Consider the following 72,089-nt stretch of genomic DNA (forward strand, 5'->3'; position numbering starts at 1 on the left):
TGGCGGTGTTTGCAAAGCCAGTAGCCGGTGCTGTGTGTGATGCAGTAGTTGCTTCTATGGAAATCTCTGATGGCTGCTTTTTTGGTTGATGTGGACAAGGCTTATGAGGTTTAGATGTCTGAGGCCGAAGTCGAGAGGAATGAGATTTTATTGGACGAGATGGTGGTGGATGAGGTTTTCGCACACGATGCTTACGTGTAGGTGGTAATGCTGGATACCCTGAAGACTGGTTAACAGAACACAAAGGTCTCGTCTTCCTTTGTTTGTTTTTGGAAGGTAGATTCTGGCTTCCATCATAATTGCATCTTTGAGACTTTTTGTCTGTGGACTTAGTAATTCTTGTAGTAGACCTGGAGCCTGTTAAGTTGTTTGGTGGAGACTGCTTAGAAGCAACTTCCCTTGTGTTACTCTCAGGAACTTTAGAGTTTGCTCTTTTAGACTTAGACACGTGATGCCTCTTTATTGCACCTTGGGAAGCTGACGTCTGTCTAAGTACAGGTTTGGCAGTGGGAGTCTTTCGTTTTGTTGTTTTTGTAGTTGATTTCTGTGTAGCATTGGCAACTGAAGACCTTTTCCCTGTACTGGGTGAAGATGATGTCTGTTTGGGTGTAGACTTGGTAACTTTTGACTGTTTTGGTTTAGGCTTATCAATTTCCTTTCTTTTTATACCAGTCTCGGTGAGAGATGACTATTTGAACTTAGACTTGTCTCCTAAGGTCAGTTTGGGTGCAGACTTGTGGATTAAATTCTGTTTTTCTGAAGTTGATTTTGATTGAGGCTGCTTTAGTGCAGTGTTGTTAGCTAGAAATTGATTTTTGGTAGAGGTGCACTTCTTTAGCGTATCTTGAAAAGGTAACGGGCGCTTGGATGTAGACTGGGAAGTCAGAAATTTTTAAAATGCAGATGCCAAACATGAGTTTGATAAAACAGATGGAGATGCTCTTGGTTGAATTCCAGTAAGTGAAGCCTGGTTTGATGGCTGCTTTAATGTCTGGGCTTGGGCTTGTTTTAATGCAGCTTGTACATGAGGGGGGTTTGTTTTTCCAGTTTGGGTAGGTGAATTAAGCCTCGATAGCTTTTGTTTTGACTGGTCATGAGGTTTAAGACTCTCACTTGACTGCAAATAAAAAATATACAAGTAAAGAATTAAATATGTGGCATCAGGTCACATTGAGTGTATTTAAAAATATTCACTAGTAAAAGTTTTAAAACAGCCATTAACTTTTTTTCAGATTTGATTTACATTTTTTGAAAAGATTACTTTATGGAGCAGTTTTAGATTGATGGCAAAATTGAGAGGAAGGTACAGAGTTCTCATATACTTCCTGCCTAGATATGCACAGTCCCTCCACCATTGTCAGGAATGGAACTACATTGACATATATTACTCAAAGTCTATAGTTTACATTAGACTTCACTTTTATACATTCCATGGGCTTTGACAAACATGTAATTACATTTATTTACCATGCATTCACCATCTTATAGAATTCTAGGCTTCACTACCCTAAAAATCCTGTTTTCTCCTTATTCATCCCTCCTAGTCCCTGGCAAGCATTGATATTTTTTCTGGCTTTATAGTTTGTTTTTTCTAGAATGTGATATAATTGGAATCAAACAATATATAGCCTTTTCAGATTAATTACTTTCATTTAGTAGTATGAATTTAAGATTCCATCATGTTTTTTTCATGATTTAGTAACTCTCTCTTTCTTTTTATGTGCAGAAAAATATTCCACTACATGAATATACCAGTTTATTTATTTAGTCACCATGAAAGGACAATTTGGTTGCTTCCAGATTTTGGCAATTATGAATAGAATGTCTGGGTACATAAAAATCCATAAAAACAACTGGGTACACACTTGTGTGTGAACATAAATTTCTGATTGATATATATGTGTATGTGTAATATATATATATCTTCATTGTATGAATATATAGAAAGAAATATAATAAAGTTCATGGTACATTTTTTAAAGGCAGCACAGTATGAATTATCCTGGTTGCAAGCACATTGATGTCTCACTCTGAGATGTTTTTGTGGCATACAATTGCTATGAACATCTTTATCTTTTTCTAAATGAAAGAAAATTACCTGTTGCCCAGTATTGAAAACTTACCAAGAAGAATGTAGTAAGGTTCAAGATAATCATAGATAAGAGCATTCATGTTTTCTTTATGGGCCCTAGCAAGAAATAATAATAAAGACAATTAATACCTAATTGTGTAGTGATAACAGATTATTCAAATCCATATTTATTTTGGTAAATTATGATATTAAGACCTCTCAGATAGCAATACTTCACTAAATAATTTACTGGCTACTCAGGAGCTTTCTGCATTATATATATATAATAATATGAGCATAACTATGTAAATGCAACTAACACATATGTATAAATAAATACATGCATAAATTATGCACAATACATATAATATATATTATATTATACACCAGGGCTTTATATTATATACCAGGGCTTCCTTGGTGGCTCAGATGATAAAGAGTCTGCCTGCAAAGCAGAAGACCTGGGGTCAATTCCTGGGTCAGGAAATTCCCCTGGAGAAGGGAATGGCAGTCCACTCCAATATTCTTGCCTGGAGAATTCCATGGACAGAGGAGCCTGGCCAGCTACAGTCCATGGGGTTTCAAAGAGTCGGACGTGACTGAGTGACTCACACAAACAGACACATGAGCATAATTTAGAATCATTGGGGTTAACAGCTTAATACTTTAACTATAAGAAGAAACTCATTATTAAAGCAAAAATTATTTTTAAAAAAGTTTTTAGGTTAGAAATTTTTAATTTACACTTTTAGGATGTTAAAGCCAATGCTTCCATAAAAGCCTGAAGGGTCAAGGCTAGTGGTGAAGTCTGCATCCATTTATCACCAGGAAGTGTCCTAGGTGGACTGAGGCATTCCTAATATAGCATTTTTTTTACTCAACAAAGAAAGTTTGCCTTGTGATTTTTTTTTTTTTTTTTGCTTAAGTTGCATTTTATCAAAAGCTGCTATTTAGCCATAGAACTTGAGTAATTCATAGAACTAAGCTTTGATTAAACTGCAGACAGTGGAAGTGAGTGGAATTCACCCACTTTCAGTGGGTATAATCAGTCGCTAACAGCAATTAGTTTAATTGTCTTAGAAATTCTCAATCTCAATCTAAGAAAATCTCAATCTAAGTCAGCAGATAATTTCAATTATTAGTTTATCTATTACATTTATGTCCAAACTATGGAAAACTTGGAGCCAGAAGAGGAAAATCTATATCCCAATCTTATCTGCACAGATACCTTAGAAGGGGTTTCTCCTCTGGTTTCTGGTCAGGTTTTATCTTCTCTGCAACCCACTCCAATGTTCTTGCCTGGAGAATCCCAGAGACGGGGGAGCCTGGTGGGCTGCCGTCTATGGGGTTGCGCAGAGTCGGACACGACTGAAGCGACTTAGCAGAAGCAGCAGCAACCTCACTGATTCTTCTCTGGTAGTCATCTGCAAAGGAAAACTAGTGAGAACCTCTTGAATAAATAGACCTTTCGTCCCTGAATGTCCCTCCTATTTTCTTTTGAGGATGGACTGAGAAAGCTTTAAGATTCCTTTTGGCAAGGGTTAATACTGATTAAAAGAAAGTCAAGCCTGCTGACAAAATCAGTTGCTTGTGTGTATTCTTCCATGGAAATATTACATTTTAGTTACATCTTTTATTAGGAAAAAGAAAGTAATTTTATTCCTTATAAAATTTTTATCATTTGTACTATGACTTGAAATGATTAGACAAAAATTTGTTGTTTCTGTGACATGAAGTACATCAAAGTTTTATTGTAGGGTTCTTGTCTTAACCATCCCAACAATGGTTATAGGTGTTTTGTAATTAATTAATCAAAAGAATAACTTTTAAATATAGAAACTATATTGGTGCCAAATATTAATTTTATAGGGGTGCTTAGGACTTTATTTTTAATTTATTAATTAATCAATTAATTATCTTATTTTTGTCTGCACAGGGTTATTTTTAGGACTTTAATCTTGCCTTCAAGAGTTTCTGGATTTCTCAATATATTCTAATAAAATATACACAACAAAAAAGAGTGCACTTGATCTGTTTTTGTTCATCAGTCTAGATTATTAAGTTTATGGCCTTTATTCCAGTAATATTGGCATCTGGCCACCACTGCAGTTTATCACATTAGGAAGATTAGGAAAAGGATATGCCATCATTTCTTCTTTCTAAATAGTGTACTGGGGTTAAGATAATACATAATATTGATACAACAATTTGGTTAAGCATTCTGATAACATTCAGCTTTCTTTCCTTGAAAATTGAGATTAAATTATAAAAACATTCTCTCTTTACCCTTTTTATTGCTGTGATTGGTATTATGATCTTCAGTAATTTTCTTTTGAGTTTAAAATTGGCCTTTGGTAGTTTGGTTTATGACCAATAATAAACTGCTAAGGTTAACATTTTCCCTCCTGGATTTTGGGAAAGAAAATTCTAGATTATTTAATTCTATTAAATGGGTATTTTAATTTCAGTTATTAACAACTGTTTTATTTCTTTACTTACTCATTTGTTTAGCAAATGTCTTGTTGTTCAGTCACTCAGTCATGTCCAACTCTTTGCAATCCCATGAACTGCAGCATACCAGGCTTCCCTGTCCTTCACTATATCCTGAAGTTTGCTCAAACTCATGTCCATTGAGTCTATGATGCCATCCAACCATCTCATCCTCTGTCACCCCCTTCTGCTCCTGCCCTCAATCTTTCCCAGCATCAGGGTCTTTTCCAATGAGTCAGCTGTTTCCATCAGGTGGCCAAAGTATTGGTGCTTCACCTTTAGCATCAGACCTTCCAATGAGTATTCAAGGTTAATTTCCTCTAGGTATTCACTGGTTTAATCTCCTTTCTGTCCAAGGGACTCTCAAGAGTTTTCTATAGCACCACAATTTGAAAGCATCAATTCTTTGGCACTCAGCCTTCTTTGTGGTCCAACTCTCTATTTGTGAATGACTACTGGAAAATTTTTGACTATATGGATCTTTGTCAGCTAAGTGATGTCTCTGCTTTTCAATATGCTTTCTAGGTTTGTCATAGTTTTCAAAGAAATTTATTTTTTAAATGAAGGATAATTGCTATACAATTGTGTTGTTTTCTGCCAAAAATCAACATGGATCAGTCATAGGTGTACAAGGAGCAAGCGTCTTTTAATTTCACGGCTGCAGTCACCATCTGGTGTGATTTTGGAGCCCAAGAAAATAAAATCTGTCAGTGCTTCCACTTTTTCTCCATCTATTTGCCATGAAGTGATGGACCCCAGATTCCATGATATAGTATTTTAAATTTTGAGTTTTAAGCCAGTTTTTCCATTCTCCTCTTTCACCTTCTTCAAGAGTTCTTTAATTGCTCTTCTTTTTTTGCTGTTAGTATGCATATCTGAGGTTGCTAATATTTCCCCAGGCAGTCTTAATTCTAGCTTGTGAGCCTTCCAGCCCAGCATTTTTCATGATGTACTCTGCATATAAGTTAAATAAGTGGGGTGATAATATACAGTCTTGACGTACTCCTTTCTCAATTTTGAACCAGTTCATTGTTCCATGTCCAACTCTTAACTGTTGCTTCTAGTCCTGTGTACATGTTTCTCAGGAGTCTGGTAAGGTGGTATGATATTTCCATCTCTTTTAGAATTTTCCAGAGTTTGTTGTGATCCACACAGTTAAAGGCTTTAGCATACTCAGTGACTTTACTTAGCTTCTATTATGCAGTGTGGCTCAGCGGTAAAGAATCTGCCTGTAATGCAGGAGCCAGAGGAGCCACAGGTTTGATCCCTGGGTCAGGAAGATCTCCTGGAGGAGGGCATGGCAACCCACTGCAGTATTCTTGCCTGGAGAATCCCATGGACAGGGGAGCCTGGAGGGTTACAGTCCATGGGGTCACAAAGAGTGAAGTGACTAAGCACAGCGCAGCACATACAATGTATTGGGGTTTCCCTCGTGGCTCTGATAGTGTAGAATCCGCCTGCAATGCAGGAGACTTGGGTTCTATCCCTAAGTTGAGAAGATTACTGGAGAAGGTAATGGATACCTGCTCCAGTATTTTTGTCTGGAGAATTCCATGGACAGGGGGTCTGGTGGATTATAGTCCATGGGGTTGCAAGAGTCAGACATGACTGAGCGACTGACACTTTCACTTCAGTGTATTGGGTCTTACTTTAGAGAGACGGTGGTGAGAGAACATAGTTACTGTGCTCATAGGGCTTACCTCCCAGCAGAAGAACTGGACAGGCAGGTGTAACAGGGGAACTGGTATGGAAACGGTGCTGGGGTAGCACATGTGTGAAGTGCTTGGTATTAGAAGTTGGGGAAAGTTTTTCTTAAGGATGTGCTATCTAAACCAAGGAGACCAATTTTGCTAATGTGATATGAATTACCCAAAGGATTTCAGCAGCTTCAAGCAAGTGCTGGTGTTGATGATAATGCAGCTAAAGCCATCAAGGTTTGTTTCTGAGTCATTGGACTGAATGGTATGAGGATCTAATAGGGCTAGAGGAAGTAGGAAGGTAGTAATAGTAAGATCATGAAATTTAACTTTACCTTGTGAATGTTCTTCATGGATAAGGGATTAAAATTTATTGAATGCCCAGTTAGTGGAGGGTATTATCATGAATGTCTCAGACTCAAGGCTGTGTGTTCTAGTAGTCAGATAACAAAGTCTGATAGGTTGAATTGCTAGAGTTCAAAACAAAACTGTACCATTTAGTGGATTTTTGTTCTTGGGCAAATTATTAATAATCTCTCTGGGCCTCAGTTTCTTCCTTTATATGTGAACATAATGATAGAGCCTCTTTAAGAGAGTTCTATGTGAAATACAGTAAAACCTGTAAAATCTTTTATAGAGAGCCTGACACATGTATCAGTAAATCAAAAAATGTTACTTTCCACCTTATTTATTACCCAGAGTCACACAGTTAGGCAAGCAATTTTGAGCAAAACTTTAATTCAGTTCTATCCAAATCTAAAGCCTATAAATTTTCACTGTACATTTAACTAAAGTGTGGCTCAGATGATAAAGAAGCCACCTGCAATGCAGGAGATGCAGGAGACTCAGGTTAAATCACTGGATTGATAGGATCCCCTGGAGGAGGCTGTGACAACCCACTCCAGTATTCTTGCCTGGAGAATCCCATGGACAGAGGAGTTTGGAGGGCTAGAGTCCATAGGGTCACAAAGAGTCCGACAGGACTGAGCAACTAACACGTCACTTTTCAACACTTTCATACAAAATGAGGATCAATAAGAAGCTATTTCAAGAGGTTAGCAGTGAAGATTAAGAGTTTTATGTGCGTGAAAACTTTTTATACATTTTAAAAAGTGGTAAATAAATTATTATTATATAACTTATAACTGTGTTTTGGAAGACCTGAGAACTTTCAGATAAGGCTGTTCTGCAAGACTGAATAATAAAATGCTTTTCTATTTCTCACTAGACCATGAGGTCCTAGAGGTAGGGAGGAAGCATGCTGCATTCACATAGTGGGCATTTGGCAAATAACTGATAAATGAATGACTGTGTGTGACCCTCCAGATCTCATTTATTTTCCGTGCTAAAGACATAATTTCTCATATAAACTACCTTTGCAGAAATGGACTTTACCTCTGAAAGTAATTTATCCAAATCCAAAATAACCAACTCACCAGTGTATTTTCTTAAAATGGAAATTGTAGTTGAAGGATTTACTGTGTCACAGGGAAGCCCCTATTAGTGTTAATTTAAAAAAAATCAGAATCTGAAAGTAGAGAGTTATTTTATTTGGTGGGAATGTTAAGGACTTTGAGCCTGGGAATTTGCCCTTGGGAATGATCTAGACTAAAATTGGCATTACTTTTGGGCACTTAATGCTAACTCTAGAGTTCTCGTTCTCTCTCTCTCGGCTGCTCAAGAATCACTTCGTGGTCTTCTAGAGTTGAACACTATAGCTTAGTTCTCCTCTGACCCCAATGACTTAGCCATAAATTTAGATTTTCCCATATCATCCTGCAGAAGATGGTCTTAATGAGTGGACCACTTTGAGAATCAGATGAAATTATGAGCTTTGCCTTCAATTAAATGTGTATTTCCAAATTCATACTAAATTTACCTTGGAATTTCAAAGTTTCAAATACCCCTGAGGTGTATTCACAGACTCTTTTCAAGTTAAGAGATCCATTGCATTCGATTGGCTTTATTATGCAGGAATCAAAAAACTAAATGCGACATAAATGTAAAATGTAAGAGGAGACGAGAAAGGAGCTGGATCTGTGAAAATCATATTCTTTCTTCACTCAAGGCAGACAACTGGCCAAAGGAAAGTTTGAAGTAGTCATTTGGTTTCAGCTAGACCTATAAAAATGACAATTTAGAGATTTAGTTCACAATGTGCTAGCAGTTCTCATGATACGTATTTTATTTAGCTTCCATGATTTGCTTCATGTCTGTATGCAAGGAGTTTATCTAACTAAATATATAAATTTAAATATTTAAATTCACCACATAGTGAACTGATATAATTGTCTTCATCTAATATCCACAGAAAGACACAGTCCTATATATTCTTTTTTTATAAGTGATCTTACACTGTGTGGTTTTAACTTAGGCATCTAGGTTCTTGAGTTTTGAACAAATGTTAACTATTGAGATAATGATTATTTTATTAAAAACAATCATATAATAATGTATTTCATATCAATAAAATAGTTGCATACTCAATTACTTGTTTTCATTTTGTGTCCATTAATTTTTTTATTTTCTTTTTGAAATTTTAATGAGTCAAAGATTTATCAGCTTATTATCTTCTCTTTCTTACCAGATGTCCTATTAAACACAAACTCAGTATTAAAATTTACACATATGCTGATCTTGGAAAATTAGAGTATATTTTCTGTTTTTATTTTTTGTTATAACAAATTAGCCCATATGGAAATAGCAGATGTACTAATTAAGCCTTACTATTTGAAATCAAGCAGGTTTGATTTGGTTTCCAGTTTTGAACTTTCAGCTGTAGCAATTTGATCCATAGCTTTTTTTTTTTTTTTTCCATTTGTGGATTCAAGATGGTAATATAATCCATTCCATATGGCTGCTACAGGATTAAACTGAGATTGTTATGTAGTTTTGATAATTTAGTAAGGACTTGATATTTTAGCTGAAAGTAAATTTTAATATTTACTAATTTTGCTTCATCTTTTCTAGAGCATTATATTTCACAGATTGATCACTTTTCACAACTCATTCACAATATGCTTTCTCATTTGAATCTCATAGCAACCAAAATTATGAGAAAAAGAAAAAGTGATGACTCTTCAGAGAGAGCAATGACTTGCTTAAAGTCACACAACAGAAGCAGCAGCCTTCTCTGATCTAATGCTATTACCATTATATCATGTTGACTTCATTTTAAACCAAAAATCATGTAGACAGTGTGATGAAAGTATTTGTTGCCTAGACCCTCAAAATTTTGTCACTTTCTTCCTAAATTATTTCACAATCTTTAGTTATTTTCTATCTTATTGATCTTTCTGTTTAACTTCTTCATATGTTTTAAATTATTTTGGATTCTGCCATTATCCATTGATTCAAATAATAAATAGACATATTTTACATTATATTTAAAGTTCTGAAAGTTTCCTTTTAATAAGTAGGTGCTTTATAAGTTAAAAATTAAAATTTTTTCATGGGATTACCTTACAGTAGGAGAAATTTGGGTGCCTAACCTTATACATCCTTTCAGAAGTGATGCCTGAGATAAAATGCTATGTGTGAAACATATTGTTTCCTTTCATTCTATTCGTACCAAAAATAGAGTGCAACAACACTGGTATACCATTAAAATGTATTTAAACTCAAATCCTATATGATTTTTTTCTAAGAAAACAAATTTTTGAGATAAGAAAAATCATGAGTTTGACACTGTATTTTATTGTCTTTCTGTGTGAACAGGAGTAAAATAAAACTAATAGATTTGAGGATTATACCAATTGTTGAAAAAGGTTTAATAATAAAATCCACAATTTTTATTCATTTTGTAAAATAAGATATTTTAAAATTTTCTTGTTGGGAAAGAATCTAGTGTATCAGTGCTGAAGAACCAGCAAATGTAAGTTATAATTAGCCCATTTTGCCTTCTCTATAACAGATTTAATTTATCTATCTATGCTAGTTTAGATGTTACGATTATATTGATAAGTCCGTGAATCTCAGTTATTATTCATTTTTGTCTTTTGCTCATTTACCTGCATTGTCTTCTTTGATGTCTCCTTAGAGTTTTTAGACCACGGTTGAAGTAACTTGGTCTGTTTTGGCCTCAGGTGCACTCTCAATAACTTCTGAGGAAGCTTCTTGAGTAGCTACAGTGTCCACTATTGCTTCGGTGGTAGGTGTAATTGTAGACTCAGCAGTAGCAATGGTATTGATGGAAGGGATGTCTGTTTTATCCTGATTTTTCTTTGGCGGAATGGCCATAAATGATAAACGTGGGTGTGGGTGACGTGCCATGGTAGTTGGCTGGGCTTGGCAGAACTTGGCAGGCACGGTGTTTGGCAAGACTTGCCATTGGAGAATTTGGGCAGGTGACCTAACTGCACCTGGCTTTACATAATATGGGTATGGCAGAAACTGATTATTAATTAGTGCAACTGGTCTGTGTTGGTAGTAATTGAGTCCATAACTAGGATACCTACTCAGCGCATACTGAATTGGGATATATTTGACTATTTTGTCATTGAAGAATCTTTCATCTTTCTCACAGCCCTGCAAAAAGAATAAATTATGCAGAATGGTATTGTAGGATAGAGTGAAGAGATATCTTAAATTAGAATTTTTTGAAATAGTTACAGTATTTGATGTTAAGAAAGTACAACATTGGGACTAGTGAACCCAGAAACCAAATTATTTTATAAGGTATGGATTTGTACATCTTCGTCCACTTCTTGCTTTTCAGCGAATATTGAAAATAACATTAGTTTCAAAAAAATTAGATGAGATAGCTCATAAAGTAAACCACATTGCCCAGAGCTTGGCATATATAAAAAGTGCTCAGTAAATGTTGCACTTTATAAGTACCACAGCTAGACCAGTTTCATAGAGAGCTTTGACATACAGTACACAAGCATACTACACACAAGGAAGAAAAAGTATATCTCTTTCCATATATATGTGTGTGTATACATATATATATATTCTCACCACATGTTTGTAACTTTCTTATTTTATTTATCTAGGGATTAGGCTAAGGGTGCATTTTTTCTAAACAAATTCTAACAAAATAGTAAAAATAATGTGATTTGGATTCCTGGGTTTATATGTTGGGTTTTTTTTTTCTGCTTAGTTTTATCCATTAAAGATCAGTTAGGAAGTTTTCCATTTTTATTTGCCACAGTTCTATTAATTAGGTGCAGTCATAAAACATATTAATTAGGTGCAGGCATGCTGCGATTCATGGTGTCACAAAGAGTCGGACACAACTGAGCGACTGAACTGAACTGAATTATGTATATTATATACTGATATATTAATATTATATATGATTATATTATAATTAATTATACTAATTGATTAGCTCTGTTAATTAATTAATTAGTTAATATTAATTAGGTACAGTTATAAAATAGAAAATCATTAGATCTTCCCTTATGAATAGAAACAAATTAATGAAATTATATCTCAAAGCAAGGCTTTCTCATGAAAGAAGACATATTTAAAGGTATTCATTCAAACAAACTGGGGGAAGTAAATACAAGTGTCTGAGAAGCATCCGAAGATGTGTCAGAGAGGGATCATTCCCCATTTCTTCAAAAGTAGACAGAAGAAATATTAAGCTTTGCTTTTGTTTTCATTGTTTTCCCAGTACTGAATTCTGAGAAGGTTTTCTCATGTTGCTAAGTACTATGAAAATCGACATGACTAGGTCTGTATAGTGATACCAAGATTTTCAGGTAAACATTGATGTTGATTCACATGATTAGTTGCTGAAATTTTACAAAGATTATTCAATTATTTTATGTAGTTTAAATATTTACTTAGTCTTTAGCTAGAAGGCATTTTAATATCATTAAACTTTGCAGAATTTTATGCTTTGGATTCATATCTCTACTGGAAACAAACTTACTGTTGGTTGTTCCTGGATTTGCTCCTGGGCAACCTGGTGAGATTCAGAGAAAGAATTGGAATTAAGAAGTTAGAACAAAAGCATGATAGAGTCTAGTTTTTGTGATTTTAAAATATCTTTTATAAAAAAGACAAAACATGTTTTTCTTGTTTTTATTTTAGTATTGTAAAATATTATAAAACACTTTTCTAGGTCATCTAATCTATAGTCTGTGAAGCCCTCAAGAAATGACAGATACATGCTAACTAAAATAGCAATAATGAGCCCCATGGTTAAGTTGTTCTTAAAAATCACTATTTGGGAGAAAAATTCAAGATTGAAAAGAGTATGATCAGTTGATCTCTGTACCAACAACTATATATGATATTGATTAAATGAAGAACATGAACAACCTATATTCAATTTGTATTGAATATATATTGCTAAAAATAAGAGGAGAATTGAGCATATTTTTTCTGTTTCTGCTCTCCTAAGATGATTTATGAGGTTTTCTTGATTAAAAAATTGCCTCTAGCATAACACTGGTATATAAATGTTATATAAATAATAGCATTTAAAAATTATGTATGTTTAGTACTTTTCTTAGTTCTGGAATCTAACATGCATAGGAAATCAGGAGTGAGAAAGTAGTTTCCAGGCATGTCTATATGAAACTTTAAAACTTATGAAAGGTGAATTCATAATGGTAAATAGTTTTAAGATGACAGTTCTAGTTTAAGACTTTTCACACATATCCCTGGTATATAAAAGATCCTATAAACCTTTAGGAAGTTGTTGGTATAGGATATCAGAGATTTTTAAAAAATAATAAAATACAGAGTGTGTTAAGACAGGGACTTATTTACCTCTAAATTTATTAAGTCATTAGTTTAAAATTTAAAAAGTTATACTAATATTGAAAGTTTGCCTACACTAAAAAATCCTGAAAGTTTAGATATAGATTTGAATATACTATCAGTCTACATGCATTACGTATTCCTGGCATATGTTCATTTTAGTATCTTGTATCTTAAATTTTTTTAAAGATGTATGATCTCATATCATTTTTCCATCACCTCAGTTTTCATACTTGCATATTCAAAGTTGAAAGCCAGTCAATGCTTATGTCATGAAATGTTTCTTCTTTATTGTTAACCTTTAAAGGTTTATAAAAAAATGTTTTTATTATAAATACAGACATGGATAACATCTGGATAGATATCAATGGACTTTTAAAAAGACCTATGGACTGTAGCCCACCAGGCTCCCCTGTCCATGGAATTCTCCAGCTAAGATACTAGAGTGGGTAGCCATTCCCTTCTCTGGGGGAATTGTCCCAATCCAAGGATGAAAACTGGGTCTCCTGCATGCAGGCAGATTCTTTACCATCTGAGACACCAGGGAAGCCCAGATGTCAATGGCCTTTTAAATAGTTTTCAGTGATTTCTTAAAGCAGTCTTTCAAAAATATGATTTTGGGGGGAAAATTCTTTGATAGAAATTATTAAACTGCTGTACAGTAAAGATACACCAATTTATAATGCCACCAATAAACTATAAGATTGTGCAGTTCATCTTGTAATTGCTAGTAATAAATATTATCTTAGCTATTTATATTTTGGAGAGAAGGAATACATTTAGCACATAAAAGATGCTACAACATTGCTGTAATAAGTTGTATGATTTTAATTGGGTAAGTAAGATTGTATAATAAGATTGGATGGTAAAAATTATATAAACTTTCATTCTTCTTTTGAATTATTTGTTCATATCCATGGGGCTTGTAGCTTTGTGAAGACAGGAAGGAGAATTTGGGGCTAGCACTGGCTCAGATAGTTCAAGAAGATGTTTTCAGAGGTCAGGTAGTTGTGAATTACTTTCTGATTTAAACTTTAACCTCTATCCATCAAGAGAAAGCCCAAGTTCTAAATATGCAGGTGGCCACAATAAAATCAACTTTCAAAGAAGAAAGGAAGAAAAGAAATGCGAAGGTCATAGTAATTCAAATTTTTTAAAAGACTCTAAGAATTTATCAAATAGAATTATTTAAGAGATAATAACTTGAAAGTAAAACTAAATTTAATAATAAATGAATTATGAAACAAGGACTAGTGCTGTTCCAAATTTTACAATTTAAGAGGAGGTTATCAGTTCAGTTCAGTCGCTCAGTCGTGTTTGACTCTTTGATCCTGTGGACTGCAGCGCACCAGGCTTCCCTGTCCATCACCAACTCTCGGAATTTACTTAAACTCATGTCCAAAGTCGAAGATGCCATCCAACCATCTCATCCTCTGTCGTCCCCTTCTCCTGCCTTCAGTCTTTCCCAGCATCAGGGTCTTTTCCAATGAGTCAGTTCTTCGCATCAGATGGCCAAAGTATTGGAGCTTCAGCTTCAGAATCTGTCCTTCCAATGAATAATCAGGACTGATTTCCTTTTGGACAGACTGGTTGGATCTCCTCGCAGTCCAAGGGATTATCAAGAGTCTTCTCCTACACCACAGTTCAAAAGCATCAGTTCTTTGGCGCTCAGCTTTCTTTATAGCCCAGCTCTCACATCCATACATGACTACTGGAAAAGCTATAGCTTTCACCAGACAGACCTTGGTTGGCAAAGTAATGTCTCTGCTTTTGAATACGCTGTGTAGGTTGGTCATAGCTTTTCTTCCAAGGAGCAAGCATCTTTTAATTTCATGGCTGCAGTCACCATCTGCAGTGATTTTGGAACCTCCCAAAATAAAATCTGTCACTGTTTCCATTATTTCCCCATTTATTTGCCATGAAGTGATGGGACATATGCCATGATCTTAGTTTTCTGACTGTTGAGTTTTAAGCCAACTTTTTCACTCTCTTCTTTCACTTTCATCAAGAGGCTCTTCAGTTCTTCTTTGCTTTCTGCCATATGGGTGGTGTCATCTGCATATCTGAGGTTATTGATTTTTCTCCTGGCGGTCTTGATTCCAGCTTGTGCTTCCTCCAGCCCAGCATTTCTCATGATGTACTGTGCATATAAGTTAATAAGCAGGGTGACAATATACAGCCTTGATGTACTCCTTGCCTGATTTGGAACCAGTCTGTTGTTCCATGTTCAGTTCTAACTGTTGCTTCTTGACCTGCATACAGATTTCTCAGGAGGCAGGTCAGGTGGTCTGGTATTCCCATCTCTTTATGAATTTCCCACAGTTTGTTGTAGAGTAGAAGTCACTTGTTACAGAGTAGGAGGGCTTGTGCTCATCTTCTCCTGCAAGAACTCCAAAATTTCAACTCACTGCTGAACAACCACCGACAAGAGAACGTTGGATCCCACCGAGGAAAGATACCTCATGTCCAAGGGCAAAGGAGAAACCCCAGCAAGACGGTAGAGGGGTGAAATAGCATTTAGAATCAAACCCGATACCCGCCAGAGATGCTTGGAGGGCTCAAATAAACCTGGTATGCACCAGGACCCAGAGACCCCACAGATACTGAGCCAGAACTTTGTTTGAACGTCTCTTGCGGAGGTACAGGTCAGCAGTTGACTGCTGCAGGGCGGGAGCTCTGGGTGCAGTAGACCTGGGTATGGCATAAGCCCTCCTGGTGGAGGTCACCATTAACCCCAGCATAGAGCCTCCAGAATTTACACAGGATTGAGGAAACAGACTCTTGGAGGGCACAAACAAAAGCTTGTGTGCACCAGGACCTAAGAGAAAGCAGCAGTGACCCCGCAAGAGACTGACCCAGATTTGCCTGTGAGTGTCCAGGAGTCTCTGGCAGAGGCATCGGTCAGTGGTGGCCTGCTGCAGGCTGGGGACCCTGAGTGTAGCAGTGCATGCCTGGGACCTTTTGAAGGAGGTCCCATTATCTTCATTACCTCCACCATAGTTTGGCCTCAGGTCAAACAACAGGGAGAGAACACAGCCCTGCCCATCAACAGGAAATTGGATTAAAGATTTATTGAGCGTGGCCCCACCCATCAGAACAAGAGGAGGACATAAAGCATCATATATTTAAAATTTTAAATTTGTTTATTTTTAATTGGAGGATAATTGCTTTGCAATATTGTGTTGGTTTCTGCCATACATCAACATGAATCAGCCTTTGGTATGTTATGTCCCCTCCCTCTTGGCCCTCCTTCCCACCTCCCACCCCGTCCTACCCCTCTAGGTTGTCACAGAGCCCTAGGTTTGAGCTCCCTGCATCATACAGCAAATTTCCACTGGCCATCTAGTTTTACACATAGTAATGTATAATGTTTTTAATTAAATTCCTATCTCACACAAACTGCAGTCTGTTTAGAGACTAAATTCCTAAAATATTAGGATCTTGTTTAAGCTTTTTTTTTAAACCATTTTCAAATAACTTGATATGTATGCTTAACATTCAAATATATTGTAACTTTTGTTATAATCTTCATATTCTGTCAACTCCCTCTCAGGGATTGTATCCATAAATAACTCTATGATTTTCAGGCATTTTCTTGAATTACATGCTGTAATGTAGTGTAATTACATGTAACATTAAAAAGGTTTGGGATTTTTTTCTTTTAATTTTTTTTGACTAGTTTTCCTCATTGTTTTGGCTATTTGTCTGTTTTATTTTCATGTTCATTTGGGGATCCCAGGAACTTATTTGCCAACAGTAAGAACAGGAAAATAAACATCTGATGCTTTCAGATGTTTGCCTAAAAATCAAAGAGGTGTTTATAGATATAATCCCTGAGAGGAAGTTGACACAATGTAAATATTATAACAAAAGTTACAGTACATTTAAATATTAAAAGTACATGTCCAGTTATTTGAAATTGGTAAAAAAAACTTAAGCAAGGTCCTAATATTTTAAGGATTTAGTTCCTAAGCAAATTGGACTTTGCATGAAATAAGAATTTAATTAAAAACATTTCTGATCTTTGTCTATGGTTTATATATTTATTTTTTGTGAATTATTTTAAGTGCATGTTATAATTTAAAAATATTTTCAGGATTTTCCCCCAAATGTATTTTCTCTATCATATGAGAATTTTAAAGGTTTTCTCTAGATGATAAAATGTGATTTCTTTATTTCTAGAAACCAGAAGAATATCCAGAAGAATATGACTTTAATAAGAAAAAACAAATGTAAAAATAAATTACTTGTGCAGCTATTTTGTTCTATAAAATATAACTGTATTTAGAAATTTACACAATTAAAGCCCTTAAATAAATTTGAAAAGAATTTTTGATACAAACTGATTAGATGAAATTAACTCACCAAAAATGGCAGGGTTAATGCCAGGATAGTCACAGCTAGGAAAAAACTCTTCATCATTGCACCTAAAATTAAATTAAAAACATTACATTAACAGGATCTGTTGCTGCTAATTTAGGACTGATTTGGAGCAATGCTTTCTTTGGTTTAAGGGCGGGAAAAATCAGATTTAGGGGGAGATATAGCCAATGTGAGAAATCTATTTTATCAAAAGCTTTAGAAAAACCAAATGGTAGGAAATATATGAATTTAATTTTTAGTTATGTTACTGAATGTGTCATTACAACGTTAATGCTATATTCATTTCATGTGTACCAAGAACCTAGTAGGAACAAAGCCGTGTGTGTCAGTGTTGAGATTGTTGAGGTGAATTGGTCAAGTGACACGAATTTTAGGAAGAGTTGCAATGCACACAAATCACTGTTAGAGAAAAGAGAGTAGAAAGTGTCACAAAAGTGCTTTTCTACAGATAGAAGTGTTCAGTTAAGAAATCAATAAATTATTTCTGTAGGACATAGCATATAGGTGGGACTTGCTCATGCAGAGATTAATAGAGAGGAATTTCAAGGAGAAGAGAACTCCTTAGGAATATCCACGGGCATTTGAATGGAGCGAAGGGGAAGACAAAGTTGGAAAGAAAGTTTAGGGCAGAGAAAGATGAGGCATTAAATGACAGGCTAAAGAATTAGATAGCTTTCCTAATACCAGTTGAGTGGCTTCAGATTAGAAACTGAAGTGACTACACATTCCTTTGGCTCTATTCTCTACTTTGAATAAGTATTTCCCTTTATCTGGCCCTAGTATTCTTCTTGCCTATAAATAAAAGTTTGAACTGAAATTTCTGAAATTCTTTAATTCTGTGATTGATCTAATAGGAATACTTAAAGAGATTGGAGGGAGTATCCTGAAACTGCATTTTTCATAATCTGCTTCTCCAGTAATCATAATTTATATAATTAGCTTGATCAATTTAATGAAAAAAATGTAAGATATGACTATTACAGTTTTCTGGATGAAATATTTGGAGAAATAAATTAACCTTATCTTTCTAAAGGAGTATAGGGTAGTAATACCTGTTTATTTGATTTTAAAAGCTAAATTGTCTTTTTAGAAAGATACACATAACATTTTAGATTTTTTAAATATTTAAATAAATTTTGCATTTATAAATTAAATACTACATCTTGTTACAGCCATTGTTATCATCATACTTGTATAGACTTGAAACCTGCAAACTGAATTTTACAGACTAGGGTCACAGAATCAGAAGCTCAGGCTTGATAAAGAGCGTACACCAGACTCAACTCACTTTTGATTTCCAGGTAAGAAAGATTAGAAAGGCTATTCTACTAAACTGACTTCAGAACCTCTGATGGAATATCACTGAATGGAAAAGAACTTAATGTGAGTTCAAATTGAGCAACCTACAGCATTGATTGTTTCCTCAAATTTCATTGAATAGAATGGAGCTCCTTATGAATTCTTCACTTGCCAGTGAAATTTTTCTCAGTTGAAATAGATTTAATATATAACAATGTGTTAATTTAATGTGTCTAACATGTTTATTTAATGTATTTGTGTATTGTAATATGATTGCCATTATATTGATAATTAGAAACTCTGTCACGTCACATAATTATCATTTCTTTTTTGTGGTTGGAATAATTAATATCTAGCCTCTTAGCAAGCCTGATGATTACAATACAGTATAGTGAATATAGAAAAAATATTGTACAATAATCATTGGCTAACTTTTAAGATTGTAGTCTGAACAATATTTCTATGGTGAATCATGGAATCCTTTATAATTCATACAAAATGATATCACAAACACTCATACAAAAACAACTTGTAAAACGGTAGTAGTTATTCCCTTTTTAGCATAAGTAGAAACCAGAGAAATAAGACCATTCTTATCAGTTACTTAAAACAGTAAGTACTTGAATTTGCCTTCATAACTTGGCAATCCAGAAAAATTTGTGAAACAGAACTATTCAGCTTTCATGAGGGATGTATAAGTCCTGTTATTTTTTAAAGATGTATACTATGACAAGTGAAATTATAACCTTTAGACAGAAATAAAATTTTGAAATTAATTATGGGATCAATCTGGATTATCCTGTACTTTCATCTTCCTAAAAAGTTAGCCCTCCACATTTGTCTGTAGGAATAGATTCACTGTCTTGAACATACTTTTTTTTTTTAAAGAATCTACATTGTCTTCAGTACTTTAGCAAGTATCAAATCTTGACTTTAACCCAAAGTGAAGTTAAAAATAAATTTGATCATAACATTATACAGAATCTAAGGTTTAGATTAGAAACTAATACCATAATGATGACAAAGGATATTCAAGCTTAACAATAAAAGCCAAAAGGAAGAAACCATTCTTCTAGAATAACTTTGGTGGTGTAATAATTACAAACTGCTATGAAGAAGAATTATTCTCTTTGGATGTTTTAATGTGATTACCTTTCCTTGTGACCGTCAGCTCTTGCTTGGCAGTAGGTTCAGTTGGCCTTTCAACTGTAAGGAACACCCAAGGTAAATAACCAGAGACTAATTAAAGGGTGTTAGTGCCTTGCGTCATGAGATTTATCTTCCTTTTATGTTGCACCAATAGGAAGATGACAAAAAGGAAAGATTTGACGATAGCAGGGCCGTCTTTACATCAGTCTCGGTTAATGGAATGCAGAGGAGGAAATAAAGTTGTCATTCATAAGATTTGAAAACAGATTATTTACACTTTTTTAAGACTGAATTTTTATGTTTATGAAAAGATATAGAGGATTTTCAAGAATATTAATTGCATTTTAATCAACTAATTCCACCTATTTGAATTTAAAGCTATTATTAAACGAAAAGTAGCTAGCCATAGCACTTTTACATTTCAAATGTTTTTTATTATTTCAAGAACATGGGTATGAAGTCATTCTACATATATTATGGGCTGTGGTTGGTCGTCCTCCTTCTAGAATTACAGCCATCAGTATTTAACAATTAGAAAACTGACCATCTTTTATATGCCCAAGAATAATTTATGTTAAATCCAAGTATGAAATATTAATCAATATAAAATAAGGATCCATTTTCATTTTATTCTTCAGTAAATTCATCGTATAAACACCTGTTGATTGATTAATTTCTTATGAATCAAAGTTGCACTTAGATTTTTTAAAAAAATTTTTGAAGGAGTCTCCATAATGTTCTCCATAGTGGCTTTACCAGTTTACATTGCCACTAACAGTGTAGGAGGATTCCCCTTTCTTCACACCTTCTTCAGCATTTATTGTTTGCACTTAGATTTGTAAATTTCAATAATATAGGCGAACCATTCTGGATGTACATAATTAAATAACTAAATTCAGAATAATTGTTCTGTTTCAGATGGCTTATTCTGACTTAGAAAATATATATCTAAAGCCACGCATATGGGGGATATTTTGGTAAAATACCAGTGGCCAAATAATTTTCCTAGATAATTAAGGAAAGAATATCTGCTTTTGCTTACATTTCTTCACAAAAAAATGTTAACTGTGATTTCATTTTTTCTATGAAGTCCTGACCAGGTTGTGGTATTTACAGGAATCGATGTAGGACTGCCAGGATACAAACAAGAATTAAAAACAGCATTGTGTTGTATTCCTCTTTTTCTTAGAAGTATTTCATGTCTTGGAAGGTTCAGAGTGATGGTCATGACCCTAAAATGTTTATTCAGCTTGTACAGAGTAAATTGAAAATTTCTATTTCTCAGAATAGTTTGACTTCTGCTGTCAAAAGAGAAAGATGGCAGAATTTCAAAACTGCTAACACAAGCTGCTACAGTAAGACCAGCCATTCTGTTTAAACTGTTTTGTCACATCATTTTCCTTTGGTCATCTGGGTCATTTGATAGTTGGAAGATTAAGGTCTGGTCAGTCCGTAAATTATGAGTTTTCTATTCCACATAATGATTTTTCAGTCACTGATTTAGAGCCATAAAATTGTATTGATTTACAGTTGAGTCTTTATTTAATTCACAAATGCCATAGACTCAAAACATCTTCAATGAGATTGTTTTCTCAATATAACATATCTCACCTGGGAAGGATAGGAATTTTTCCCCCTACTAAAAGACAAACACTTCTACAGTGGTGGGGGCGGAGGGGGGGGGTGGTATCTCCCATCCACTTCAAACAATAATCTTTGTCTTTGGGAAACTTTGCAAACTGGATATTCTTTTAGCACTTATAGTATTTCAGGTTCTGTTCCAGGCATTAGGCTTCCCAGGTGACTCAGTGGTAAAAATTCTGCCTACCAATGCAGGAGACACAGGAGATGTGGGTTTGATCCCTGGATTGGGAAGCTTCCCTAGAGAAGTAAATGGCAACCCACTCCACGTTCTCTCCTGGGAAGTTCATGGACAGAGGAGACTGGTGGGCTACTGTCCATGGGGTTGCAAAAAGTTAGACTTGACTGAGCACGCATGCATGCATGCTCCACGCATTAAGGATAAATTAGTAACCAAAGCAGGCAGAAATTGTTGCTCTGGTGGAGCTGATAGTCTAACACTTATTTGAATACTAGTGACGCTAAACATTCCTCATATCAAATATACTGAATTAAGGGAATGAAAGAGTTTTGAATGATTGTTGTAGACAAACTGGGTGTAATCTATACTGGAGCTGTTCAGATACCTTGGTGTTTTCCAAAGAAAAACTAAAGAAGAATCAGATCTCCTATGAAATGAAATCAGCCAGGATGTTGGGATGGTGCTGAACAGTCTCAAAACTACTGTTTGTGATCTAAAGTATATTCACCAGCTTTGATCTAGTCGTGGACTCTTCAGAGAGGCTATGGTGGACTCCTAAAACACCTCTAGAATACGGGAGGAGAACCAGCAGGGCTTCTCAGTCAAGCTACAGCTTCCCTGTGTTTAGATCCTGGTAAGCAGTATCCATTTATGTAACTCTTACACTGTGGAACCCTTGTATTTTATATAAAGCTATATTCCCAGCACTCTGAAATAAACATTTTGTGATAAAGTGGTATGATTATTATTGACTTGTGTGCAGTTTTTACTCACAACAATTTCCCCTTGTTAGTATTTATTATTTCAATTGAGTTGTTTATCTCTATTTTCTCTTCTTTTGGTAGTATTCACTTGCATATGGTTTTGTTATTTTTTTTGAAAGTACTATTTCATTTTTCAGCAGCTTCATTAGTATGAAGCTAATCTCAATATTCTACAATACACTTGAAGTACAACAATGTTTGTGATAGTCACTATGTAAATTACTAATATAACTTTCTATATGATTCATTCTTAAGACATCAGAAAAGTAACATTTTAGTGCAGAATCATGTATGCTTCAGACACCATTGCTGTGATATGTGAAAATCAGAGGAAAATAGCATAAAATGCTTCTAAAATTATTTTAACACTGCAATTGTGTTCAGTCACTAAGTCATGTCAAACTCTGCGGCTGATGGACTGCAGTACGCCAGGCTTCCCTGTCCTTCACTGTCTCCTGGAGTTTGCTCAAATTCATGTCCATTGAGTTGGTGATGCTATCTAACCATCTCTTCTGTCCCGCTTCTCCTCCTGCTCTCTATCTTTCCCAACATCAGGGTCTTTTCCAATGAGTTGACTCTTTGCACCAGGCAAACAAAGTATTAGAGCTTCAGCATCAGTCCTTCCAATAAGTTTTCAGGGTTGATTTCCTTTGAGATTGACTGGTTTGATCTCCTTGAAGTCCAAGGGGCTCTCAAGAGTCTTCTCCAGCACCACAGTTTGAAAGCATCAAGTTTTTGGTGCTCAGCCTTCTTTAGGGTCCAACTCTCACATCTGTGCATGCCTACTGGAAAAACCATAGCTTTGATTATATGGACCTTTGGTTGCAAAGTAATGTCTCTGCTTTTTATTATTTTTATTTTATTTTTTTCTAATTATTTTTATTCGTTGGAGGCTAGTTACTTTACAATATTGTAGTGGTTTTTTGCCATACATTGACAAGAATCAGCCATGGATTTACATGTGTTCCCCATCCCAATCCCCCCTCCTGCCTCCCTCTCCACCTGATCCCTCTGGGTCTTCCCAGTGCACCAGCCCTGAGCACCCGTCTCATGCATCCAACCTGGGCCGGTGATCTGTTTCACCCTTGATAGTATACTTGCTTCAAAGTTGTTCTCCCTGAACATACCACCCTCACCTTCTCCCACAGAGTCTAAAAGTCTGTTCTGTACATCTGTGTCTCTTTTTCTGTCTTGCATATAGGGTTATCGTTACCATCTTTTTAAATTCCATATATATGCATTAGTATACTGTATTGGTGTTTATCTTTCTGGCTTACTTTACTCTGTATAAAGGGCTCCAGTTTCATCCATCTCATTAGAACTGATTCAAATGAATTCTTTTTAATGGCTGAGTAATATTCCATGGTGTATATGTACCATAGCTTCCTTATCCATTTGTCTGCTGATGGGCATCTAGGTTGCTTCCATGTCCTGGCTATTATAAACAGTGCTGCGATGAACATTGGGGTGAATATATCTCTCAGATCTGCTTTCCTCAGTGTGTATGCCCAGGAGTGGGATTGCTGGGTCATATGGCAGTTCTATTTCCAGTTTTTTAAGAAATCTCCACAGTGCTCTCCATAGTGGCTGTACTAGTTTGCATTCCCACCAACAGTGTAAGAGGGTTCCCTTTTCTCCACACCCTCTCCAGCATTTACTGCTTGTAGACTTTTGGATAGCAGCCATCCTGACTGGCATGTAATGGTACTTCACTGTGGTTTTGATTTGCATTTCTCTGATAATGAGTGATGTTGAGCATGTGTTTGTTAGCCATCTGTATGTCTTCTTTGGAGAAATGTCTGTTTAGTTCTTTGGCCCATTTTTTGATTGGGTCATTTATTTTTCTGGAATTGAGCTGCAGGAGTTGCTTGTATATTTTTGAGATTAATCCTTTGTCTGTTGCTTTGCTATTATTTTCTCCCGATCTGAGGGCTGTCTTTTCACCTTGCTTATAGTTTCCTTTGTTGTGCAAAAGCTTTTAAGTTTCATTAGGTCCCATTTGTTTATTTTTGCTTTTATTTCCAATATTCTGGGAGGTGGGTCATAGAGGATCCTGCTGTGATTTATGTCAGAGAGTGTTTTGCCTATATTCTCCTCTAGGAGTTTTATAGTTTCTGGTCTTACATTTATATCTTTAATCCATTTTGAGTTTATTTTTGTGTATGGTGTTAGAAAGTGTTCTAGTTTCATTCTTTTGCAAGTGGTTGACCAGTTTTCCCAGCACCACTTGTTAAAGTGGTTGTCTTGTCTCTGCTTTTTAATATGCTGTCTAGGCTTGTCATAGCTTTCTTTTCAAAGAGCAAGTTTCTTTAAATTTCATGGTTGCAGTTGCCATCAGCAGTGATTTTGGAGCCCAAGAAAATAAAATCTGTCACTGCTTCCACTTTGTGGTGGTTTAGTCGCTAAGTGATGTGCAACTATCGGGACCACATGGACTGTAGCCTGCCAGACTCTTCTGTCCATAGCATTTTCTAGGCAAGAATACTGGAGAGGGTTGCCATTTCCTTCTCTAAGGGATCTTCCCAACCCAGGGATTGGACCTGGTCTGCACTGCAGGCAGGTTCTTTACTGGCTGAGCTACCAGGGAAGTACCTTCTATTTGCCGTGGACTGATGAGAGTGGATGCTATGAACTGAAGTTTTTGGATGTTGTATTTTAAGCCATCTTTTTCCATTTTCCTCTTTCACCCTCATCAAGAGGTTCATTAGTTCCTCTTCACTTTCTGCCATTAGAGTGGTATCATCTGCATATCTGAGGTTATTGCTATTTTTCCCAGCAATCTTGATTCTGGCCTATGATTCAGCCAGCCTGATATTTATTTTATTTTATTTTATTAGTTGGAGGCTAATTACTTCACAACATTTCAGTGGGTTTTGTCATACATTGACATGAATCAGCCATGGAGTTACATGTATTCCCCATCCCGATCCCCCCTCCCACCTCCCTCTCCACCCGATTCCTCTGGGTCTTCCCAGTGCACCAGCCCGAGCACTTGTCTCATGCATCCCACCTGGGCTGGTGATCTGTTTCACCATAGATAATATACATGCTGTTCTTTCGAAACATCCCACCCTCACCTCCCACAGAGTTCAAAAGTCTGTTCTGTACTTCTGTGTCTCTTTTTCTGTTTTGCATATAGGGTTATCATTACCATCTTTCTAAATTCCATATATATGTGTGAGTATACTGTAATTGTCTTTATCTTTCTGGCTTACTTTACTCTGTATAATGGGCTCCAGCTTCATCCATCTCATTAGGACTGGTTCAAATGAATTCTTTTTGACGGCTGAGTAAAATTCCATGGTGTATATGTACCACAGCTTCCTTATCCATTCATCTGCTGATGGGCATCTAGGTTGCTTCCATGTCCTGGCTATTATAAACAGTGCTGCAATGAACATTGGGGTGCACGTGTCTCTTTCAGATCTGGTTTCCTCAGTGTGTATGCCCAAAAGTGGGATTGCTGGGTCATATGGCAGTTCTATTTCCAGTTTTTTAAGGAATCTCCACACTGTTTTCCATAGTGGCTGTACTAGTTTGCATTCCCACCAACAGTGTAAGAGGGTTCCCTTTTCTCCACACCCTCTCCAGCATTTACTGCTTGTAGACTTTTGGATAGCAGCCATCCTGACTGGCATGTAATGGTACCTCATTGTGGTTTTGATTTGCATTTCTCTGATAATGAGTGATGTTGAGCATCTTTTCATGTGTTTGTTAGCCATCTGTATGTCTTCTTTGGAGAAATGTCTGTTTAGTTCTTTGGCCCATTTTTTGATTGGGTCATTTATTTTTCTGGAATTGAGCTGCAGGAGTTGCTTGTATATTTTTGAGATTAATCCTTTGTCTGTTGCTTTGTTTGCTATTATTTTCTCCCGATCTGAGGGCTGTCTTTTCACCTTGCTTATAGTTTCCTTTGTTGTGCAAAAGCTTTTAAGTTTCATTAGGTCCCATTTGTTTATTTTTGCTTTTATTTCCAATATTCTGGGAGGTGGGTCATAGAGGATCCTGCTGTGATTTATGTCAGAGAGTGTTTTGCCTATGTTCTCCTCTAGGAGTTTTATAGTTTCTGGTCTTACATTTATATCTTTAATCCATTTTGAGTTTATTTTTGTGTATGGTGTTAGAAAGTGTTCTAGTTTCATTCTTTTGCAAGTGGTTGACCAGTTTTCCCAGCACCACTTGTTAAAGAGGTTGTCTTTTTTCCATTGTATATCCTTGCCTCCTTTGTCAAAGATAAGGTGTCCATAGGTTCGTGGATTTATCTCTGGGCTTTCTATTCTGTTCCATTGATCTACATTTCTGTCTTTGTGCCAGTACCATACTGTCTTGATGACTGTGCCAGCCTGATATTTCACATGATGTACTCTGGGTAGAAGTTAAACAGAGTGAGAATATACAGCCTTGATATACCCCTTTCTCAACTTTTGAATTAGTCTGTTGTTCCATGTCTGGTTCTAACTGTTGCTTCTTGACCTGCATAAAGGTTTCTTTCCCATCTCTTTAAGAATTTATCACAGTTTCGTGTGTGTGTGTGTGTGTGTGTGTGTGTGATCAATATAGTCAAAGGCTTTCACATAGATGTTTTTCTGGAAAGCAGTAGATGCTTTTCTGGAATCTTATTCTTTTGTCTATGATCCAACAGATGTTGGCAATTTGATCTCTGGTTCTTCTGCCTTTTCTGAACTCAACTTGTACATCTGAAAGTTCTCAGTTCATGTACTGCTAACGCCTAGCTTGCAGAATTTTGAGCATAACCTTACTAGCATGAGACATGAGAGCAATTATCTGGTAGTGTGAACATTCTTTCACATTGCCCTTCTTTGGAATTGGAATAAATAGTGATGTTTTCCAGTCCTGTAGCCACTGCTGAATTTTCCAAATTTGCTGACATATTGAGTGCAGCATTTTAACAGCATCATCTTTTAGGTGTTTAAATAGCCAACTGGAATTCCATCAGCTCCATTAGCTTTGTAGTTAATGCTTCCTAAGGCCCACTTGACTTCACACTCTAGGATGTTTGGCTGCAGGTGAGTGACCACACCACTGTAGTTATCCAAGTCATTAAGACCTTTTTTGTATAGTTTTTCTTGCCACCTATTCTTAATCTCTTCAGTTTCTGTTTGGTCTTATCATTTCTATCCTTTATCATGCCCATCCTTGCAGGAAATATTCCCCTGATCTCTCCAATTTTCTTGAAGAGATCTCTAGTCTTTCCCATTCTATGGTTTTCCTCTACTTCTTTGCACTGTTTATTGAAGAAGGCCTTCTTATCTTACTTGCTATTCTCTGGAACTCTGCATACAATTGGGTATATCTTTCCTTTTCTCCCTTGCTTTTCGCTTCTCTTCTTTCCTCCACTATTTGTAAGGCTTCTTCAGACAACCACTGTGCCTTCTTGCATTTCTTTTTCTTTGGGATGATTTTGGTCTCTGCCTCCTGTACAAATTATAAGCCTCTGTCCATAGTTTTAACACTAGCAAAATGTAATATGATCTTGCTCTCCTGTAGACCATTAAAAAATAAGGCACTTTGGGGAGTACAGTAGATAGTCATGATCTCTACTTACAAAGAATATCTAAAGAGAACTTGTTTTCAGCTGGACATTGATAGGAAGGCTGTGAAGAGACATTTGATGTTATATGGAGTCCAAAATGGGATGTCATTATGGCTTTAGTACTAGTGCACACATAACTTCATGCTTTAGTAACTTTTCTGATTTCAGGATTTCTGGGTATTCAGATTTTCACAGATTACAAAATACAAGGGGTAAGCAAGAAACTTTTCACTTTTCATTTCTGTAAAGTGTTAATAATCCAGTATGGTTTTAGGGCTCTCAGTAATTTTGTCTTTCATTTACTCCAACAGGTCTTTTACTCCTTTCAGGACTTCCAAAACAGATAGCCCGGTCAATTGTGACCTACGTGTGGCCAAACCCATTGCTAGCATTTAGAATCTCTGCTTAGTCTTAGCAGCCTTTGGAAACAGTGATGGTGTTTCTGACTTTAATGACATTATTTTTTTTGTTTTTTCCTCTCAAATCCCTGGTTGCCCTTAATTTCTCTCTTAGTTCCTTTTATTTTCTTTAAACTCTAAAGTTGAGAAAACTTTTAAAGATTCTTCCTGAGTTCATCCCTCCTCTACCTTCCCTCCAGTCTCTATCTTAGTATCATTCTAGTTGACCTACCCCATTTTAATATATCATCTCCATGCTGTTGACTTCACTGAACCACAGATATAAGTATCCAATAGCTTTTGTAATTGTATTTGAATTAGACGCCCCAAATTTGTCATGAACAAAACCTAATATTTGATCGGCAAACCTGTCCCTGTCTCAACCAAGTCTTCCACTGGTCTTTTCCTTTTTAATAAAATGGTCCTATGATACTCCCCGTGGTTCAAGAGAAAATCCTATGGGTCATCTTTTGTCCCACCCTCTTCCTTTCCAACAGTCCATTAGAAGAATTATAAGCCCTGAATCCGCCACTACTTTCTAGTCTCACTTAATGAGACCCAGCTGCTGGCATCACACACTCGACTACCCTGTTTACTGTCTGCTCTCACTACTTTCACTCTTCTCATCTTACGATCATTCTTCATAAAGCTATAAAAATGTGACTTTTGAACTTACATCTGACATGACTGTTCTCCTGTTGAAAAGCTTTCAATGGCTTTCTATAGCACTTAGAATAAGTTCCAAGTCTTTTATCAGAGCCTATTACTCTTTCTTCAGTCCTCTTACCTTATCTTCTACCAATCTGTCTTTCAATATATGCCAGTTTCAACAACTTCTCTATTCTGAGAAAGGGCCAAATTCTGGGATTTCTGGGAAAATCAGGAACTTTTCACTTTTGTTTGTAGTCTCTGAAACATTCTTACCCTACGTTTTCTTGTTAGTATCTCCCTTATATTATTCAGGTTTCAGTTTGAATGTCTTTTTCTCAGAGACACTTTCCTTGGCACTTTTTCTGAGTAGTCATTTCCTTTTCTTCATCACCTTATCATTTAAGTTTTTATTTTCTTCATAACTTATCACAACAAGAAATGATTTAAAAAATTTACATATATTCATTTACTATTCTCTGTCTTCTTCCACTAGAAGATAATTTCCCCAATGCATATACCTTTTTCTGGTGCATATGAGACACTCAAATGTTGCAGGAATGATTAAACATGTGGGCTGTTTAAGTTGTAAATTCTGGCCTCATACCATACCACTGAGTCAGAATTTTTAAGTGGAGACACGTTCCTGGAAATCTACACAGTTAATAAGCACCTAAATAATTTTGGTACAGATGAAAGTTTGAAAATCACTACTTTCGTCTTGATGAAGACAGAACCTGGTCATGAAGAACTTCTAAAGTGGACAAGCATATTATCTGGAATTCTAATTTATTTCACTGAAGAGCTAGTATGTGTGGTTGAGTGACGCATTTTTCTGAGATTAGTTTTTCTGTGAGAGCCTTAGAACAGACTTCCCCCAACTGCTGGGGAAGCTGGGCTCTAGCTGAGCTCTTGTTTGAAGTGAGGGCAGCTGGATTTCAGTGTGGCCCTAAGTTCTTCTTCTTCTTTTTTTTTTTTCTTCTTCATTCCAGAACCAAAGTCTTGAACTGTTAAGGGAATTTGGAGGCTTTCTTAGGCTCTGGGATGGAGGGGCACTTCAGTTGTCAATGCTTCACTTTTCACCTTGTTTTGTGGCTAAATGCCTTCAGCTACCTTGATTTGACCCAACTTTGACCGGAAGTTTAAACACTGCCTGGGTGTCAATGAATTGACATACATATGTGGGAAAATACTATCTCTTGGATATCTTAACCATTTACATAAGAAAATAACTCATCGGGTGAAATTTGTTCTTTATATTTTTATAACAGAAATGTCATACCCTGAACAACAAGAATATTGCTAACATATTTATTTCTTTCCCTTTTGTTTCTCAGGTCACAGGTTATTTCTAAGACTAAGAGAACTTTATAAACTCATTTGTATATTCATTAGAAATAGTTTCTAAATGATTTTATTTCCATTTCCCCCTTTTTTTTACTTTGCTGGTTGAAGCTAAATGTCATTAAAAATACCACTTTGAGTATTGAATTTATCCATCTGATAAGCATCTATTGAACATCTAATTTACGTTTATCTAACTGTCAATACCTATTCATCCTTTCAGGTTCAGCTCAAAGTCACCAGTAGGACCTCACCAAATTTGTGTAGGCAGAACTAATTTTTCCTTTGCTTAGAAACAAAACAACAACAACAAAAAACCCCTGTCTATGAATACCTTATTGGAATATTCATTATATTTATTGAAATTGTATACACGTTTAGTTTCCTCTCGCTAGACTGAGATCCTTAAGGCTGAAAAATAAATAATTTTGTTCAAATCCCTAGCACTTAGCAGAACAATTGACACATAAATAATACTTAGTTTTTTAGTGAATTAGGTAAAATTTGGAAGATTATATGGGGGACATGAATCCTCTCCCCAAAGGAAGTAGCAGAATACTGGAGTTGAATATAGCTCTTTGTTTACTTCTCCGTGAAAGCTTTTTTCAGTAATTAGTGTATAAACTCGACATGAATATGGCCACCAGTGTCTCTATAGCTGACTACATTTTAAGATGGCATAATGTGTTCAGGGCCACACTGATTTTGCCAACTGTTTTAGATGAGTTTAGGGGATTGGTCTATGGTCAATATAGTTTGGAAAACATAGTGAAGCAAAATGATTTTTTAAACATGCATTTTCAAGAATGTTACCATGTGTATATATACTGTAAATTTATAAGAGATATTTTGAGGATAAATATTTATTTGAGGTGCCACCTAGTGATATTAATGCTTCAAGAAACACACTTTGGTAAACAGTGCTTTAGTGGGTCCTATCTTCATTAACCAACATTGGATTACAAAAGAAAATGAAGGTTTGATTGACAGGTTTATTGGGAAACCACCCCACCAACTACAATAACCAAATATGTCAGGACCAAAAATGGTGTTGTCCAAATACACTGGGAGAATAATTGATTCACTTTAATAGAATATATTTGCCTCACAAATACAGTAGATAAAACATGATGCTTTCTTTCTTCCTCAGAAGTTTGCAATGATGTAAGTTAAGCTGGATAAAGTAAAAATCCTATTCCAAGAGGTAAGAAATATATCAAAGACTAAAAAAGAAGAAGGAAGATCATAAATTATTTGCAGAGCTGCCCTCCTAACCTTCAGAGCAGCCAAAGTTTTTCTCTGGCTGCTCTTTGGGGCTCTGGATCCCTACCTTCTTTATGCACCTCCGTTTTGCTTTCTCATGACCGCCTTTCATCAGTCATTCAGTGGCATTCAATTTGTCAGCTGTAAGGTTGGGAAACAACTCCTAAAAAATTAATTTATCAAATTATATTGAGGACAGTGTGGTCCTTTGGCTGTCACTCATATAGTTTTAACTGGGACCACTAATTTTAGTACCAAAGAAGGAATGTTTAATGTTTGAGGAACTTCTGATCCCTGAAAATGGTTGATGGAGACAGCAGTTTCCCTACTCAAGCCATGCCAAGAGGCTCATTAGGCTGGCCTTGATCTACAGCCAGCTTATGGTCATGGCAGAATTTCCCGCACTGATGCTAAGGGTCCAGTGATGACTTAAACTTGGGGTGAAGAGATGTAATCTTTACTCAGTGAGAATTCTGATTTCCTGATAAATTACCTATGGGACAAAGGCTGCCATTGTGACACAATGAAAGGCTTATTGTGTAGGTAGATTCTTGCTGGATGACTTCTGTCATATACTGCAGGGAAGTTTCTTTTCGTTGCCACATGCTACCTTTTTCTCTTTCAGGGGTTTTGTTTCTAGAATGTTCATGATGGGATTTACGGGAACTGATGATTAGGACAAACTGTTCCTCAATAAAGGTCACAAGCCTTTGCTATATGCACTTACCTTTATATGCAAGAGAAATTATACTTGATAAACTGAAAGTCTCTGAGCTTGATTTTCCCATAGCTGGTGAAATATTAAATGCTTTAAGACATTGTGTGTGTGCGTGTGCGTGCTGCTTTCATTATCTAGGGGAATAGTTACATTCTTGTGATATTCCAGATGATCTTGGGTGGCCTTGGCTGGCATTGGCTTGCAGTGGGCCTTGGGTTCCTAGCCAGAGACTGAGGCCAGGTCACGACAGTGAAAGCACCAAATCTTAGCCACTAGACAGTGACAAGGTCAGAGACAAGGGCCCTGGCACTTTAGCTTTGCAGAAAAGAAATTTCCATAAAGACGCAAAGTAGTGAAGCAAGTGAAACGTATTTATTAAGAGGGAAAAGAGGACAGTACCAGTGGAGAGACACACTGGTGGACTCAGAGTGAGAGTTGCTGAGTCGTGCCCTCATTGCAGTTTGAATTACTTTTATGGAACACTTCTTCTGAGTTTCCCTTGGTCAATCATTTTGATTTGCCTGGTTCACCGTCTATATTTGGTATATCTCAGGGTCCTCACATGTGTGTACACGCATCTCTTAGCCAGGATGGATTCTACTGAAAAGGCTTATAGGTAGAACATTTCTTGGCATCACTCCCCATTTGACCTCCAAGGAGCCTTTCTGCATATGTGTGGCCAGGAAGGTCTCCTGACTTTGAGAATGAGAAATGTGTGGTCAGCGCTGGGCCCAGCCTTCTTCTTAATTGTCCTGCTATTCCCATCTTGGAGTTTCAGTCCACAAGGAATGAATCTCCAATCACTTTACCCTGAGGAGTTGGGCGCATCTGCCTTCACCTCGTAGGAACTTACAATTCTTCAAGAAGAAAACATACAAATTATTTATTTTATTAGAGGGTAAATTATAACGAGATTCATAAAAAGAGTGGGGAAAATGCAGTGAAAGAGAGTCGAATGGTAAGTGATGCATTCTGTTTGGAGAAATAGAAAATTTTTCAGGCAGGTCATAATATTGGATTTGGACCTTGAGAGATAAATTGGATTTAAACAGTGAAACAGAGGAATGGCTATTCCGTGAAGAGAGAGCATAATAAGCAAAGGCAAAGTTGTGTGTGAAATCCAATGGTGGGAAATGACGATGGCCTAGTGTGCCAGTGGAGAATGCAAGGGAGGCTGGGGGTGGGTGGCTGGAGGGATTTGTAAAGAAGCTGGAGGTTAGTACGTAGAGGCCTTGAATGCCCTGTGGGGGAAACAGACTTCTTCTTCTTCTTCTTCTTCTTTTTTTTTTTTTTGAGTATGATACCATTTTTATAAAGCTGAAAACAGCAAAACTAACAATACAGTATTTTGAATGCCTTATATGCATGGTAAATGCAGACAAAATTTCAGAAGACTACAAACTGTACAATCACATTTTTATAAACTCCAAATAGCAGAACTAGCATGTGTCATTTTTAATAATTCTTGCATATGGTAGAAGTACATATGCAGAAAAGCAGTAAGAATTATAAGCAAAATTTACAGTGAGGAAAAACACACAGATCTTTGCAAGGGCCTTCATTGTACTCTATTCTGTGTTGGAGTGGGGTTTGCTTACCTAAGTATGTTGTACACACACACATATGTGTGTAAATGCATGGAGGGCTTCCCTGGTGGCTCAGACACTAAAGAATCAGCCTGCAATGAAGGAGACTGGAGTTCAATTCCTGGGTCAGGAAGCTCCCCTGCAGAAGGGAACAGCTACCCACTCCAATATCCTTGCCTGGAGAATTCCTTGGACAGAGGAGCCTGGTGGGCTGCAGTCCGTGGGGTTGCAAGGAGTCAGACACACAGACACTAACACTTTGACCCTTCACTTCACTATGCACAGATGACAGATACTCAGTTGTATGGATAATAGTATATGTTAAAAAAATACTATAATTTGGAGCCAGACTTCTCCCTGCTAATAGAATATTCTAAGTAATGTCAGTGTTAAGAAGCCATTCTGTAACTCCAGTTCTTGGCTCTTCAAAATTCAAAACCACTGACATTAATTCAGTAGTGCTTCTTCCTGATCCTGTGTTTCTACTTGCAGAGGTCTCTGAATTTACCCTGTAGGCTGATTCCCTTGCGATCTGATTGTATGCAATAAGAAACCTTCCAAAAGCCTCCATACCTACACTGAAACCAACCACCACCGAAGAGCCAATAAGTTTTAGAGCAAGACATACCACGCAAATTCTCCAGCAACGCAGGAACATAGCCCTGAACATCAACATACAGGCTGCCCAAGGACACACCTAACACATAGACCCATCTCAAAACTCATTACTGGGCACTCCATTGCTCTCCAAAGAGAAGAAATCAAGTTCCACGCACCAGAACACTGACACAAGCTCCCCTAACCAGGAAATCTTGACAAGCCAATCGTCTAACCCCACCCACTGGGTTAATCCTCCACAATAAAAAGGAACCACAGACCTCCAGAATACAGAAAGCCCACTCCAGATACAGCAATCTAAACAAGATGAAAAGGCAAAGAAATACCCAACAGGTAAAGGAACATGAAAAATGCCCACCAAGTCAAACAAAAGAGGAGGAGATAGGGAATCTACCTGAAAAAGAATTTAGAATAATGATAATAAAAATGATCCAAAATCTTGAAAACAAAATGGAGTTACAGATAAATAGCCTGGAAACAAAGATTGAAAAGATTCAAGAACTGTTTAATAAAGACCTAGAAGAAATAAAAAAGAGTCAATTAAAAATGAATAATGCAATGAATGAGATCAAAAACACTTTGGAGGGAACCAAGAGTAGAATAACGGAGGCAGAAGATAGGATAAGTGAGGTAGAAGATAAAATGGTGGAAATAAATGAAGCAGAGAGGAAAAAAGAAAAAAGGATCAAAAGAAATGAGGACAACCTCAGGGACCTCTGGGACACTGTGAAACGCCCCAACATTCGAATCATAGGAGTTCCAGAAGAAGAAGACAAAAAGAAAGGCCATGAGAAAATACTCGAGGAGATAATAGCTGAAAACTTCCCTAAAATGGGGAAGGAAATAGCCACCCAAATCCAAGAAACCCAGAGAGTCCCAAACAGGATAAACCCAAGGCGAAACACCCCAAGACACATATTAATCAAATTAACAAAGATCAAACACAAAGAACAAATATTAAAAGCAGCAAGGGAAAAACAACAAATAACACACAAAGGGATTCCCATAAGGATAACAGCTGATCTATCAATAGAAACCCTCCAGGCCAGAAGGGAATGGCAGGACGTACTGAAAGTAATGAAAGAGAATAACCTACAACCTAGATTACTGTACCCAGCAAGGATCTCATTCAGATATGAAGGAGAATTCAAAAGCTTTACAGATAAGCAAAAGCTGAGAGAATTCAGCACCACCAAACCAGCTCTTCAACAAATGCTAAAGGATCTTCTCTAGACAGGAAATACAGAAAGGTTGTATAAACGTGAACCCAAAACAACAAAGTAAATGGCAACAGGACCACACCTATCAATAATTACCCTAAATGTAAATGGGTTGAATGCCCCAACCAAAAGACAAAGATTGGCTGAATGGATACAAAAACAGGACCCCTATATATGCTGTCTACAAGAGACCCACCTCAAAACAAGAGACACATACAGACTAAAAGTGAAGGGCTGGAAAAAAATATTTCATGCAAACGGAGACCAAAAGAAAGCAGGAGTCGCAATACTCATATCAGATAAAATAGACTTTCAAATAAAGGATGTGAAAAGAGACAAAGAAGGACACTACATAACGATCAAAGGATCAATCCAAGAAGAAGATATAACAATTATAAATATATATGCACCCAACATAGGAGCACCGCAATATGTACGGCAAATGCTAACGAGTATGAAAGAGGAAATTAATAGTAACACAATAATAGTGGGAGACTTTAATACCCCACTCACAACTATGGATAGATCAACTAAACAGAAAATTAACAAGGAAACACAAACCTTAAATGACACAATGGACCAGCTAGACCTAATTGATATCTATAGGACATTTCACCCCAAAACAATCAACTTCACCTTTTTCTCAAGTGCACACGGAACCTTCTCCAGAATAGATCACATCCTGGGCCATAAATCTGGTCTTGGAAAATTAAAAAAAATTGAAATCATTCCAGTCATCTTTTCTGACCACAGTGCAGTAAGATTAGATCTCAATTACAGGAAAAAAATTGTTAAAACTTCAAACACATGGAGGCTAAATAACACGCTTCTGAATAACCAACAAATCATAGAAGAAATCAAAAAAGAAATCAAAATATGTATAGAAATGAATGAAAATGAAAACACAACAACCCAAAACCTATGGGACACTGTAAAAGCAGTGCTAAGGGGAAGGTTCATAGCATTACAGGCTTACATCAAGAAACAAGAAAAAAACCAAATAAATAACCTAACTCTACACCTAAAGCAATTAGAGAAGGAAGAAATGAAGAACCCCAGAGTTAGCAGAAGGAAAGAAATCTTAAAAATCAGGGCAGAAATAAATGCAAAAGAAACTAAAGAGACCATAGCAAAAATCAACAAAGCTAAAAGCTGGTTTTTTGAAAAAATAAACAAAATTGACAAACCATTAGCAAGACTCATTAAGAAACAAAGAGAGAAGAACCAAATTAACAAAATTAGAAATGAAAATGGAGAGATCACAACAGACAACACTGAAATACAAAGGATCATAAGAGACTACTACCAGCAGCTCTATGCCAATAAAATGGACAACTTGGATGAAATGGACAAATTCTTAGAAAAGTATAACTTTCCAAAACTGAACCAGGAAGAAATAGAAGATCTTAACAGACCCATCACAAGCAAGGAAATCGAAACTGTCATCAAAAATCTTCCAGCAAACAAAAGCCCAGGACCAGATGGCTTCACAGCTGAATTCTACCAAAAATTTAGAGAAGAGCTAACACCTATCTTACTCAAACTCTTCCAGAAAATTGCAGATGAAGGTAAGCTTCCAAACTCATTCTATGAGGCTACCATCACCCTAATTCCAAAACCAGACAAAGATGCCACAAAAAAAGAAAACTACAGGCCAATATCACTGATGAACATAGATGCAAAAATCCTTAACAAAATTCTAGCAAACAGAATCCAACAACATATTAAAAAAATCATACACCATGACCAAGTGGGCTTTATCCCAGGAATGCAAGGATTCTTTAATATCCGCAAATCAATCAATGTAATACACCACATTAACAAATTGAAAGATAAAAACCATATGATTATCTCAATAGATGCAGAGAAAGCCTTTGACAAAATTCAACACTCATTTATGATTAAAACTCTCCAAAAAGCAGGAATAGAAGGAACATACCTCAACATAATAAAAGCTATATATGACAAACCCACAGCAAGCGTCAAATTTCACAATTTGTATGGAAATACAAAAAACCTCGAATAGCCAAAATAATCTTGAGAAAGAAGAATGGAACTGGAGGAATCAACCTGCCTGACTTCAGACTCTACTACAAAGCCACAGTCATCAAGACAGTATGGTACTGGCACAAAGACAGAAATATAGATCAATGGAACAGAATAGAAAGCCCAGAGATAAATCCACGAACCTATGGACACCTTATCTTTGACAAAGGAGGCAAGGATATACAATGGAAAAAAGACCACCTCTTTAACAAGTGGTGCTGGGAAAACTGGTCAACCACTTGCAAAAGAATGAAACTAGAACACTTTCTAACACCATACACAAAAATAAACTCAAAATGGATTAAAGATCTAAATGTAAGACCAGAAACTATAAAACTCCTAGAGGAGAACATAGGCAAAACACTCTCCGACATAAATCACAGCAAGATTCTCTATGACCCACCTCCCAAAATATTGGAAATAAAAGCAAAACTAAACAAATGGGACCTAATGAAACTTAAAAGCTTTTGCACTACAAAGGAAACTATAAGCAAGGTGAAAAGACAGCCCTCAGATTGGGAGAAAATAATAGCAAATGAAGAAACAGACAAAGGATTAATCTCAAAAATATACAAGCAACTCCTGCAAGCTCAATTCCAGAAAAATAAATGACCCAATCAAAAAATGGGCCAAAGAACTAAACAGACATTTCTCCAAAGAAGACATACAGATGGCTAACAAACACATGAAAAGATGCTCAACATCACTCATTATTAGAGAAATGCAAATCAAAACCACAATGAGGTACCATTACACGCCAGTCAGGATGGCTGCTATCCAAAAGTCTACAAGCAATAAATGCTGGAGAGGGTGTGGAGAAAAGGGAACCCTCTTACACTGTTGGTGGGAATGCAAACTAGTACAGCCGCTATGGAAAACAGTGTGGAGATTTCTTAAAAAACTGGAAATAGAACTGCCATATGACCCAGCAATCCCACTTCTGGGCATACACACTGAGGAAACCAGATCTGAAAGAGACACGTGCACCCCAATGTTCATCACAGCACTGTTTATAATAGCCAGGACATGGAAGCAACCTAGATGCCCATCAGCAGATGAATGGATAAGGAAGCTGTGGTACATATACACCATGGAATATTACTCAGCCATTAAAAAGAATTCATTTGAACCAGTCCTAATGAGATGGATGAAGCTGGAGCCCATTATACAGAGTGAAGTAAGCCAGAAAGATAAAGAACATTACAGCATACTAACACATATATATGGAATTTAGAAAGGTGATAACGATAACCCTATATGCAAAACAGAAAAAGAGACACAGAAATACAGAACAGACTTTTGAACTTTGTGGGAGAATGTGAGGGTGGGATATTTCAAAAGAACAGCATGTATACTATCTATGGTGAAACAGATCACCAGCCCATGTGGGATGCATGAGACAAGTGCTCCAGCCTGGTGCACTGGGAAGACCCAGAGGAATCGGGTGGAGAGGGAGGTGGGAGGGGGGGATCGGGATTGGGAATACATGTAAATCCATGGCTGATTCATATCAATGTATGACAAAACCCAATGGAAAAAAAAAATAAAATAAAGAATGACTGTGAAAAAAAAAAGAAAAAAAAAAAGAAACCTTACAAGGCATTTGAGCAAGACAGAATAAAGGTCATTATACATTTTTAAAGCTCACTCCGGAGGCAGTTTGGCACTGGCGTTATTAGCATAGGAGAGCCTGGGGGAAGTTACCCTTATTAGCATGAATTCGATATTTCTTCCTGAAATAAAGTGAAAACAAAGGGACTTAACTAGTCTTTGGCACTATCATCGTGGAGTCCTGGACACAAAATTTATTTGACGAAATATGCTGCTAAAACAAAAGCACAAGATTTGGATAGTGATTTTTACTTCTTTTCTGCCACATGCTATGATTGTGAAGGACATTGGACTTTCATGATTTTCAATTTCCCCCCACATAAAATGTGATTACTGAAATGAGATTATGTGGAGATTTGGTGATAGAATGATTTGAAAAAGAACTCTAACCTATACGCTTGATATAAATGCTACTTTTAGGATTACCCACCCATTACCCGTTTTTTCTTTTTAATTAGAGAGAGTATTTGGTTGTTTTTTATATCCCTTACCAACATATCATGCTTAATATGCTACAGCATATAAATTTCAGACTAAAATGAGTAATTGAGTAATTCAGACTCAATTAATCAAATGTGTTTTTGAAGTAAATTAAATCATCTAGTCTCATTAATATAAGCAGTAGAACTACATAACTGAAGGGAAGCTACACGGCTCAAAATAGCCCGGGGTTAAAACTCCCCTCCAAAACTCTTCTCCCCACCATTCTATACAGAATAAAGAACTTTCTCTCCCAAGAAAGGAATGGACATTAAGATTGATTACGTTCAGCTCCCAGCTAATCCCAGTCTCTGGCAGTCTCAGGAATTCCTTACCCCAGTTGTTGAAATCTAACTAATCAAAAATAATCATGAGGAAAAACAGACCCCCTCAAAACGATGTATCTCTGCATATATATATACCTACTCTCTTCTTGACTTAGCGCAGCAGCTCTCTAATCTGACTGCTGCCCCTTCTCGTCTCATTAAAGGTGATCTGTTCCTGTAAAGTGCCGGTCTTGGAGTCTCGTTCTTTTTCCAATCCTCGTCTTCTCTAATTCCTTTACGCTACAATAACGTAAGCTACTGAGTAGGCTTTCAGTCAAGGTAATTCCAGGGCTAGTGAATTCTGGTTACCTCCACTCCAGTACTTTCCTTGGAATAGTTATCATCAGGAAGTGTATATTAAATTAATCTGTTAAAATTTATTTTGCATGCCTACAGGCAATGCAGGTTTAGAAAATGATGGGAAACCATGATCTTGTATGCTTCTTCAATCACATTTATTTTTCTTTGATTAACAGGAATATTGATTTTTCAAGGAAGTGGCTCACGTTAATTTTGCAGTGACCTGAAATAAATCACAGACATAAAGTTATTAAACTCAGTGAGTCATGTGTAAGTCTTTTTGCTTTTTAATTACAAATATTGGCTCAAAAGTATCTCTAGTTCAAGGGCTGGGAAACTTTCTGTTCAAGAAGACAGAGTAGATGAAAGAAAGAAAGCAGAGACTTTTAGTGGTTGGCATTAGATAAAAGATTCCACTCCCTCCCCCCACCCCACCCCGGTCCTAATGTAATCTTTAGTACCATTTACATTGCCTCAATTCATTGGTAATTAACAAACTATCAATTTGATTTTGAGATGATGAGATAAAAGGGAACTTTATTTCAGGTGGAGCATTCAGTCTTTAGAATTTTTTTCATTGTGATAATTAAAAGTTAAGTGCGTTCTGATACTAATTAGAACAATGCATGATTTTCTAAGGCATAGGCTGAAGTCTACTTTAGACCCTAGATCCACAAGTTCATCAATTATGATCTTTACTTTGATTAAAATTTTACCTTCTTTGGGTGCTCTGATTCATCCCTTAAATGCACCATTGTTGATGATAATAGAAAATGTTAAAAATATTTTTCAAAAATATTTTCATAAGAAAGACTATTTCTATTGCATCACAGCAAGTGAGGGATTCAAACCGCTGTGTAGGTTGGATCGTACAAGGGCACATATTTGTACCTGTAAGTCGTTGTTGTTAGTCACTAAGTTGTGTGTGTCTTTTTGGCTACCCCGTGGACTGTAGCCCACCAGGCTCCTGTGTCCATGGGATTTCCCACGCATGAATACTGGAGTGGGTTGCCATTTCCTTCTCCATGGGATCTTTCTGACCCAGGAATCAAAACCGCGTCTCCTGTTTGGCAGGTAAATTCTTTACCACTGAGCCACCAAGGAAGCCCAACCTCTGAGCAGAGACACTGACACTTTCTACCAGAGAAGGAGATTGAAGTAAGTTATAACTTGGGCTTCCCCGTGGCTCAGGTGGTAAAGAATCCGCCTGCATTGTGGGAGACTCCGGTTTGAATCCTGGGTTGGGAAGATCCCCTGGAGAAGGAACTGGCAACCCACTCCAGGATTCTTGCCTGGAGAATCCCATGGATAGAGAAGCCTGGCAGGGTCCGTGGCATTGGAAAGAGTCGGAAATGACTGAGGGACTAACAAACACAGACAGACAAATTGTAACTTGGTGGGGCTAAGTGAAAACATTGCAACATTTTTTTTTTCATGAAATAATGTATTTCAGTCTACAGACAGCAAAGTAAAGAAAACGCATGCTGGGTAATGTGTATGTTTCCATGCCACTTCAATTCATCCCACTCTCCCTTTCCCACACTGTGTCCACAACTCTGTTCTTGATGTCGACGTCTCCATTGCTGTCTTGCACATAGGTTCATCTGTACCATCTTTCTAGATTCCATTCACATGTGCTAATATACATTATTTGTCTTTCTCTTTCTGACTTTCTTCACTCTGTACAATAAGCTTTAGGTTGTAGGATGAACTCTAGGTTCATCTACCTCATTAGGACTTACTCAAATGCATTCTTTTTTAAAGCTGAGTAGTATTCCATTGTATATATGTACCACAATTTCTGTATCCATTCATATTACCATATGTAAAATAGATAGCCAGTGGGAATTTGCTGCGTGACCACCTGGACGGTGGATGGGGTGGGAGATGGGAGGGAGGTTCAAGAAAGAAGGGACATGGGTGTGCCTATGGCTGATTCATGTTGATATATGGCAGAAACCAGCACAGTATTCTAAAGCAATTATCTTCCAAAAAGAAACAAAAACAAAAACAAAACACATACTGGGGGCTTCCCTGACCATCCAATAATTAAGACTCTGAGCTGCCAATGCAGGGAATGTGGGTTTGATCCCTGGTCAAGGAGATAGGATCCTCCTTGTCACACAGCTAGAGACCACCAACAAAAACACCCCCTCAAAATCCCACCTGTTTTGTATTCTGCATACTTACCATCTATTTCATCTTAAATTGCACTGGGACTTCTCTTTCTTATTTACTTCTCATTAAGAGGGGTAGCTGCAGAGACAGATGCAGGTACTGGAATGGGAGGATAAAAATAGGTCCACCATGGACAGAAGAATCGTGAATAATGGCTGCGTGGATATGGGTGAGGAGGAAAAAAGAGCTGTGAAGATAGTTCATCACTCTCACTGACCTGTTGAGAGAAAGAAATTGAATGAACATGCAGGTCTTCATTTTTAAGTAGGGGCTTTAGAATCTCTGAGATATTTACCTTTTCTGTGTTTACTATGAACAGGGATTTGATTAATTTGCATCATTTTAGAAAAATGTAGGAAATCACTTATAGATAACCCTGTTCTTGTACCTTTCTACTCATAGCCTGATAATTTTCCTGATGATTGCTTCTATAAGTGTAAGATCAAGGGGACGGTATTGAGGAGGAGAGATCAAATTTTTTCTCTTTGCCTTTATACAAGGTCTTTACCCAAAGATACAATCTCCTCTATTTCATTTCTTTCTTCCTTCTTTCCCTCTCTACTGTCCATCCATATTCTTACCAATTTCTGTATCCTTAATTCTCTATAGTTTTGGCCTCAATCACGCTTGCTTTAAGATAATAATATTCAGTTCAGTTCAGTCAGTCAGTTGTGTCTGACTCTTTGCAACCCCATGAACCACAGCACGCCAGGCCTCCCTGTTCATCACCAACTCCTGGAGTTTACCCAAACTCATGTCCATCAAGTCGGTGATGCCATCCAACCATCTCATCTTCTGTGGTCCCCTTCTCCTCCTGCCCTCAATCTTTCCCAGCATCAGGGTCTTTTCAAATGAGTCAGCTCTTTGCATGAGGTGGCCAAAGTATTGGACTCTCAGCTTCAGCATCAGTCCTTCCAATGAACACCCAGGACTGATCTCCTTTAGTATGGACTGGTTGGATCTCCTTGCAGTCCAAGGGATTCTCAAGAGTCTTCTCCAACATCGCAGTTCAAAAGCATCAATTTTTCAGCACTCAGCTTTCTTAAAATCCAACTCTCACATCCATACATGATATAATAAGATTAATCTGAGTATAAGCAAATTCCTAAACAAGAGCTTCCTGTTTAAAATTTTATTTTCTTTTTCTTAAATATTTTTTATTAACCGTTTAGACCAAAATAAGATGTTAGTGAATTTTCCACTAACAGGCCCAAATTTCCTAATTCTCAAATTTTTACTTATATTATCATTTTTATTATCTTCTCTGGACTGGGTTTTGTAGAGTTAAAGCAGAATAGAGGGATGAGCGAGTATCAACATTTATTGGGCTAGTTTTAGTAAAAAAGTATTATAATGCAATTCATTATGGAGTGATTCAAATTTTAGGTTGGCCCCACTGTTATGTGAGATGCCGAGATAATTCTCTTTATAACAAGCAGAGGTCATATCCCTGAAGGCTGAATCTCTGTTGAGTCTAATACCCAAACTCTCTAAGGATTTCTCTAGAGTTTGAGAAGTTTGAATAAAGGAATATCTTTAACCACACTTATGGATATTTCACATGAAAATCACACATGTTAAACAGCAAAAGTGTTACTTACACTTTGTGCTTCTCTTTCCTTGTCTTGAGAGACCTAAAGATCAAGCAGTGAAGTTAATTCAACTCGTGATAATAAAACACAACAAACTGAGAACCATACATATGTCTGAAAGAAATAGTTTAACTATCCACTACTCAGTATTGTTTCATAGTAGCCGTTTGCTTAAATTTAGGATTTGAGCTTCCAGAAAATATTCTAGGAATCATTTTTCTGAAAAATGTTATTATTTATTCTAAACACCTAAAAAAATTCACCACTTCATCAAGACTATGTAGAATTAAACTATACATGAAACAGTATATGATTTATAAAATTGCATAGAATATAATGTAAAAAAGCCAGATATTAGACATGCTTAAAGTAGAAACATTTCCTAGGATTCATGAATTAGAACAATAACCACAGCAGCAACAACAAAAAAACCAACAGCAACCCCTAAATACTCTGAAATACAGAACTACTCACCGGGAAACCAATGGTTATTGCCAAGATGGCTGTGAGCAGAAGAAGAACTTTCATTTTATTCAGATGTATTCTAGAAGTAATAGAAAGTAATAGAAAGACCAAATGTCAACACAAATTTAGTAGATCTAGTTGTAGCACAAATTATGTTACTAATAGCTCTTAGAGCATCAACGTATTTGGAGACCATTATTTTTTTTAGGTAGAATCAAAGGTGTTTTGCAATTTTGATGTTACAACAAGTTTTTAAAAAACAAATATTCACATATTATTTAAGACTAATACTTCTCTGTACATGTTAATAAGAGTAGCTGCTGGAAGGAAATACAGCCTTGGCCTATACAGAAACTTAGTGTGGGGATAAGCAATTTAGGGCTTCCCTGGTGGCTCAGATGGTAAAGAATTTGCCTGCAATGCAACAGACTTGGGTTGAACTCCTGGGTCTGGAAGATCCCCTGGAGAAAGGAATAGCTACCCACTCCAATATTCTTGCCTGGAGAGTTATTTGGACAGAAAAGCCTGGCAGGTTACAGTCCATGGTGTTGCAGAAGAGTTGGACATAACTTAGTGACTAAATAATATCAAATATAGAAAAAAAACAGAGAAATCAAGGAAATATTTTTGGAGAGAGTAGAATTCAAGTGAACCTATTCCAAAGGGGGATTACAAATATGAATTCAAGGATGATTTAAAACCACCTGAAGCAAACAGGTAAAGCACATTATAGACTCTTTCAGATCTTGTCTTATAGGCAGGACTCAGTGTAATTACCAACTACCACCTTTTATTTGTCTATTTCTCAAACTGTAGTACCCATAGCAGCATATAGCTGTATGCTGGGGTACACATCCAATGTCTCTGAATAAATTAGATGCATCTTCCTGGAGCATCAGTTTCATTTAAGGATTTATAGGAAAATCCAAGTAATTTTTACATTAAAGTCAACATGATATTTTATAGAAGGAATGTAAATACAGAAAATTTTAAAGAAAAACAGGAGACCACAAATAAATTGTCACATGTTCATACTCTAGAGAATATGTGGTATTGCATGTTCTCTACATTTACTGACTTAAGCTCATAAATCGATGAGCCTGAGGCTCTTGTAACAGAAACAGCACTCCAGCCCCAATAAAGATTTCTTTATGGTCATTCTAAAATATATACTTATGACAGCTGGGTCATGATTTTAAGAAAGAGTCTTGTAAATAGGTATACCCTAGATGATTGTCTCAGCACTTAAAGATTACAGATTCAAGCAACCATCACATGACAGTCTCAATAATTTTAACTTTGACAGTTTACTGGATATATATCTCTCTCTAGATAACATATATAAAGGTATATAATATGTCTTGATATATTAAGATCCATAATTCTTAAGATCTCTCTTACCTCAAACTCCCCAGTCCGTTCCTTCTCTGGGATGGTGTTATAAGAAATGGAAGTGACTGGCCCTGGAATATCATAGCTATTTTATACACTCTGAAGTGAAAGCGATGAAGCCTGTGGTTTGAGAGCCTCTCCCAGGGATCAGTTATTAGTTGAATCATCAACTATCACGATGTGTTGAAATTGCGGAATAACTGACATTTACAGTTTCATTGAAACTTTGGCTGAGTGACTACCAAAGGCAACTATTTGTGTTTTCTTTTCAATTTGTGTAATTTGTGTATTCAAAGCTTATCACTTCACATAAAGTTGCCCTCTGCTCTTTAAATTTTTTCCTTTAATTTCTAGAATTAAAAAAGTTATTTTCTCAGCATCCTATTGGTATTGATTATAATCAATTGGGAAGTTTTTTTGGTTGTATTGTCATTTTAAGAAAATAATCTTAAAAATGTTAAGCATGGGATTGATATCTTTTACATGATTCTACCTTGAGTTCTTTGATTTCAGTGAGCAGGCTTAGAGTTTTCAAGATCAGTGGACCACATTTGGAAACATCAAGTATCTTAGTTACCTTGTGGAACATGACAATTTGCTTTTTAATTTAAGATGCACTTAACACAAGAGAAGATGTCTAACCGTCGAATGTGGGATTAAAAACTAGAGTCTTTAAAAATTTCAAGAATCACTTTAAATTTCTACAAATAAAACTTGGGCTTTTTATCATATTTAAAGAGCCCTCAAAAATATTGCATACGTGCATTCAAATTCTATTTCAGCAGAGTTTTATATGAACAAAATTGTAGCAATGCATCAATGTCCCTCTTTTCATTTTTTTTCTAGAAATTAGTTCTCAAAAAAACTCAGAAAAATAGTTAACAGCTAACATTTCTTGAGGACTTTTGCTCAGGCACAATCAACAACCAACTCCAAAAGCAAAGTATTAGTGTTATCAACATAATCCCCGCTTTACAGAAAAAGAGGTTGAGAGGTAAGGTATCATAATTAGTACTCTGGCAGAGACGGTATTTAATATTCATAATTTGATTCCAAACCCCAGACTCGCCTAATGTCATTGTTGCAGATTAGCAAAATCAGTGCAAAAGCAGGGAAACATTAAACTTTTGTTGCTTATAATTGAATATTCAATCTTATCACTCTGATTGAGAAAACTGCTTTATTTAGAAACCTAATTTATTATAACTAGTATGTTTTTGAATATCAGTTTTCATTTTAACCAAGATGGGATTAGAGTTGATTTCCTCAGGACTAAGATAACAGGTTGTGTGTGTGTGTGTGTGTTTGCACATGCAAATGTACGTGTGTATTTGTATGCACATGTGTATAACATATTCACTTCCTTATCTTACAACCGTGTTTTAATTTCTTATACTTACCTAAAATTGTTCTGACAAAAGCTGCCAGTTGCCTCTTAATTGTGGAGACAATGAATGCTTTTCTGTCCTTATGTTATAGACATTTGGGGGTATTTAATTGTGATGACTAATCCACTCAGAAAACTGATTTTCTTTCCCTGGGTTTCTTAAAACCACTCTCTCTTGTTCTTTTCCAGCTTTTGTGATCGCAGCCTTAAGTCTTTGTGGATTCTTTTTCTCCAGTGCCTTGTGGGTGACCTCTTATTATTTAATCTACATGTGCTCTGCATAATATAGTTGACTTCTGACTCCCTAACCTATGTCTTTATCTTGAAGTCTTTAACTGCATATTCCATTTAGATGTTTGAGGAGTATAATTCAAACTGAACTTATTGCTTTTACCTCCAAAACCCTCCTCACTTTTATCTGCTTCCTCAACTGATGTTTATCAGTCATCCATCCAGGCCAGAAATCTAAGACTCAGTCTGTCTTTGCCTTGTCCCTTTCCTATGGCAGCTAAAGGTAATTAAGTGTTTTCTTGCTGTGTATTCACAGACTCGGTCTTTTCCATTCTTCTGGCCATTTCCTTGTTTTAGTCCTTCATTTTCTTTTGGATTGTTACTTATAGCCTCTAATTTGATTCTCTGTCTCCATTATTCTCCTCTCTCCAACCCATCGTCATCATATTCTTCCAAAGTGTCTCTTAAACCTTTTAAAATGTGATTATAGGATAAAATTCATACTGTGTCATAGCTGCGTATGCACATACACACTGAAACAGGGTTTTAAAAACTAATAATTTCAATAAGAAATATTCTTTATTTAAGAATATTTAAAGAATATTTAAGAATATAATATTTTTCCAGGTTTGTTGAGACATAGTTGACATATTACATTGGGTAAATTTAAGGTATACAATGTAATAGTTTGATGGATGTATAGGTTATGAAATGATTACCATAATATGTTTAGTTAACACATCCATTACTTTAGTTTTGTGTGTTTGAGTGTGTGAATGTGTTGTGGGAACATTTAAGATGTAACTCTCTCATCAACTTTCAAATATACAATACAGTATTGTTAAGTATAGTCACCATGGTGTAGGTCAGATCCCTGAAGCTTATTCATCTTATGACTGGAAGTTTCTATACTTTGACCACCATCACCCATTTCCTCTAGGCTCCAACTCCTTATAACCCTGTTTTTATTTGTTTGTTTTTAAATTTCACATATAAGCAAGATAATGAAATATTTGCCTTTCTAATTAGTAAATTTTGGTGTCCCAACTTTTGATTTCCATTTGTGTAGGGCCACAAGTTGCCCTGATCAAACCAGCAAGTTGCAGAAAGCTGTGATTATCCTACTATTGAAATTCTAGCTACTACAAGGTAGCAGAAAAAAAGAAGTTGTCAGCCATCACTACTAGAAAGCTACATGAAGTAGGAAGAGCTCTAGATTTGAGACTGGTGTTTATACTTTTAGATTTTCTTTGTTGGCTATGAGTGGGAAAGTCATACTCTGAGTCTCAGTTTTCTTATCTTTAAAGTACAGATAATTATCTCTGGAATTGGGAGTTAAGTGAAATGAAATGTATAAAAACATTCAGCATTCAGTCTGATTTCATAAATGATGTTTTATCAGTGTCAGAGCTGAAGTTTTGAGTAAATCTGACCTCTTCCTGCCATACATCCTCAGGGTTCCTCAGAGGGTTGAGTTTCTTGGCTAGTATAAAGGTATATAGAAGCACTTTGGGCTTCCCTGGCAGCTCAGAATCTGCCCGCCAGTGCAGGATACGTGGGTTCAATCCCTGGGTTGGGAAGATCCCCTAGAGGAGGAAGTGGCAACACACCCCGGTATTCGTGCCTGTGAAATCCCATAGACAGAGAAGCCTGGTGGGTTACGGTCCATGGGATTGCCAAGAGTCAGACACAACTTAGCGACTAAACAACAACATACAGAAACACCTTACATAGTAATTAAAATCAGATAAATGCTTAATGGGCTTCCCTGGTGGCTCAGACCATAAAGAATCTGCCAGCCAATGCAAGAGATGCAAGCAGGTTTGAACCCTGGGTCTGGAAGATCCTTTGGAGGAAGAAATGACGATCCACTCCAGTATTCTTGCTTGGAGAAATCCATGGAGAGAGGAGCCTGGCAGTTCCTTGATGACTCTGTGGCTAAAGAATCTGCCTGCAATGTAGGAGACACAGATTCAATCCCTGGGTTGGGAAGATTCCCCTGGAGTAGGAAATGGCAGCTGATCCGCTGAAGAAGGGATAGGCTACCCACTCCACTATTCTTGAGCTTCCTTTGTGGCTCAGTTGGTAAAGAATCTGCCCGCAATGCGGGAGCCCTGGTTTCGATCCCTGAGTTGGGAAGATCCCCTGGAGAAGGGAAAGGATACCCACTCTGGTATTCTGGCCTAGAGAACCCCATAGACCCTATAGTCCATGGGGTGGCAAAGAGTAGAACACGACTGAGTGACTTTGATTTCTGGCGTTCTTGCCTGAAAAATCCAGAGGACAGAGGAATTTGGCAGGCTTCAGTCCAAAGGGTTGCAGAGTCAGAGAGAACTGAGAGATTAAGCATGCAAGGGCTTAATATGTTATTAAATCTGAAAATAAATAGGAAATTTTGAAATTGAGCAGTATCAGGAGGCAAGTATTCTTTTTCATTGGTGATCTAATTTTACTCACCATACAATATCCCTCTGAGGACAAATCAGCTATAATTCTGGCTGAATTCAGGCAATAAAAACTGCTATTCTTTTCTTGGGTTAATCTTAATTCAAATGCCTAGAATTTAATAAATAGAAAATACCCTTGCTTTACAGAATAAAAATTACAGATACAAGAATACTCTCTGCAAAGTCTGCAGCAGATGGCTGTTCTTCAGAGGGCAAGGGTAAGGCAGTTCAGTTCAGTCGCTCAGTCGTGTCCAACTCTCTGTGACCCCATGGACTGCAGCACACCAGATTTCCCTATCCATCACCAACTAATGGAGCTTGCTCAAACTCAAGTCCATCCATACTGTGATCCCATCCAATCATCTCATCCTCTGTTGTCCCCTTATCCTCCTGCCTTCAACATTTCCCAGCATCAGGGTCTTTGCTAATGAGTCAGTTCTTTGCATCTGGCCAAAGTGGCCAAAGTATTAGAGCTTCAGCTTTAGTATCAGTCCTTCCAATGAATATTCAGGACTGATTTGCTTTAGGGTTGACTGTTTTGATCTCCTTGCAGTCCAAGGAACCCTCCAGGGTCTTCTCCAACACCGCAGTTCAAAAGCATCAATTCTTCGGCGCTCAGCTTTCTTTATGGTCCAACTCTCACATCCATACGTGATGACTGGAAAAACCGTAGCCTTGACAAGACGGACCTTTGTTGGGTAACACAAAGGAGGCTAACCAGAAAGTTTGCCCATGGAGTGGGCTTCAGAAGCCAACAGTCTTATCATATGAGAGTTTCGTTTTATCATGGGAACTCAGAGGGCAGAAACAAAACATTACTATATCAAGACATTAAAAATAATCTATAAGAAAAAATTTTAAAGTTAAAGGACACCCATCTCTACAGATATTCAAGGAAACATTGAGTGACCACAGGCTGAGGTATAGCAGAAGGGACTTTTGTGCAGCCAATGGAACTTCTTAGATGACCTCTCTGTACTCTTTCAGTTATAATACTTTCATACCAGGTGTTAAATAGAGATGAAAATGCCTACCAGAATAGGTTTAGTTAGCAATTAATAAAAAAAAAAATCCTATAGGTTTATTCTCTTCAAAGGATTAGAGTTAGTGGTAAGGAAATGCACACTGTAAGCCACACTATGGGAAGTCTTAGAGGATTAACTCACCACTACTGCAATAAGAGAGCAGAAATATTTTATTCTATATCTTATATTCCACATCTTACTATATATACAAAGTTGATATATGTCAGAAATATTTTGTAGAAATTTAGTACATATACCTTTTTTAAAAATTAATTTTTATTGGAGTGTAGTTGCTTTACAATGTTGTGTTAAGTTTCTACTATACAGCAAAACGAATCAGCTTTACATATACATATATCCCCTCCCTTTTGGACTGCCTTGCTGTTTTGGTCGCCATAGTGCATTAAGTAGAGTTCCCTGTGTTATACACTATGTTCTCATTAGTTATCTATTTTATACTTAGTATCAGTACTATATACACATAACGCTTTCTTTAGGCATTATCATCCATTTTTTGTGAATTGAAAACCATGAGAAATGACCTAATGAAGTTAATAAACTTGCATACACACCAATAAGGAGGAATATTATTTTAAAAAGTCTTGGGTGTCTTCCATCTAAGAGAATGGATACAGACACATCTGAATGCTCTTCAAACCTCTATGAATGCTACACATCCAACTAGAAGTGACTGTAGTGACTGAGGATTTCTGCAAAAGGATTAGAGCCCTATGTGTCAATGTTGTAGGATCTGAGTGGCTGTCAACCCCCCAGTCACCATGGCACGCCTGACTCCCAGCTGTTAAGAAGTGGAGTGATCCTAGAGCTCTTATGCCCAGAATCAGCACCGGCAAGTGCCACAGTCATGGCCAGATGTCTGCGTGTCTACCATGCCGTTCCCTGAAATGGGCCTGGCTTACACCAGCATCCAGTAGGTGTTTAATAAATACTTATTGAGTGAACAAGTTAGCTTTTTCAGAACTTGCTTTAGCTATTTCCTTGTCCTCTTTATCATTTCTGCCACTGCTTGAAGCCCAAAGGCCAATTGCTGTAAATCTGTATTTGTTAACTTTGCACTATATTCATGAGACATAATTTTATCAGGATAATTTTAATTTTATACTAAGTTCTATTCATAATTTATTTTTATATGGATCAAATCATGGAAATTACCATATTTGATATATGTTGCAAACAGTGTACATAGCCCACGTTGCTGTATTTGGCATATACAAACAGCTTATGGGCCTATCCCCAAATTTCCCTTTCCCTCTGTAAAATAAATAATTCCTTTTCTCAAAGTCAAGAAAGTAATGGTTAAATACAAAACCTTAAAAAAAAACAGTAACTTTCTTCTATGAACTATTACCTATTTTTCTAAACAGTTTGCATGTGTGCATGCTTAGTTGCTCAGTCCTGTCCAAATCTTTGTGGCCTCGTGGACTGTAGCCTGCCAGGCTCCTCTGCCCATAAAATTTTCCAGGCAAGAATACTGGCGTAGGTTGCCGTTTCCTTCTCTAAGTGATCTTCCCAATGCAAGGAGCGAACCTGCATCTTCTGCATTGGCAGGCGAATTCTTTACCGCTGAGCCACCTGGGAAGTCTGTACATTTTTTTCCTAAGCTGTTTAAATAGAACCTGAATATTTTGATATGACAAGTTTATAGTATCACTACCTTGTCTGTGTTACACATCAGTGTAACACTTCCTGTGGTTCCTACTGAGTAGACATTTTATGCTGATGGTGATACACATGTAGAGGTTTAAGACAGTGGCCTGTAGAGTCCTGCATCCAGGATCTGAATTACACTCCTCCGCTTAACTTGGATAAGTCTCTTAATCTTTTATAACCACCATTTATTCAGCATTAAAATAACAATGACAATATTTTTTCCTGTTTGTCTCATAGCTTTAAAAATTTAAATTAAAAAAATGATGTTTTCTATAGGGCAGTGTGTTACAGTCAAGTCTTAAACTGTGAGTCTTCTTCAGATACATGTCTGATCTTTTCCATGTTCATGGTCCAGAGTTTCAAGTTTTTCCTCTTTATTTTTATTGTTGAATTATCAAAATGTTTCTTACAAAAAACTTGTTTTCTGACTTTTGTAAAGATTTTAATTAAACAAAATCCTTAAGGACCCACATAATTAGGAAACATTCTCTTAGCTCTGCATTATTCATTATTAACATTGTCAAAAAGAATATGTGCTGGAAGCTGACAAATGCTTTGCATGAGATACATTGTATATATCCCCCATAGCCCTATGGGGTAAGTTATGCAATTATTTCTATTTTACAGATGAGGAAACAGTGGCTTAGAAGTTAAATATCTAAGATCATAAATGTAGAAAACTATGTAACTGGAATACAGAATTAGTCAGATCCTAACCACAATAAGAGTGATATGAATAGTGAATCATAAGGAGACTATAGAGATTTTTTAAAGTTATATAATCTGTTATTTTAAAATGTGTTTTTATATCAAAAGGGGTTACATGCCAACTTTTTTGGCCAAAAGACTACAATATATATATGATAGTCTTTTAGATGTATACACCTTAAAGAATAACTATATATTCAAAAATAACACATTTTAATTTGAACAAGAGAAACTTTAGCCACAAAGTATCCTTTCTCTGATTTTAGTTCTATTCAACTGTCAGTGGATTTGATACTGCCCACCCACTTTGGACAGGAGGATCTACTCTACTGAGTCCACTGAGTCAAATGCTAATCTCATTCAGAAAATCTTCCACAGATACACTCAGAAAAAAATGTTTAAATCTAAATACTCTGCTGCAAATTGACACACAAATTAGCCAGCATACAAGGGAGAGTTGCCTATACTCAAAAGTAAAATCAGTCAATAGAAACAGATCCACAATCTATTGAAATGAACAGATAAGAATTTAAAAATAAGCAGATTTAAACAAGCTGAAGGACTTATAGAAATATAATCAATATACTGAGTAAAATGTTACAAATTACTTGGAAAGATAAGAAAATTGCTGAAAATCAAATGGAAACCCCAGAACTTAAAATTTTAAAATCCTGAAATAAAAATTTCATTGGAAGAGAATGATAGTAGAAGCAGATTGGGTATAGTAGAAGAAAAGAACAGTGAATCAGAAGAAGATCAATAGAAATTTTCAAAATTGAATCTCTCAGGAAAAAAAATTAACAAAGTTTCAAAGACCCGAGGGATGATATCACATAATCTAACATGAATTCTAGAATGAGAAAATAGAGAAAATGGAATAGAAAGATAGTAAAAAAATATTGGGAATTTTTCCCCCAAAAATTTAGTCAAAAGCCAATTCTAAATGTAGGAAATTCAAAGCACAGGTTGTATTAATATGAAGATAATCACAGTTTGTCTATTATTTGTTGTTCAGTCGCTAAGTCTTGTCTGACTCTTTGTGACCCCATGGACTGCAGCACACCAGACTTCTCTCTTCTTCACTGTCTCCCAGAGTTTGCTCAAACTTATATCCCTTGATTCAGTGATGCCGTCCAACCATCTCATTCTCAGTATCCCCCTTCTCCTCCTGCCTTCAATCTTTCCCAGCATCAAGGTCTTTTCCAGTGAGTTGGCTCAGGAGGAATCATGTGGCCAAAGTATTGGAGCTTCAGTATCAGTCCTTCCAATGAATATTTAGGGTTGATTTCCTTTAGAGATTGACTGGTTTTAGCTCCTTGCTGTCCAAGGGACTCTCAAGAGTCTTCTCCAGCACCACAATTTGAAAGTATCAATTCTTTGACACTCAGCCTTCTTTATGATCCAAATCTCACACTGGTACATGACTCTTGGAAAAACACTAGCTTTGACTATATGGATCTTTGTCAGCAAAGTGATGTCTCTACTTTTTAAGATGCTCTCTAGGTTTGTCATAGCTTTCCTTCCAAGGAGCAAACATCTTTTAATTTTAGAGCTGCAGTCATTGTCCTCAGTGATTTTGGAGCTCAAGAAAATAAAAATCTGCCACAGTTTTCATTTTTCCCCATCTATTTGCCATGAAGTGATGGGACCAGATGCCATGATCTTAGTTTTTTGAATGCTGAGTTTTAAGCCAGCTTTTTCACTCTCCTCTTTCATATTCATCAAGAGGCTCTTTAGTTCCTCTTCAATTTCTGCCGTAAGGGTTGTATCGTCTGAATATCTGAAAGTGTTGATATTTCTCCCAGCAATCTTTGTAACAGCTTATGATTCATCCAGCTTGGCATTTTGCATGATGTACTCTGCATATAAGTTAAATAAACAGGGTGACAATATACAGCCTTGACGTACTCCTTTCCCAATTTTGAACCAGTCTGTTGTTCCACGTCCATTTCTAACTGTTGCTTTTTGACCTGCATATAGGTTTCTCAGGAGGCAGATCAGGTGGTATGGTATTCCCGTGTCTTTAAGAACTTTCCAAATTTGTTGCGACCCATACAGTCAAAGAGTTTAGTATAGTCAATGAAGCAGAGGTAGATGTTTTTCTGGAATTCCCTTGCTTTCTCTATGATCCAACAGATGTTGACAATTTGATCTCTGGTTCCTCAGCCTTTTCTAAATCCAGATTGTACATCTGGAATTTCTTGATTCATGTGCTGTTGAAACCTAACTTGAAGGATTTTGAGCATTGCCTTGCTAGCATGTGAAATAAGTGCAATTGTGTGGTAGTTTGAACATTTTACGGCACTGCCCTTCTTTGGGATTGAAAAGAAAACTGGTATCTTCCAGTCCTGTAACCACTGCTGAGTTTTCCAAATTGTCTATTATAGTCAACTAGCTAATACCAAAGATACAGAGGAAGTCTCAAAAGCAGATCAAGAAAAAACACACATTTCATATGGGAAAGCATCAGGATGACTGGTGGTCATATACCAAAACTGGAAGTGGTTTCTTTCTGTGTTCAGTCCAGTCCAGTTGCACAGTCACGTCTGACTCTCTGCAACCCCATGGACTGCAGCACGTCAGGCCTGCCTGTGCATCAACAACTCCTGGAGCTTGCTCAAACTCAAGTCCTTTTAGTCTGTGATCCCATCCAACCATCTCATCCTCTATCATCCCTTTCTCCTCCTGCCTTCAGTTTTTCCCAGCATCAAGATCTTTTCTAGAGTCAGTTCTTCTCAGCAGGTGGCCAAAATATTGGAGTTTCAGCTTTAGCATTAATCCTTCCAACAAATATTCAGGACTGATTTCCTTTAGGATTGACTTGTTTGATCTCCTTGCAGTCCAAGGAATTCTCAAGAGTCTTCTCCAACACCACAGTTAAAAAGCATCAATTCTTTGCTGCTAAGCTTTCTTTATGGTCCAACTCTCACATCCATACAGGCCTACTGTATGGAAAAACCATAGCTTTGACTAGATGAACCTTTGCTGGCAAAGTAATGTCTCTGCTTTTTAATATGCAGTCTAGTTTGTTCATAGTTTTTCTTCCAAGGAGCAAGCATCTTTTAATTTCATGGCTGCAGTCACCATCTGAAGTGATTTTTGAACCCAAGAAAATCAAGTCATTATATGTTATAAAGGTTTAATTTTATATGTCAGTTACTCAGTGTGATTTTTAACCCTTAAGAAAAGAAGGATATGTATACAATTATTAACAGTGCTAGGGAAGCATTTCCTTTCTTTTGAGGAGAAGTAAATTTCTTATCAGAATATCTGACTGGGCCTATAACTTAACTTAAAATAAAATTTTGGATAAACTTCAAAAACAAAACAAAACAAAATATGACTTATGGTTGACTTTTCATCTGAACCAATGGAGGCCAGAATATAATGCAATAACATCTTCAAAGTGTAAAAGCAAATGGATCTGTAAGTTAAGAAATTTATATTTCTATAAAATTCTATAAAAATGTGTGCATAATAAAAGCATTTTAGGAGCAATAAAAGTGGAAGAAATTAGCAATCCTGAAATACAAGCTAAGCAAACTTTAAAAAATGTTCTTGAGGTTGAAGTGAAATTATATCAAATAAAAATCCCTACTTATGGGGAGTAACGAAAAGCACTGAAGTTGGTAAGTACGTCAGTATGTATAAGCATATTTTTCTTTAAAGTCTTCAAAAATTAATAGATATGTATAGAAAAATTTGTACGAAAACATTAGCTCAAAAGACAGTAGGGGTATAAGCTGTATTTGTATTATCATAAAGTAATTTTTTATGTGTAAAGATGTAGGATATTAATTCTTTGTAGACAATGATAAGCTAAGGTTATATAGTATAATATTCACAGAAACACTAAATGATACATACCTATTAGCTAAGTAGCATATAAAGAAGATAGAAAAGAAGAATAGTAATATATGTTTAATTAAAAAAACAAAGTGGGAAGCAAAAAACACAGATGACAAATAGAGAACAAAAAGCATGTGGGTAGACTTAAACTCAATCATATCAATAATTACACCAAATTTAAATAGGCTAAATATTTCAATTAAGAGACAAATGTTGAGATTAGATTAAAATATCAAGAACCAACTATATGCTGCTTATAAAACACTTTAAATGTAAAGACAAACTCATAGAAAATGATAGTAAAGATGTATCACATAAATACTAATCAGAAGAAGCTTACACGTCTCCATTTATAATAGACAAGTTATTAGTCACTCAGTCACGCTTGACTCTTTGTGGGCCCACCAGGCTCCTCTGTCTATGGAATTCTCCAGGCAAGGATACCAGAGTGGGTTGCCATTCCCTTCTCCAAGGTATCTTCCCGACACAGGGATTGAACCCAAGTCTCGTGCATTGAGGCAGATTGTTTAGCTTCTGAGCCACTAGGGAATCCCCTAATATTTGACAAACTAAAAGGTTCAAAACAAGGCATATTATTAGAGATAAAGTAGGGTCATGTCAATGATTAAAAGATCAATTTCTTAAAAACATATGAGTTCCAGAAGTGTACCTAAAATCAGAGCTTCATAATATGTGAAGCAAAAATTGACAGAAGTAGGGGAGAATAAATGAATCAACAATGGGAAAATTTGAATGAAACAATCAAGTTGATCTCATGGATATTTGTAGAACATGGGGACCAGCAACTTGTTTTTTAAATGTACAGGAAATAGAACCAAGACTGATAAAAAATCTGAGCCATAGTTTAGTATCAATAACTTTCAAAGGAGTAAGATGGCATTAGAATATGCTCTCTTATGATATAGAGTATGATTTCACTGAGTTTAATTACAAATCAATAGCAATAACATGTTGAAAATTCCCAAACATTTATTTATCATCATATTTCTCACTAATCCATGAGCTAAAGAAGAGAACTGTTAGAAAGATTTTTTTTTGCTTTAAAATGCTTGTATAAAAATAGAAGAAATGTTTGAATCAATGATCTAAGCCAAGGGTTGGCAAATTGCAGGCTGAGGTTGGCCCATGTTTTTTATTAATAAATAAAGTTTTATTGGAAAACAGCCATACTCATTCTTTGACATATCATCTATATTTGCTTTCATTCTGCAAACTGTAAGTTTGGTAGTTGCAACAGACTATGTGGACCACAAAGCCAAAAATACTATTTGGCCCTTAAAAAATATATATTTGCTGACCCCTGTTACAAGCATTTGCCTTAAAAAGCAAATAGAATAAAGAAAATAAGAAAAGATGTAAATCAATTAAATAAAAAAAAAAAACTAACAAAAAATTCAGTGAAGCCAAAACTTGTTTTTTTTTTTAAGTTTAATATAGAATTGATGAACTCCAATCAGATTAATCAAGAAAAAAGGGGAGGAAGTAGAGGTTACAGAGAGACCTTAAGTACAGAGTTGATAGACATTCAAAGGAATGTAAGATTGCATGATAAACATTTTCATGCCTATTAATTTGACAACTTAGAAAAATGGACAAGTTTTCTGAAAGACAAACTTTGCAAACCACATAAGAAATTGAACATTGACACAATCCTACATTTAATAAAGCAACTGAACTGTAATGAAAAATACTCCCCAAAGAATGTTCTAGTCTCTTATGACTTCACTGGTGAGGTCTATCAAACATTTAAAGACAAAACAATACCAAAAATACACAAAAACTCTTAAAATAGAGAGGAGCAGACATTTCCCAATGCATTTTATGAAACCAGCAAAAGTCCAATATAAAAACTGCCAGGGACATTATAAGAAAAGCAAGTTACTGTCTAATAGTGTTCACAAACACAGATGCAAAAATCACTCATGGAATAATTAGTGAATAAAATATAGCAATAGTTTAAAAACATACCACGTTATAACAAATCAGTATGTTTTTCCCCCAGGAGTGAAAGTTTGATTGGACATTGAAAAGTGAAACAATGTAATTTACTACATTAACCAAATCAAAGAGAATATCCATATTTTATTTTATTAAATCATTTAACAAAAGTCAACACTCATTCATAATAAAAATTCTCAACAAACTAGGTGTAAAAGGGGACTTTTGCAATCTGTAAAGGTAATTTATGGGAAACGAACAACTGACATCATACTTAATTGTGAAATAATGAATACTTCTCTCCTAGTATCAGGAATAATGCAAGTATATCCACTTTTATTCCTTCTAATCAACATTGCATCATATACACTTGTCAGTGTAGCAAGGTAAGAAAAAGAATTTAAAATGTATGGGGTAATGGAAACAAGAGAAATTACTTTTATTTCAAGAAAACCCCTCTTTTTTAAGATGGAAAATAATATGGAACCTACAAAGCAACTCTGGAAACTAATAATTTTATTTAGGAAGATCATTCCAGTGTTCAAAAATCAACTCATTGTTTAAAATCAACTGCATTTCTATATGTTAAACATAGAAAATAAAATTAAACACATAAAATATTTTAAAAAATAATTAACAAATATTGTAAGACCTCTACACTGAGAGCCACAAAACATTTCAAAGATAAATATAAGATGACCTGAATAAGTATGTGTCACGTTCATGAATTTGAATACTCAATATGATTGAGATGCCAAGCCTTTCCTGGTCGATCTAGAGATTCAACACTATCCTGTTAAAACTCAGCAGGGTAGAAACTGACAAAGTGACTCTGAAACTTATGTGGAAATGTGAAAGACATTAATTTATAGTAATAAAGACTGTGTAATATGATGCAAAGACAGAAAAGCAATTAAATGGAATAAAATAGTTCAAAAATAGATGCAGACACAAAAATTCAATTGATTTTCAATAAAGATATAAACACAGTTCAGTGAGGAAAGGATAAACTTTTACAGAAATGATTCTGGAGCAATTAGGTGTCTGTATGGAAAAAAATGGGCTTTCCCCTTGGCCCAGTAGTCACATATGTTTGTGAGAGCTGGACTGTGAAAAAGGCAGGACAACAAAGAATTTATGCCTCTGAACTGTGGTGCTGGAGAAGACTCCTGAAAGTTTCTTGGACAGCAAAGAGATCAAACCAGTCAATCTTAAGGGAAATCAGCCCTGAATACTCATTGGAAGGACTGATGCTGAATCTAAAGCTCCAGTATTTTGGTCACTTGATGTGAACAGCTGACTTACTAGAAAAGTCCCTGATGCTGGGAAAGATTGAGGGCAGAAGGAAAAGAGGGTGTCAAAGGATGAGATGGCTGGATGGTATCACCATGCAGTGAACATGAACTTGGGCAAACTTCAGAAGACGATGAGGGGCAGGGAGGTCTGGAGTGCTGTAGTTCATGTGGTCGCAAAGAGTCGTACACGACTGGGGGACTGAACAACAATAATGAAAAGAATTGGTCTTCCCTGATGGCTGAGTGATAATCTGCCTGCCAATGCAGGAAACACAGGTTTCATCCTTGGGTCAGGAAGATCCCCTAAAGAAGGAAATGGCAACTCGCTCCCTTATTCTTGCCTGGAAAATCCCAAGGACAAAGGAGCCTGGCCCACTATAGTCCATGGGTCACAAAAGAGTCCAACTTGACTTAATGACTAAACAACAACAACATGGAAAGAGTTATCCTTGACCTTTATCTTCACACTCTACACACACACACACACACACAAACCTCTACGCAAAAAACCAATGGCTATAGATTTAAATGTCAAAGTGAAACCACTAAAAAGTCTATAAGAAAACAAAAGAGAATATATTCATTACTTTGGAATAGGTGAAGAGTTCTTTACTAGGACAAGAGATACTAATCTTCAAAAAATTGACAAATTAACTGCACCAAAAAAAAAAAAATTGATCCTCAAAAAGCACACTAAAAAGTGAAAGAACAAGCTACAGACTGGAAAAAGTATTTGTAGTAAAATTTTGGATGGACCAAGTATATTATCCAGAATACATAAAAAGCTCTTACAACTCAATTGTAATAAAATAAATAAAAATAAATGTACCTTTCAAAAATAAAGATATGCAAATTTCTGGTAAGAACAGAAAAACAACATATTAGTCATTAGGAAAATGCAAATGAAAGCCACAAATTATGTAATTGAGTAGATATAGACTTAGATATATAGACTTATAGATATAGGCTTTCCTGGTGATTCAGATGGTAAAGCATCTGCCTGCAATTCAGGGTACCCAGGTTCAATCCCTGGATTGGGAAGATCCCTCGAGAAGGGAATGGCAACCCACTCCAGTATTCTTGTCTGGAGAATTCCATGGACAGAGGAGTCTGGTGGGTTGCAGTCCATGGGGTCACAAAGAGTCAGACACAACTGAGTGACTAACACTCACACTCTCAGACTTAACTATTTAATATATTAGATTGAGGTATAGATTTAGGAGTCAGTGATAATTTATATATGTTTATTAAAGTCACAACAATACAAATGTTCATGCAGTAATTTATGAGAGAGAGAAGAACAGGTAGAGGTCAAACTTGGTGACAGTTAATGTTGAAGCTCAGTTGTTAAAGAATCTGCCTGCAACATGGGAGACCTGGGTTCCATTCCTGGGTTGGGAAGATCCCCTGGAGAGGGGAAAGGCTACCCACTCCAGCATTTTGGCCTGGAGAATTCCAAGGACTGTATAGTCCGAGGGGTCGCTCGGACACAAGTGAGCGACTTTCACTTTCACTTTGGTAGAAGAGGAACTCATGAAAATGATTTAAAAGAAAAATTCTAAATGTTGGCCAGAAGGTGGAGGAACTGGAATTGTGACACATTGTTGACCAGAGTATAAAATATAGCTACATTGGAAAGTACGTGCGTGCATGCGTGCTAAATTGCTTCCCTAATGTCTGACTCTTTGCGACTCAAAGGCGGTAGCCCACCAGGCTCCTCTGTCCGTGGGATTCTCTAGGCAAGAATACTGGAGTGTGTTGCCACGCCCTCCTCTGGGGTATCTTATGGACCCAGGGATCGAATTGACATCTTGTCTCCTGCTTGTCAAGTGAGTTCTTTACCACTAGCCACCTGGGAAGCCCAGAAAGTACTTAGCACTTGCTTATAATAAACTTAACCTATGGTTTGGTAGTTTTTGTTGTTTTTACTTAAGAGAAACGAAAATGTATGTTAGCAATAGGACTTGTACAGAATGTTCATGGCAGCCTTATTCCTAATGGTAATTAGAAACAGCACAGATGTTCTTCAATAGGAAAATAAACAGTCCTATATTCATTTATTGTAACATTATAATTTAAGCAGTAATGTGAATGGATCACAAAAGCATTGTATTGAGTAAACGACACTGCCACAAAAAAATATCCATTGTAATATTGTGTTATTTAATATGTATAAAATCCCAGAACAGGCACAGTTAATACATGGTGATAGATATTTTGTTTTTTAAAATAGTAGCTTTAAAAACATGAGAACAGGGAAACCAGATTGACCAGAAAAGAAAAGGAAGTTGGGGTGGTGGAAATGTTCTGCATCTTGATAGGGGTGATGGTTGCAAGGTATATACATTTATATGTGTATATATGTGTATGTGTGTATGTGAATCAAACTCATCAAACTATATATTTAAAAGTATGACTAAACAATGATGGTAGATTGGTTGTGTATGTAGTATTTAAAGTGAGAGCGCACGTAAGTTCTATATGTCAGTCTTGAACTAATGCTGTTATAATACACTTAGATAGGAATCACCCAGTGAAGAAGGTTGGTAGCTAAAGTTTTGAGGTTAAAGTGTGAATTGCCAAATATAAGCAACTCTGATTCTAGAATATTCTACATAAAGTTTTCCTGGTCATATCTGTTCAAAATCAAATTGCTCTTTCTGCTTTGCCTTTCTTTCACTGGCTTGAGATGGGGAGATTAGGAAGAGAGGGTTAAACAGACATATAAAATGTAGTTCTTTGCATGTATCCAAGTAATATTTCCATTAACTGTACACTCTTGTCTTCTTAACCTGTTAACAAAAATGACAGTTTAAAGCTCTTCTGTATTGCAGTTTGACATATATAGAATATTTCATTGGTAGTGACTATAGCATTCTTGTTTTCAAACATAGTTGTTGCTCAGCAATATTTTGCCATGACTTAACATCCACCTGAAACAGATTTGATCTCCAGTCGGAGACTTGGAAATTTATTTTTTAAGCTGAGTCACTAAGTTGGATTTTTAAAACCATCCAAACTAATAAGATCCTTTTAATATTGCATAGAATAAGAAATAAATTTGGCATGCTTAGCTTAATATTGCTTTATCAAAAATTTATTCTTGAAGGAAATTGCAATGTTGATCATTATTTTATTTATGTAGAACTTATTTAATGCTTTTGTATGTTAATATTGTGTTTGTATAACTTGTGTAACTTTCAAAGCATTTATTATTGTAATCCCTAATATTGGCTTTCCTGGTGGCTCAGATGGTAAAGAATATGCCTGCAATGCAGGTGACCCAGGTTTGATCCTTGGGTTGGGAAGATTCCTTGGAGAAAGGCATGGCAACCTACTCCAGTATTCTTGCCTGGAGAATTCTGTGGACAGAGGAGCCTGGCAGGCTACAGTCCATGGGGTCTCAAAGAGTCGGACAGGATTGAGTGACTAAATTTCACTTTTACTTTTCTAATATTGCCAGGTGCTTCTCAGGTGGCTCAGTGGTAAAGAGTCTACCGGCAGTGCAGGAGACTCAGGAGATGTGGGTTTGATCCCAGGGTTGGGAAGATCTCCTGCTAGAGGAAATGGCAACTCACTTCAGTATTCTTGCCTGGAAGATTCCATGAAGAGAGGAGACTGGTGGGTTACAGTCCATGGGATTGCAAAGAGTTGGACACGACCTAGAGATTAAACAACACCGTATCTGTGGTTTCACATCCAAAGAATCAACCAACCTTGGGTCATATAGTATGGTTGTAGGTATTTATTGAAAAAATCCGCATATGACTGTACCCCTTCAGTTTAAGGGGCTTCACTGGTGGCTCAGATGGTAAAGAATTTGTCTGCAATGCAGGAGACCCAGGTTTAATCCCTGTGTCGGGAAGATCCCCTAGAGAAGGGCATAGCAACCCACTCCAGTATTCTTGCCTGGGAAATCACGTGGACAGAGGCGCCCGGTGGGCTCCAGTCCATGCAGCTGCAGAGCTGAACATGACTGAGCAACTTTGACTTCATTTCAGTTTAAACTCACGTTGTTCCAGGGACAGCCACATGAGTCAGGTATCTTACATGTGTTATTTCATGTCGTCCTTTTGGAAATTTTGAAAAGGTAGATATTGTTACCTCTGTTTTACACCTGAGAAAATTGAGACTGCTGAATGTTCAAAGTCAGATTGAAAGCCACATCTCAAGAAATCCAAAATCTATGCCTTGTTTTGTATAAGATGTTGCTTCACCAAACCAGTACACATCTTCCTGGGGACCTATCCTTTTGGGTGATGGCAGTCATCTCTCCAAGTACTTGTGTCATATTGGGAATGTGCAGTTAACGGGATCTGCCATCAAATAATTTTGATTCTAATAGGGACAGCATCAGAAGGAATCTCACTGAATGGACCTGGGAGGAATAGTGAGATGATATGTCAAAGCTAAGAACATACTTTTGCTCATTAGTGTCAGTCACCACACCTGTAAATCCAATGACAGGATATCTTTATTCTCATCGATGCCACCATTTTCCAGAGCCTTCCTTTATTAATGCACTTATACAATTAATCCAGTGATACTCACTTTATTCTGTGTTGTTACTTTCCAGATTATGCAATGATAGTATATTTAAAAAGAAATGTAATTTTGTAAATCTAAGCTTATTAAATGATTGTATTACTTTTCTATGACATTTAAAGTGTATAATGCTATTTGTAAGTAAAAAGAAGTTCAGGAGAAGAGCCAAAAATATTTCATAGTTTTCAAAGAATCAATATTAATATTGAGGAAGTAAAATGATACTCAGGGTGCTGCCACATCTTTTTCTCTGAAAAATAAAATAAAAGAGCATTTTAATATCACTAGACTGCTTTCTGTAAAATTCCCTAGATATTTTCTAAATTGTTTAAAAAGAAATAAAACTTTACATTTTCTTGCATTGGTTCAGAAGGTCACACTATACTGAAATCCCTTTAATATTTCTGATTAAAAAGCTTGAATTATCTTGCATTGCACAAAATGCCACGTTATAGAAGAGACTTTTCTAAAGAGGTGCTCACACTATTCACTTCTGGTTGTATTTTTATCGACTTTTTTTTAATCTAAGGAATGCTAAGTATTCATTTTCATAGAAGGAGAAATCAGAAAAGACTCAGAGGAAGCAGGTGATAGATTTAAAAAATCTTTGCCTTTTACTTTTCCAATTCAGGCCAAATTATTTGCTTTTTAGTGTGTATTTTTTACATGTTAGACCCACCCCAATCTGCCCTTCTATCAAACACCCACTAGCCTCATAGCCAGTGAAACCCATCAGGACAGGTAATCAATTAAAGTAATAGTTAATATAAAAATCATGGAATTTTAAATTTCCATGTGATTATGCTTTTTTTTTTTTATTATTTTGAGACTTTATTTCATTCCAAACTAACACAGATGTATTGGCATTACATTTAGCTTGCAAAGTGAAGTGGTGGTTTGGGAGAACTGACTTTGCATATGAGCTTCAATGGTGGCTCAGATGGTAAAGAATCTGTTTGCAATGCAGGAGACCAGATTTGATCCCTGGGTTGGGAAGGTCCCCTGGAGGAGGGCATGGCAACCCACTCCAGTATTCTTGCCTGGAGAATCCCCATGGACAGAGGAGCCTGGTGGGCTACAGTCCATGGGGTTGCAAAGTGTTGGACATGGCTCAGAGACTAAGCACAGCATAGCACTTTGCATTTACTGTCTGTAGAATGTCTGTAACATGGACCTAGTATATTTGCTATTTGTGTTCTCAGAGTTTATGAAAAGTTTATGGCGTAGACAGACACTATTCTCAAAAATTTATTTCAACTAAAAAATTTGCTAATAAAATTGCTCATAATTATTGTTAGCTTTGTAAGAATATATAAGCACTAACTTTTTTTCATTTTGGCATACACCTTTAGTTATTCTTACAATTTTTTCTTTTAATTTAAGGTATGTCATGGAATGTAAGGCATGCCTCTTGGCAAATACCTACCCTAAACTTTGAATAATTAGGACAACATCTTATGATTCCTTGAGGCTCTCAGTCTTGGCCTAGTGAGAAAAAACATGCATAAAAAGCTTTTATTAAATAAAAATTAAATTAGATTCTGATTGATTATCTGTAAGCAATTATTGGTCTTCTTATTCAAGGGTAAGACCATATATTCTACTATATCTTGATTTTCTTAGTTATGATCTTCATAACTAAGTCCTATAAATCAAGCTCAAACTTTATTTTTATACTTTCTATTTAGAGACCCATTTCTTTCATAAAAAGAATCTTTGATTATTCTACCTTCTTTTCCGTGAGCTCTGTGGTAATGATTGGGTCCACAGCAGAAGTAAAAAAAATTGTTGTGCTGGGTTTTTGTGAAGTTGAAGGAATGAAAATTCCTGCATTGGTGTGCTGAAAATTTATCATTTCTTTTTGTAAATATGGTGACACTTCTGCTGGCTGTAAGGGCGAGAAAAAAAAAGTGATTACAAGTTCAAATGTAAGGTCAAAATTGGGAAGAATATAAAGCAGGAGGATTAAGATGTAAAGCAAGGATTTTATTTGAGAAGTAAATACCTTATTAGTTTTCTAGATTAAAATCTATCCTTTAGAAAGAGTATGCATATATGCCAGCAAACATGGATGCCTTTTAATACCTGACTTTAAATGAGTGTACCTATGGAGAGTATCTGGCATGTATTAGCTCCTCAATAAATATTTGATGAACTGAGTGAATTGAATCTTGAGTGGCAAAAGATTACAGGGTGAAGGAGTTATAATTACTGATGGAATAATAATAACAGTTTCATTAAAATGCACAATAGTGCAAGGAGCTGTAGGTTGTCAGCTGCTGATTTCCTGTAACTATCAAAGTGTGGTAGGATGGTTAAAGATGGTAAGGATAAGATGGTAAGCAAAGATGGTAAGGAAACGTACCATCACAGCAATTTCAGGAGCTGTACCTAGGAAGGGATCAAAGGCTGGTTGCTGCTGTCCTCCTGGCATAACCTTAAAAGTTGCAAAGTTTTAAATGGTATAAATTAATAATCCATAAAACATTTATCTTGCGCCTAAGGCGGTTATACCCTTCCCAACTTCTTCAATTAGTTTCTTAAAAACAAAAATCATAATTTGGTTTTGAGAAAGAGAAAAGCAACTCCTGACACTGAGAAACTGGCCTAACTGCTGCAGTGTTCACAGGAGCTGCCTGACATTCTCTGCTGGACGCCGGTGTTCCCCTGTTGTACATTAACAATCCTACAGAACACCAGTATCAGACAAGGTCACCTCTGAACATGATGAAATGCAGTGAAAAAAACAGCACTGCGTAACCTTGCCCACAGCAAGGTCCCCGTGCAAGGCATGAAAATATCAGGCATCCTTAGGTCCTGGATAATCTGAAGACTTTCTGTTTCTTTACCCATCATGATCTTTGCCTCACTCCATCCTTCTTACCTTTTAGGTAAGAATCGTTAAGTTACCCAGTCATAGAACTACCCCCAGTTCTTGAGCTTCTTTACCGTCTGGGCCACCAGGGAAGCCCAGTTCTTGAGAACTCCCAATCAAAAGAAATGTCACTACTTGAGCTCTCCCCCAAATCACCTGACACAAGCCTAGACCCTGTGAGGAGTCATTCCAGTCCTTCCTGTTAAGACACTCCACAGTTCCTCATGGTGTGTGTCCTCCCCTGTTGCAATAAGTGCATAAATCCAATTTTGTCCAACTAGAAGTGTGTTCCTGGTGGGTTTTTGACTAAAGGCCACTGATAGATTTAATAGTTTATTTAGCAAGTAGTTTCAAAAGTTAGTTTTTCTTTTTTTAATGAGAAATACATTTACTTACAGGTTCTACTTGTTGTGGAATATATCCAAATTCAGTATAATATGGCATCTGTTAGAATTAAAAAAATGTGTTAGATCACTTATGGCTTTTGTCATAATGCAGTGATAAATAATTAAAATATATGTATATTATTTTGTACTAATACTTTTTTGAAAATTTATATGTTCTAGGTGGTAAAAATTATTGTTAAATTACCAAGCATCCTTTTAACAGCATATGATTTCTAGGTTAAAACTCTCCCTTTCTCTTTAAATTAGTATGACTTAATTGGAAGTACTACTACCAGTCATTTGAAGCATAATTTTCAGTTTTCTGTAATTGATTTGATAAGTTTTAAGTGATGATAAATTAAAATCTAATTTGCACTCTAAAAGTAATCTAGTTATGTATGAGCCATCTAAATTTATATTAAAATTTTACTATTTTATTGAAGGTCCACAAAACTCAATATTACATTACCTAATTGTATCTCATTGCTTTCCACATGACTCAGTGGTAAAGAATCTGCCTGCTAATGCAGGAAACCATGGGTCCAATCTCTGGGTTGGGAAGATCCCTTGGAGAAGGAAATGGTAACCCACTCCAGTATTCTTGCCTGGGGAAAATCCCATGGACAGAGGAGCCTGGCGTGTTACAGTCAATGGGGTTGCAAAAGAGTTGGACATGACTTAGTCATTAAACAACAACGGCAACAATTCTTTCAAAATTCAATCTTGGAGTATATTTCCAAATTAGTGTTACATTAAAAGAAAGCAGTATATCCTTTTATGACCATCAGTTCAAGACACTGAGTTTTTGCACTAAGTATAAAATCAGATATTCTCTTCCTTGAAAATTTACCTTTTCTTCTTTATCCTTAGATGGAACTAGTTAAATTAAAATCAAATGCTTGTAGTACCTGCTCCTCAAACAGCTGCAGTCTTGTTTGTGGCGGTGACTGTGCGACTGTTTGTTGAGGCTGTTCCCAGGGCAGGAACATGTAGACTGGGTAGTACTGAAGCAGCTATTGTAAATAGAAAAGTACAGAAGAGCTTCCTTCAGGTCAGTCAGGCTTTTTTTTTTTTTTTTTAAATTCTATTATCAATATTATTTTAAAGCTGATTTGTCTTTAGCAATTTTGTGAACAAAAGAACACATAAAACAGTCCTTCCCAAATTTTAGAAAAAACTTGTATGGCACATGACACTGGAATTTGTTTCAAGGTTGCTTGGTCAAACACATTAGGAAGTAGTGAATTCAGCTAATAGCAATCTTCTTCAGAGGGTACATTGAACTTTATATACAAGCTTTATATGTAAATTACTTTGCAAATATCTAAGAAGATAGCCTATACAGCATTTTCCATATATCAATATTTTTTGACTCTTCATTTTGCAGGATGTAGTATTAGACATTCTACCATAATGAACGAATTGTTCAGAAATGTATTGCCTTTAATAATTGTCATTTTATTGAAACAACCCATGTACATTATATTTGGCAAATCTAGAAATAGACGAGGAAAAAAATAGGAGCCTCTGCAGTTTTACCACTCACATCATCATGCATTGGTTTCCACTTATGTCTGTGTGTCTGTATATGTGTTTATAGAAAATTATGATCATTGTACATCCATAGAGTTTTGTCTCCTGTTATTTAATAAGAGCCCTTAATGGAAACAAGTTAAGAAAAACAATAACTATGGTTTGAGAAGAGGTATATATTTTGTATAGTGGTTTTTAACTCTGGCTAAGAATCAAAAACACTAATTGAACATTTTAACAGATAGTCATATTTAAGCTCTCCTCATGGGGATTGATTCATGAGGTGTGGGCAGGGTCCAGGTGTCTGTAATTTTCAAAGTTATCACCAGAGATTCTAATGCAAAGCCAGAATGGTGAGTCACTGATTTAGTGGTTAAAGGAAGGGTGAAGAATTAGATTCTAACTCCGCTATTTATTTTCATTAGAACTGGGAACTTAATCTCATAAAGACTTAGGTTTTTGATCCTAAAATGAAGTAATTCTACTTGTCAGGTATCTAATTCTCTAACTGGTATGAAACAGAATGAGATAATGTCTAGAGGTAATGTTTGTTTTAAGTGGACAAAATTGCATAATTATTGCACTAAAGCCAGGTGTCTAACTTTTTACAAAATTGTCAACATTCTTCTGGTGAATAATATAATTTATCCATATTCATATTTCTTTGAATGCAGGCTATTATATTAACATTGAGAGGGTTTTCTATATTACTTTCATGGTTTTACTAATTTGCAGTATTTTCTTTAAAGTTTCTTCTATTTAATGGAAATCACTGCAATTTGACTGTAATATGGAGTTAAACTGAAAATATCCAAGAACCTGGGAATGTTTAGAGCCTAACTCAAAAAAACCTCTCTCTACATCATACGATATTTCATCAGATTAATGCCTCTTTCTCTGAACCAAAATTTAGGGTTGGCCAAAGTCAGTCTATGGTATTTCTCCAGAGTTGTTATCAAATGCTAGCATTTCTGGTGGAGAGAGAACACAACCTAAGGCTTAGTGAGTTCCATAACTCCCAACACAGCCATGTGCTGGGAACTGGGGTCCTGGAGACTCCCAGCCGGCCTTTCTTTTAAAGCTGTTAACAAACCGCTGCCAACCCAGCAGGGGTGGTACCCAGACAGTAATAGCATCGCATGGACTTCAGAGCCCTGCCGTAGGAGTCAGAGCTACAAGTATAGAAAAAAAAGTTCAATGGAGAGAGTATGCAGCTATCTCTGCACAGGAGTGGTGGCCTTCCTTTCACTTACCTGTGCTTGCTCTTGAGGCATTTTCAAGGATAACAGAGAGGGCATAACCTGCCAAAAAGGAATGATGAAAAAGTTACACTTGACTTTTTAAAATTCCAGCACTGATTTCTTTAGACCTAAGCATATAAATGTAAAATGTATATTAGCAGACTTCTAGGATGACAAAAGGTCATCTACTATATGTACCAGCACTAATACAAATCACCCTTTTTTTGAAGATGAAATTTCCCTAATTATCCTGTCCAAGACATGTTTTCACACTTTCAGTTCGTGACTGTGATCCTGGAAGAGCTGATTTATATGGCATTTTTCATGTCAAAAATCAGAAGTACAAGGAAGTACTTCCAGTGATAGTAGAAACACATCAGAGAAGCAATTCTTGCTCAGGAAATGCCTGTCTTATTTCAAAGCTGATTCATATTCATTTTCACAATCCGTGTGCGTTATGTTTCCTTTAGATAGAAGAGGCTGGACTTACATTCTTAGGGCCCCGTTGGGTCTGCTGTGGAGTCTGAGGCTGTGAGGGGTCCAGCTGTCCTGCCTGGGTTCCTTGGGCAAAACCAACCTGTCCTGGGACGAATATCTGATTTGGGACCAGTCCAGCAAACCGCTCGAGAGTTGATAAAGAGAATGGGGAGAGTCCTGGAATTTGATCCTGCTGCTGCTGTTGTAGAATTCCAGGGAAAGGAGGAATCCATGAATTAAATGGGCCCTGGGAGGACACAAGAGACAGAAAGGAAGCATTTCTCTTTCATTTACAAAAGAATTAAAAGTCAGTCCCGAGTGAGAAA

General features: G+C 36.4%; 2 protein-coding genes across 3 annotated transcripts in view; both read right to left on the bottom strand.

Annotated features, from left to right (window-relative positions):
- Window positions 1-8,205: 8,205 nt before the first annotated feature.
- Window positions 8,206-20,014, bottom strand: CSN3 (casein kappa). 2 transcript variants are annotated; one of them, XM_043906554.1, is made up of 5 exons: window positions 19,813-20,014; window positions 17,344-17,405; window positions 12,143-12,175; window positions 10,269-10,785; window positions 8,206-8,379 (listed from the first exon to the last, which is right to left on the bottom strand). In XM_043906554.1, exons 2-4 carry the CDS (start codon window positions 17,398-17,400, stop codon window positions 10,303-10,305), a joined length of 573 nt encoding a protein of 190 aa, XP_043762489.1. In that variant the 5' UTR covers window positions 17,401-17,405; window positions 19,813-20,014; the 3' UTR covers window positions 8,206-8,379; window positions 10,269-10,302. The 2 variants fall into 2 exon arrangements, with proteins under 2 accessions (XP_043762489.1, XP_043762490.1); XM_043906555.1 differs by lacking the exon at window positions 19,813-20,014 and having other exon boundaries at window positions 17,344-17,641.
- Window positions 20,015-65,118: 45,104 nt separating this feature from the next.
- Window positions 65,119-72,089, bottom strand: part of ODAM (odontogenic, ameloblast associated) — an 8,221-nt gene continuing 1,250 nt past the window's right edge. Inside the window, exons 4-11 of the mRNA XM_043906551.1 lie at window positions 71,777-72,010; window positions 71,299-71,346; window positions 69,421-69,525; window positions 68,523-68,570; window positions 67,617-67,688; window positions 66,981-67,139; window positions 66,678-66,736; window positions 65,119-65,501 (exon numbers count right to left, since the gene is read on the bottom strand). Coding sequence (XP_043762486.1) covers window positions 66,707-66,736; window positions 66,981-67,139; window positions 67,617-67,688; window positions 68,523-68,570; window positions 69,421-69,525; window positions 71,299-71,346; window positions 71,777-72,010 — 696 coding nt within the window. The 3' untranslated portion in view covers window positions 65,119-65,501; window positions 66,678-66,706. The remainder of the gene's footprint in view (window positions 65,502-66,677; window positions 66,737-66,980; window positions 67,140-67,616; window positions 67,689-68,522; window positions 68,571-69,420; window positions 69,526-71,298; window positions 71,347-71,776; window positions 72,011-72,089) is intronic.

The sequence above is a fragment of the Cervus elaphus genome, chromosome 6 (assembly GCF_910594005.1).
Source record: "Cervus elaphus chromosome 6, mCerEla1.1, whole genome shotgun sequence".
Classification (NCBI taxonomy): domain Eukaryota; kingdom Metazoa; phylum Chordata; class Mammalia; order Artiodactyla; family Cervidae; genus Cervus; species Cervus elaphus.

Excerpts from the sequence above, each read along its gene's own strand:
- CSN3 (XM_043906554.1), bottom strand. The coding sequence starts at position 17,400 with ATGATGAAGAGTTTTTTCCTAGCTGTGACTATCCTGGCATTAACCCTG. Across the intron at positions 12,176-17,343 it reads CATTAACCCTGCCATTTTTG|GTTGCCCAGGAGCAAATCCA; the intron begins GTGAGTTAATTT and ends GAATCTCACCAG. Across the intron at positions 10,786-12,142 it reads AAATCCAGGAACAACCAACA|GGCTGTGAGAAAGATGAAAG; the intron begins GTAAGTTTGTTT and ends TTCTTTTTGCAG.